Below are 72,089 nucleotides of genomic sequence, written 5' to 3' on the forward strand. Positions count from 1 at the left end.
CGGAAATTTAGAAATTTCCATATTCATAAGACAATAAGGAAAGTTTATTTTGAGGTCTACATGCATTAACTCAGTAGCACAGGTTACCCAAATTTGATATAAAACACACTGACTTTGTGTGTGTGTGTGTGTGTGTGTGTGTGCGCGCACGTGTGTGTGTGTGAAAGTCGCTCAGTCACGTCTGACTCTTTGTGACTCCATGGACTATAGAGTCCATGGAATTCTCCAGGCCACAATACTGGAGTGGGTAGCCTTTCCCTTCTCTAGGAGATCTTCCCAACCCAAGGATCGAACCCTGGTCTCCAGCTGAGCCACAAAGGAACTTTGTATGTTACTTTAATTTGTGTAGTTTTATAAAAATGCTTAAGATATGTTAAAGTGCAAAAGTGCACAAAATAATTGTGATGTTTTAAAATCATCCACTCTGGACTTTAAATTCCTGGGGAATAGTCTGAAAACCACAAGTACAGTGAGTACGGGGTGAGTGTTAAGATCAGACAGACCTGTCTTTGGTCTTGCCAAATCCGGTTTAAAATTTGACTCTGTAGTTGTAAGTTGGGTGGCCTAGGTTTGTGTCTAGGCCTCAGAGTCTTCACCTGTGAGGCAGAGAGAACTGACTTCCTACGTCTCCTGGATGCCTGAAGGATCAACACTCAATATATCAGTTCAGTTCAGTCGCTCAGTCATGTGCGACTCTTTGCAACCCCATGAACCACAGCATTCCAGGCCTCCCTATCCATCACCATCCCGGAGTCTATCCAAACCCATGTCCATTGAGTCGGTGACACCATCCAACCATCTCATCCTCTGTCGTCCCCTTCTCCTCCTGCCCTCAATCTTTCCTAGCATCAGGGTCTTTTCCAATGGGTCAGCTCTTAGCATCAGGTAGCCAAAGTATTGGAGTTTCAGCTTCAGCATCAGTCTTTCCAATGAACACTCAAGACATAGAAGAGTCCTTTTCTTCCCCCCAAAGCCCAGACTGGATCAGTTTTGGGGATGCCAGTTAGCAAACAGCAGGGCTCTGGCCAGAGGAATTGGTTTGTGCTGAGGCTCCAGTCTCTGGGGACAGAGGCCAGGGGCCAAGAGTCATTTGGAGGATGGGCAAGGGGTGGGAACAGGGATTTGGGTGCAGAAAGCAAACAAACTAGGGGCACAGTGACAGAAAGGGGCATGCTGTGGTCAGTGGCTTTTAGCAGTGAGTTAGAAGCCAAGGCATCTAACCTGAGGTATTTGGTCCAATATGTCAGGTGGGGCCAAGTGTGTCCAGGTGTTGCTGCTAATGAGCTAACAAGTCTCCAGCACCAGCTTCTAGAATGAGCTCTGAAATATGACTCCTGCTGCCACGCCCTCCCACCTCTCCAAGAGACTCTCCTAGAAGCAGCAGTGGCAGTGTGCACCAGGACCCAGGAGAAAGGAGCAGTGACTCCACAAAAGCCTAAGCCAGACTTGCCTGTGAGTGTACAGGAGTCTCCGGCAGAGGCGAGGGTCAGCGGTGGCGTGCTGCAGGGTCGGGGGCACTGAGTGCAGCAGTGTGTGCATGGAACCTTTTGAAGGAGGTCACCATTATCTTCATTACCTCCGCCATAGTTTGGCCTCAGTTCAAACAACAGGGAACACAGCCCTGCCTAGCAACAGAAAAGTGGATTAAAGATTTACTGAACACGGCCCCGCCCATCAGAACAAGACCCAGTTTCCCCCTCAGTCAGTCTCTCCCATCAGGAAGCTTCCATAAGCCTCTTATCCTTATCCATCACAGGGCAGACAGAATGAAAACCACATCACAGAAAACTAATCAAACTGATCACATGGACCACAGGCTTGTCTAACTCAGTGAAACTATGAGCCATGCTGTGTAGGACCACCCAAGACGGATGGGTCATGGTGGAGAGTTCTGACAAAACATGGTCCACTGGAGAAGGGAATGGCAAACCACTTCAGTATTCTTGCTTTGAGAACCCCATGAACAGTATGAAAATGCAAAAAGATAGGACTATGAAAGATGAACTCTCCAGATGGGTAGGTGCCCAATATGCTACTGGAGATCAGTGGAGAAATAACTCCAGAAAGAATGCAGAGCCAGAGCCAGAGCAAAAACAACGTCCATTTGTGGATGTGACTGGTGATGGAAGTAAAGTCCAATGCATTAAAGAACAATATTGCATAGGAACCTGAAATGTTAGGTCCATGAATCAAGGTAAATTGGAAGTGGTCAAACAGGAGATAGCAAGAGTGAACATTGACATTTTAGGGATCAGTGAACTAAAATGGACTGGAATGGGTGAATTTAACTCAGATGACCGTTATATCTACCACTGTGGGCAAGAATCCCTTAGAAGAAAAGGAGTAGCCTTCATAGTCAACAAAAGACTCTGAAATGCAGTACTTGGATGCAATCTCAAAAACGACAGAAGGAAGGATGTTTGTTTCCAAGGCAAACCATTCAGTATCACAGTAATCCAAGTCTATGCCCCAACCAGTAATGATGAAGAACATGAATGGTTCTATGAAGACCTACACAACTTTCTAAAACTAACACCCCAAAAAGACGTCCTTTTCATTATAGGGGACTGGAAATGCAAAAGTAGGAAGTCAAGAGACACCTGGAGTAACAGACCAATCTGGCCTTGGAGTACAAAATGAAGCAGGGCAAAGGCTAAAAAAGTTTTGCCAGGAGAATGCACTGGTCATAGTAAACACCCTATTCCAACAACACAAGAGAAGACTCTACAGATGGACATCACCAGATAGTCAATACAGAAATCAGATTGATTATATTCTTTGCAGCCCAAGATGGAGAAGCTCTATACAGTCAGCAAAAACAAGACTGGGAGTGGACTGTGGCTCAGATCATGAACTCCTTATTGCAAAATTCAGACCTAAATTGCAGAAAGAAAGTGAAACCACTAGACCATTCAGGTATGACCTAAATCAAATTCCTTATGATAATACAGTGAAAGAGACAAATAGATTCAAGGGATTAGACCTGAGAGATAGAGTGCCTGAAGAACTATGGATCGAGGTTCGCAATATTATACAGGAGGCAGTGATCAAGACCATCTTTAGGAAAAAATGCAAAAAAGCAAAATGGTTGTCTGAGGAGGCCTTACAAAAAGCTGAGAAAAGAAGAGAAGCTAAAGGCAAAGAAGAAAAGGAAAGATATACCCATCTGAATGCAGAGTTCCAAAGAATAGCAAGGAGAGATGAGAAAGCCTTCCTCAGTGATCAGTGCAAAGAAATAGAGGAAAACAATAAATGGGAAAGACTAGAGATCTCTTCAAGAAAATTAGAGATACCAAGGGAACATTTCTTTCAAAGATGGGCACAATAAAGGACAGAAATGGTATGGACCTAACAGAAGCAAAGATTTTTAGAATAGGTGGCAAGAATACACTGAAGAACTATACAAAAAAGATATTCATGACCCAGATAACCACAATGGTGTGATCATTCATCTAGAGCCAGACATCCTGGAATGCGAAGTCAAGTGGGCCTTAGGTAGCATCACTATGAACAAATCTAGTGGAGGTGATGGAATTCCAGTTGAGCTATTTCAAGTCCTAAAAGATGATGCTGTTAAAGTGCTGCACTCAATATGCCAGCAAATCTGGAAAACTCAGCAGTGACCACAAGACTGGAAAAGGTCAGTTTTCATTCCATTCCCAAAGAAAGGCAATGCCAAAGAATGTTCAAAGTACAGCACAGTTGCACTCATCTCACACACTAGCAAAGTAATGCTCAAAATTCTCCAAGAAAGTCTTCAACAGTACATGAACTTAGAATTTCCAGATGTTCAAACTGGATTTAAAAAAGGCAGAGGAACCAGAGAACAAATTGCCAACATTTACTGGATCATCAAAAAAGCAAGAGAGTTCCAGAAAAACACCTATTTCTGCTTATTGACTATGCCAAAGCCTTTGACTGTGTGGATCACAACAAACTGGAAAATTCTTAAAGTGATGGGACTACCAGACCACCTGACTTGCCTCCTGAGAAATCTGTTTGCAGGTCAAGAAGCAACAGTTAGAACTGGATATGGAACAACAGACTGGTTCCAAATAGGAAAAGGAGTACATCGAGACTGTATGTTGTCACCCTGCTTATTTAACTTATATGCAGAGTACATCATGTGAAATGCCAAGCTAGATGAAGCACCTGGAATCAAGATTGCCAGGAGAAATATTAGTAACATCAGATATGCGGATACCACCACTCTATGGCAGAAAGCAAAGAACTAAAGAGCCTCTTGATGAACGTGAAAGAGGAGAGCGAAAAACTTGGCTTAAAACTCAACATTCAGAACACTAAGATCACAGCATCAAGTCCCATCACTTCATCACAAATAGATGGGGAAACAATGGAAACAGTGGCAGACTTTATTTTTTTGAGCTCCAAAATCACTGCAGATGGTGACTGCAGCCATGAAATTAAAAGACGTTTGTTCTTTGGAAGAAAAGCTATGACCAACCTAGGCATCATATTAAAAAGCACAGACATTACTTTGCCAACAAATGTCGGTCTAGTCAAAGATATGATTTTTCCAGTAGTCATGTATGAATGTGAGAGTTGGACTATAAAGAAAGCTGAGCACCCAAGAATTGATGCTTTTGAACTGTGGTGTTGGAGAAGACTCTTGAGAGTCCCTTGGACTGCAAGGAGATAGAACCAGTCCATCCTAAAGGAGATCAGTCTTGAATACTCATTGGAAGGACTGATGCTGAAGCTGAAACTCCAATATTTTGGCCACCTGATGCTAAGAACATACTCATTGGAAAAGACCCTGATGCTGGGAAAGATTGAGGGCAGGAGGAGAAGGGGACGACAGAGGATGAGATGGTTGGATGGCATCAACGTCTCGATGGACATGAGTTTGAGTAAGCTCCAGGAGTTGGTGATGGACAGGGAAGCCTGGCATGCTGCAGTCCATGGGGTTGCAAACAGTTGGACACGACTGAGTGACTGAACTGAAGTAAACTAGAAGCGAAGAGGTTCCAGGTGGGTGGGAGGAATGGACTTTAGGGACAGAAAACTGAGCAGTAATGCATGGACTAAGGTAGTATGGTATCTTTTGGACTTGAGTGACCAGTCTCCTCTCAACAATTATCCCCAGGGTTCATCCTATCTCTAATTTGACTTGGCTAGTTGAAATTGGAACTAAGACGTGGTGGTCATATGTGCTGGCCCTGGTGGCTGAAGCTGGGTCCTGATGAGTCAGGAGAGATGACTGTGCACATCACTTCCCGTCTCTAGTTCAGTGATGGAACACTAGTAGCTTGCATTGTTTTTTTCTCTTTCGACTGTGTCGGGTCTTCACTGTGGCATGCAGGCTTTCTCTAGTTGCAGGATACTCTCTAGTTTCAATGCTTGGGCTTCTCATTGCAGTGGCTTCTCTTGTTGTGGAGAATGGGCTCTAGAGTGTGGGGCTCTGTAGTTGTGGTGTTCAGGCTTAGGTTCCCTTCAGCATGTGGGAACTTATTTCCTTGACCAGGGATCAAATCCACCTCCCCTGCATTGGTAGGTGGATTCTTAACCACTGGGCCCCCAGGGAAGTCTCCTCACATTGGTATCTTAAAGTCAGAGACAGTGGGAGCGTTTATCCCATGGAGCTTGGCAAAGGCTATGAACAGGGCTCTTCTTCTAGAGAGATGGTTATTAAACGCTGGATGCTGGGCTTGGAACTATATCATCTATTGACTTCATGCCTGTGATAAAAATTACATGTGAAATTCTCAATTTACAAACTACCCAAACATGGATGAGTTTACCCCAATACTTCCCCCAATGCCATCACCGACTCTCTTGCTCCTGCCTTCTCCAAGGAGCTAAAGAGAATCCACAGATTTAGGAGAGGAGGAGCTAGAACTCTGGAAGGAAGGCTGTTCTGCCTGCTGGGTGGGTTTCCTGGTCATTTTTTCTTCACGTTGACAAGCAGCCTGAAATCTCAGTGAAGTGAAGTGAAGTGAAGTTGCTCAGTCGTGTCTGACTTTTTGTGATCCCATGGACTGTAGCCTACCAGGCCCCTCCATCCATGGGATTTTCCAGGCAGTGGTACTGGAGTGGGTTGCCATTTCCTTAATGTACATTAAAGTAGAAAGAGCCAATTGATCATTTATTTATTAATGAGAATGTGTTTCCCAGGAGAGTGGAGGCAAGAAATTGGATAAATGGTATTAGAGCATGATCACAGAGGCAGGAGGTGCTGGAGTTGAGAGCAGATCTGCATGTGATTCCACCATCAGGGAGTGACTTAGAGGCCCCAGGAACCTGTGAGAAATAATTCTAAGGTACCAGAGGACTGAAGACAAAGCTACAACTTCTTACATTTCTTCTGGGGCTGGTTTTGCTCCTAGGGAAGAGCAAGAATTCTTTCATCATCCTTCTTCCCCTTCATTAGCTTGTGGTTCTGGCCCATGAGGTTCACAGATTAGATTAGAATTATTAGGACTCATGTCTAGATATTTGTGGGGAAATATATTCTAAGTTATAAATCAACATTCAGATGACATAGAGTTGACAACTGTCTTTAGTTCTATTTAGTTAATCAGTCAAGATATTTCTGAAGTTTCATGTAGCACAAGATGGGTTTACTCACCAATTCACATGACAATTTCAGAAATATTTTAATTTCTGATTCCTCCTCTGTGGGTAGAAACGTTTAGTCTGTTAAGATCCTTTGTACTCCAAGCATCCCTGTCAAATGGTTAATGATGTGAAAACAAGTACCTAAATATGCTAGGGTCACTTGGCATTTAAATAAACACTTTCATAGAGATTTATCATCCCACATGGCCAGAGAGAAGACCATGTTCATTCACATAGAGATTTTGTGGAAGAGAATATGGCCATGGTTGTAGATGGGTCCACAGGGGTTTTTGCAATGCTGTTGGCAATATTTGCCTGAAAGTTTTGGCTGCATAAAAAAGCTACTATAAAATTGGTGGCTTAAAACAATAACCATTTTTATGATATCTCATTTGGTGGGTTTAATATTCAGGCAGGATTTGACTGATTTATTCTTCTGTTCTCCATGACATAGACCGAGGTCACTCAGTGGTTCTCAGCTGGTGGGTTGTTATTCTGAAAAGTCTAAGACAACTTATATATCTGACATCTTGATGGGATAAATGTAATATTGTGATTTATAACAAATATATATTTGGTGTTTGTACTTGTTTCTGGCACAAAGCTCCTTAAATCATTGGAATTCCCCAAGTGTTAAGAGCAATAAAGATGTCTTTTGTTTAGTTAGCAAAGTAACTTTTGTTTTTTGTTTTAATAAATTTATTTATTTTAGTTGGGGGTTAATTACTTTACAATATTGTAATAGTTTTTGCCATACATTGACATGAGCAAGGTAACTTTTGGAAAGCACCTAGGTTACCTAAAGGTGGGTGCTGGTTGCCTGAGGACCCAACCATGTGATTAGATGGTAGGAACTTTCAGTTCCACTCAAAACCTACCCTCCAATTCCGGGTAAGGAAGAGGCTGGAGAGTGAATCAATTGTCAATTATTTAATCAATTATAGGTAATAAAACCTCCATAAAAAGCCCAAGGATGGGGTGTGGAGAGCTTCTTGGTTGGTTAAGAGGTGAAGATTCAAGGAGACTGGCAAGCTTATAGAGCATGGAAACTCTGTGCTTTTCCCTTGTATCTTACCCTAAGCATCTTGTCTACCTGGCTCTTCTTGAGTTATATTTGCATATAATAAACCAGTCATCTGGTAAGTAAAAATGTTTCTGAGTTCTGTGAGCTCATTAAATTAGTACTTAAGATTACTAAATCTTAGTAATTTAACAAAACCCAAGGAGTGGGTTAAGGAAATCTCCCACATATAGCCTATTGGTCAAAATCGTAGGTAACAAACTAGGTTTTCCATTGGCATTGGAAGTTGGGGTGTGTGTATGGGGAGTAGTCTTTTAGGACGGAGCCCTTATCCTGTGGGATCTGATGCTATTTCTAGGGAGGTTGTGTCAAAGTCGAGTTAAATTATAGAATTACTTGGTGGTGTGGAAAAGCTCCCATATATTGGAATTGGGTGCAGAATTAGAATACGTGAAAGCTGGGCTCAGCTGGGACTTTCTAAAGGAACACCTACTTATGGCCTTTTCAAGTGGTGGCCTCACAGTAATTGGATTTCTTCCATGGCAGATAGCTTCTCCCAGAGTAAATGTTGTGTGAGAACGAGGTAGAAGTTTCATGGTCTTTTCTGACTTTGTCGCAGAACTAAGCAGTATCATTCAATTCACTCAATTGATAGCAAGTGGGTCATCAGGACAGAACAGATTTAGGAGAGAACAATTAGAGTCCATCTCTTGATGGAGGTGTGGTATGGTGCCACTGTGGTAAAGCATGTAGTGTGGGAGCTAATGATATGACCATTCTTGGGGAAACCCATCTGCTGCACTGCATGGCCACCTTGACTGCCCTATTACACCACACAGTAGCCAAAGTCTTGATTGACAGCATTTTCTGTTGAATTAGCTAATTGATGCTGAGCTTTGTTCAGGGTGTGGATTAATTTCAGCTTGATCTTAATCCTTAACACTACTCTATATCATGAAATCCAAATTCTGGCTTTGCTGTACCCCCAACATGTTGTCAATCAACTTAAGACTTGTCATAAACATCCTAAAATATTAACATTAATTAAGTGATAAATATTTACCATTTATGCCTTTGAGGATTTCAACATTGTTACAGCTGCAATCAGACAAGCTATGACAGGGTATCAATCTCAACTCTCAAAAATAAAAGAAATCTGAGAATCACAGATGTGTACCCTAAGTACCATGAAAGGATAGAATTCAGAGGAATGATTTTTTTTTCAGGGGCTGGGGTGAGCATGTGGATAAGTTTCTCTAAATGGAACTAGTTATAGTTCTTTAATTGATTTTTTTTTTTTTTTTTTGCTAAGAATTGACCTCTTTTCTTTTGTGCTTAATGACTTCTGTGCAAGCTGTTGCCATTCTATTGTTTCTCTCCTACAAGCAGAGATCATGCTGTTCACGTGTATGTTGATGAGTGTGAACGCTGCTATCACTGGCTGACACTGCACTGCATGCCTTGCTCCTGGGGGTGGTTAATAAATCGTCTTTGATGATTTGCTGACATAACCTTTAGATCTGAAATTGCAGTTGTACTGGACTGTCAGGAAAAGCTCCTTTGTCATACATTGCATGGGTTTATTAGAAAACACATACTACTCTGGTTTTGGAGTCTTTCTGGTGTATTTAAATAATTTCTTGAGCACTTGAATTGTTCCTATGGTCTTGACTAAGCTTTTTCCCTTTTAAAATTGACTTCAAGTTGTTTGAAATCTCAAAGAAGAATAGATTGAACATTTAAATACCTGGTTCATTTAGATAATCATTTGTCTCTTTTTTGGGTAAATATAAATCTTTTACAAATTTCCTTCCAAAATCTGCCAAATATAGTACTTCTCTAAAAAGTACAGATTTTTGTAATGAAATGACTCTTTGTGCCCCAAAAGTATAAATTTGGTAGTATTCTGACATTTCTTTGTTCTTACTACCCTCATGTTGCCTCTTGATTAGAGCCAGGGTGGGTTTATATGGGAACCATCCTAAGGATGACACTTGAGTGCCTATTTCCTGATTGGTTCAGTCAGATTTGGAAGATGAGCTAGCGGAATATTTTTCAGTCCAGTACAGCTGGGAAACATTAGTAAGCACTTATCCACCAAGAGAACACTGTGAACTTAGGTCCTAAGGGAAGAAGGCTTTCAGGTCAAAAGGGACAGGCAGAGTGTATTCATACTCAAAAAGCTTCTCTTTCCCCAGCTTTCAGTTCAGTTCAGTTCAGTCTCCCAGTCGTGTCTGACTCTTTGCGACCCCATGAATCGCAGCACGCCAGGCCTCTCTGTCCATCACCAACTCCTGGAGTTTACCCAAACCCATATCCATCAAGTTGGTGATGCCATCCAACCATCTCATCCTCTGTCTTCCCCTTCTCCTCCTGCCCCCAATCCTTCCCAGCATTAGGGTCTTTTCCAATGAGTCAACTCTTCGCATGAGGTGGCCAAAGTATTGGAGTTTCAGCTTCAACATCAGTCCTTCCAATGATTGAGATATAATTGACATATAACATAATGTATTTTCAAGGTGTATAGGGTGTTGCTTTGATATACGTATATATTGTGAAATGATTACCACAATAAAGTTAGCTATTAATAAAACTTCCATCACCTCACATAATTACCTTTTTTTCTCCTGCAGTGAGAACTTCTCAAATGACCCTGAACCCAGGATATCCAAGGGAAGATCTCTTTCAGTTGTCCCTGTCAGATAAAACTGCTGCTGCTGCTAAGTCACTTCAGTCGTGTCCAACTCTGTGCGACCCCATAGACGGCAGCCTACCAGGCTCCGCCGTCCCTGGGATTCTCCAGGCAAGAACACTGGAGTGGGTTGCCATTTCCTTCTCCAATGCATGAAAGTGAAGTTTCTCAGTCATGTCCGACTCTTCACGACCCCATGGACTGCAGCCTACCAGGCTCCTCTGTCCGTGGGATTTTCCAGGCAAGAGTACTGGAGTGGGTTGCCATTGCCTGAGGTTCTCTTAAACAGCAAAGCAACAGCAAAACACTGGTGTGAGGTTTGTCTCCTAAGTCATGCACGGATCCTGGGACTCTTCTAACTGATAGGGTTTCTTCTTTATGGTCAAGTGGAGAAGGGGTGGAAGTTGTACAGCTTGGTTCTGTAACTTGTGGTCCATCTCTGTAGGTATGTAGTAGGACTTGCCACATGTGTTGGATTCTAACCACATTCTTTTCGAAAAATTTCCTTTGTTCAGACTTCATGATTTACTCCTTTTCTGATATGCTCTCTGTGTGTGTAAATCCTCTCAAAAACATTTTCAAATGGGCTAAGTTGTAAAGAAGAAAATTGTGGTCTTTGTTAGTGTTTATGGTTTTAGTGATATTAAGTATGGGAGAAAATGAGAGGGGTGAATTAGGAGGTGTAGGAAGAGTGGGGTTAACTACAGCTCAGCAGGATTAATTCCTAGGTGGTATGGCACATGGCTGCAGAGTGATGAAATTTCAGGCCTAGTTGATCTGCATATTGGGCACTCCAAGGACAGGAGATTTACCTCTGTGTGGTAGTCATTGAGTTGCTTGGGTGAAAGTAAGAAATCTTCTTCTCATTTTCACTTTTATTCATTTCTTTTTATTTTTAAATAGTACCTATTGCATAAATATTAGCAGATATAGATAAGAAAAGGGCAAAACTCTATAACCCCAGTTCTTACATATCACTTTGAGTAGAATCTTCACTTGAGTAGAAACTTCTTTTTCCTTTCTACAAGTTATTTTTCCTTGAATTCCATATTGCCTCCTGCTTTAGTTTGCTTGTATTTGCCCAGAATGTTTGTCCATCCCTCTATTTATTTCATTTTTTTATGATAATAGCAATATCAGTCGCGCCAAATAAAAAAAAATCTACACTGTACAGGCTATGAAGTGAAAGAAAAAAACACTTTTCCTTCCCACCTCTGATCCCAACATTATATTTTGAAGAAAAAGATTTGAGTTTAAAAAAAAAATTAGTTCTTAGTCTATAATTCTGAATAATAGACTTGGTTCTATTTCTTGATTTGTCAATGTTAAGTGACTTATTAACTTTAAGCATATTTATTGATTCCTCATGATGAAAAATAATAAATTTCACTCAGTTTTTACTCTTCTGTTGCTCCCTTTCTATTTCCACTTTTTTTGTACTTTGTTTATTTCTTCTAGCTGATACTTTACAAACACTTAAATAATGTACCTCTATCTGTTACTTCTTCATTAATCTATTTAGACAGTGATCAATGCAAAAAAAAAAAAAAGGAAAACAATAGAATGGGAAAGACTAGAGGTCTCTTCAAGAAAATTGGAGATACCAAGGGAACATTTCATGCAAAGATGGGCTCGATAAAGGACAGAAATTGTAGGGACCTAACAGAAGCAGAAGATATTAAGAAGAGGTGGCAAGAATACACAGAAGAACTGTACAAAAAAGATCTTCATGACCCAGATAATCACGATGGTGTGATCACTCACCTAGAGCCAGACATCCTGGAATGTGAAGTCAAGTGGGCCTTAGGAAGCCTCACTATGAACAAAGCTAGTGGAGGTGATGGAATTCCAGTTGAGCTATTTCAAATCCTGAAGGATGACGCTGTGAAAGTGCTGCACTCAATATGCCAGCAAATCTGGAAAACTCAGCAGTGGCCACAGGACTGGAAAAGGTCACTTTTCATTCCAATCCCAAAGAAAGGCAATGCCAAAGAATGCTCAAACTGCCGCACAAATGCACTCATCTCACATGCTAGTAAAATAATGCTCAAAATTATCCAAGCCAGGCTTCAGCAATACGTGGACCGTGAACTTCCAGATGTTCAAGCTGGTTTTAGAAAAGGCAGAGGAACCAGAGATCAAATTGCCAACATCCGCTGGATCATCGAAAAAGCAAGAGAGTTCCAGAAAAATATCTACCTCTGCTTTATTGACTATGCCAAAGCATTTGACTGTGTGGATCACAATAAACTGTGGAAAATTCTGAAAGAGATGGGAATACCAGACCACCTGACCTGCCTCTTGAGAAACCTGTATACAGGTCAGGAAGCAACAGTTAGCAGTGGACATGGAACAACAGACTGGTTCCAAATAGGAAAAGGAGTACGTCAAGGCTGTATATTGTCACCCTGCTTGTTTATCTTATATGCAGAGTACATCATGAGAAATGCTGGGCTGGAGGAAGCACAAGCTGGACCCAAGATTGCCAGGAGAAACATCAATAACCTTGGATATGCAGATGACAGCACCCTTATGGCAGAAAGTGAAGAAGAACTAAAGAGCCTCTTGATGAAAGTGAAAGAGAAGAGTGAAAAAGTTGGCTTAAAACTCAGCATTCAGAAAACTAAGATCACGGCATCCTATCCCATCACTTCATGGCAGATAGATGGGGCAACAGTGGAAACAATAGCTGAGTTTATTTTTCTGGGCTCCAAAATCACTGTAGATGGTGATTGCAGTCATGAAATTAAAAGACGCTTACTCCTTGGAAGGAAAGTTATGACCAACCTAGAGCATATTAAAAAGCAGAGACATTACTTTGTCAACAAAGGTCCGTCTAGTCAAGGCTATGGTTTTTCCAGTGGTCATGTATGGATGTAAGAGTTGGAGTATAAAGAAAGCTAAGCACAGAAGAATTGATGCTTTTGAACTGTGGTGTTGGAGAAGACTCTTGAGAGTCCCTTGGACTGCAAGGAGATCCAACCAGTCCATCCTAAAGGAGATCAGTCCTGGGTGTTCATTGGAAGGACTGATGTTGAAGCTGAAACTCCAATACTGTGGCCACCTGATGTGAAGAGCTGACTCATTTGAGATGACCCTGATTCTGAGAAAGATTGATAGCAGGAGGAGAAGGGGACGATATAGGATGAGATGGTTGGATGGCATCATCGACTCGAGGGACATGGGTTTTGTTGGACTCTTGGAGTTGGTGATGGACCAGGAGGCCTGGCGTGCTGTGATTCATGGGGTAGCAAAGAGTCGGATACGACTGAGCGACTGAACTGACTGACTGACTGACTGACTTGACTCTTAACAATAGAATATGAGGAAGTTAATGCCCCTTGATTTCTTCCCCCTCTTCTCTGCTTCAGTTCTCTACTACTATTGTTGTACTACTATTTTTACATTGTTACGTTTTCTGGCATAGGAGTAATTAAGCCTTTCACATTTTGTTTAGGTGGATTCCTAAATTCAAACATCCTAAAATTCTCTTTGTTATTTATTAAACGTATTGGCTGATAGGTATACTATTGTTGTTGTTGTTTAGTTGCTAAGTCATGTCCCACTCTGCAACCCCATGGACTGTAGCCCACCAGACCCCTCTGTCTATTAGATTTCCCAGACAAGAATACTGGAATTGGTTGCCATTACTTTCTTGAGGGGATCTTCCTGACTCAGGAATCAAACCTGAGTCTCCTGCATTGGGAGGCGGATTCTTTACCACTGAGCCACCAGGGAAGGCCATACTGTTCACTTTGGAGTCATTTAATGAGACTGTATGCATGGAGAAAGAGAAGTAATTTTCTTCAAACCTGTACCTCTCAAAGGAGAATGTTGCAAGTGCCAAGGTCAAATAGATCCTCAAAACTATATCACAGAATTTCTTTATACTTAACTTTGTCATTTCATATATAGATTTTTCTTTATTCTGAAATTTCTCTTTTCTTTTCTTATTGATAGAAATGTTTTTAAACAAGAGTAACAGAACGGCACTGAAGCATGTAAATTATCATATGTGAAACGAATCGCCAGTCCAGGTTTGATGCATGATACAGGGTGCTCCGGGCTGGTGCACTGGGATGACCCAGAGGGATGGGATGGGGAGGGAGGTGGGAGAAGGGTTCTGGATGGGGAACACATGTACACCCGTGGCAGATTCATGTCAATGTATGGCAAAACCAATATAATATTGTAGAGTAAACAAAAACAAAATCAAACAAACAAACAGAAAAACTTAAAAAAAAAAAAAGAGCAAAAGCACACCTTGAACACAGTTTTGGAGTGGTAAATAAGTGCTTTCTAAGACTATTGCACAGAGATCACTCTTCTTTCTTGTCACTGCACTCTATGAGTTTTGTTTGTTTCTTTACTTTTTTCTTTTATAAATTAACATGTAGTAAAATGGCTTCCTTTCCTTTCCTTTTCTCTTTTGGTGTACAATTTTATACTTTTTAATGCATGTATGAATTTGTATAACATCCACCACAATCAAGATGGAAAACAGTTTTCTTGCCCCCAAAACTCTCTGTATTGCTCCTTTGTAGCCTACACTGGCAACTATGGATCTCCATTTAACCGCAGCTGCCATTTAACACTTTTAGTGTTTATGAATGCAGCTGCTATAAAAATTTGTGTATGGATTTTTGTGTAAATGTTAAGTTGTCATTTATCTAAGTTAAATATCAGAGTGGGTTTTGTGTATCATATGATGTTTTAGTTTAACTTTATAAGAAACTGCCAAAGTGTTTTCTAAAGTGTTGTACCATTGCATCGCCACCAGCAGTGTATGAGAGTTGATTCATATTCTTGCCAGCATATGGCATTGTTAATTTTAATATTATTAGTTTTAGATATACTGATAAGTATAGAGTAATATCTCACTGTCATTTTAAGTGGCATCTCCCTAAATAGCTAATGATGTTGAACTTCTTTTCATGTGCTCTTTGCCAGTCATGTCTTCTTGATGAACTAACTGTTGGTTCAAGTATTTTGTTTATATACTTTTTCCAGTTTTTTCCTTATTGCTGAGTTTGGAGAGATCTTTATATAGTTTGGATATGCCAATATTTTCTGTCTGTAGTTTGTTTTTTATTCTCTTAAAAGTATTTTTTACAGAGAAAAGGTTTTTAATGTTTATGAAGGCTAATTTATCTTTTTAAAAAACATTATTTTTTTTTAGCAGAAAAGAACTCTTTGACTAAATCCAACTCATGAACTTGACATGATTCTCCATTTATTTATATCAAATTTGATTTCTTCCATCAATGTTTTACTGTTTTTAATATATAGATTCTGTACATGGTTTGCTGGATTTAAATCGACTAAGCTACATAATTAACCCATTCAAAGTATACTATTTGCTGGATTTTAGTATATTCACAAAATTGTGCAAATATCAACACAATTTAAGGTTATTACATTTTCATCACCCTAGGCAGTAACTCTTCATTTTGCCTACCCCACTCCTAAGTCAGAGAAAAGCATTAATTTGAATTTTTGCATCCTCTGGAATTTTAGTGTAAACAGGCTAAGTGTAGTCTTTCCTCTGGTTTCTTGGCTTAGCATAAATTTTCTTTTTTAAAAAATTAATTTATTTATTTTAATTGGAGGCTAATTACTTTACAATATTGTAGTGGTTTTTTTTTTTTTTTTTTTACCATACATTGACATGAATCAGCCAAGGGTGTGCATGTGTTCTCCATCCTGAACCCCTTCCCACCTCCCTCCCCATCCCATCCCTCAGGGTCATCCCAGTGCACCAGCACTGATCACTCTGTCTCATGCATTGAACCTGGACTGGAGATCTATTTCACATATGATAATATACATGTTTCAATGTTATTCTCTCAAATCATCCCACCTTCACCTTCTCCCACAGAATCCAAAAGTCTGTTCTTTATATCTATGTCTCTTTTGCTGTCTCGCATATAGGGTCATCGTTGCCATCTTTCTAAATTCCATATATATGCTTTAATATACTGTATTGACATCTTTTTTCTGACTTACTTAACTCTGTAAAATAGGCTCCAGTTTGATCCACCTCATTAGAACTGATTCAAATGCATTCTTTTTAATAGCTGTGCAATATTCCATTGTGTATATGTGCCACAGCTTTCTTATCCATTCATCTGCCAATGGACATCTAGGTTGCTTCCATGTCCTGGCCATTGTAAACAGTGATGTGATGAACATTGGGGTACACGTGTCTCTTTCAATTCTGGTTTCCTTGGTGTGTATGCCCAGCAGTGGGATTGCTGGGTCATACAGCAGTTGTATTTTCAGTTTTTTTAAAAGGAATCTCCACACTGTTCTCCATAGTGGCTGTACTAGTTTGCATTCCCACCAACAGTGTAAGAGGGTTCCCTTTTCTCTGCATCCTCTCTGGCATTTATTGTTTGCAGACTTTTTGATAGCAGCCATTCTGACTGGCATGAGATGGTACTTCATTGTGGTTTTGATTTGCATTTCTCTGATATTGAGTGATGTTGAGCATCTTTTCATGTGTTTGTTAGCCATCTGTATGTCTTCTCTGGAGAAATGTCTGTTTAGTTCTTTGGCCCATTTTTTGATTGAGTCATTTATTTTTCTGGAATTGATCTGCAGGAGCTGCTTGTATATTCTTGAGATTAATTCTCTGTCAGTTGAATCGTTTGCTATTACTTTCTCCCATTCTGAAGTCTCAAGGTCTTTTCACCTTGCTTATAGTTTCCTTCATTGTGCAAAAGCTTTTATGTTTAATTAGGTCCCATTTGTTTGTTTTTGCTTTTATTTCCATTACTCTGGGAGGTGGGTCATAGAGGATCCTGCTGTGATTTACGTTAGAGAGTGTTTTGCCTATGTTTCCCTCTATGAGTTTTATAGTTTCTGATCTTACATTTAGATCGTTAATCCATTTTGAGTTTGTTTTTGTGTATGGTGTTAGAAAATGTTCTAGTTTCATTCTTTTACAAGTGGTTGACCAGTTTTCCCACCACTACTTATTAAAGAGATTATCTTTTCTCCATTGTGTATTCTTGCCTCCTTTGTCACAGATAAGCTGTCCATAGGTGTGTGGATTTATCTCTGGGCTTTCTACTTTGTTCCATTTATCTATATTTCTGTCTTTGTGCCAACACCGTACTGTCTTGATGACTGTAGCTTTGTAGTATAGCCTGAAGTCAGGCAGGTTGATTCCTCCAGTTCCATTCTTTCTCAAGATTGCTTTGACTATTCGAGGGTTTTTGTATTTCCATACAAACTGTGAAATTTTTTGCTCTAGTTCTGTGAAAACTGCCTTTGGTAGCATGATAGGGATTGTATTTAATCTATAGATTGCTTTGGGTAGTATACTCATTCTCACTATATTGATTCTTCCAGTCCATGAATATGGTATACTTTTTCATCTATTTGTGTTATCTTTGATTTCTTTCATCAGTGTTTTATAGTTTTCTATATATAAGGTCTTTTGTTTCTGTAGGTAGACTTATTCCTAAGTATTTTATTCTTTTCATTGCAATGGTGAATGGAATTGTTTCCTTAATTTCTCTTTCTGTTTTCTCATTGTTAGTGTAAAGGAATGCAAGGGATTTCTCTGTGTTAATTTTGTATCCTGCAACTTTCCTATATTCATTGATTAGCTCTAATAATTTTCTGGTGGAGTCTTTAGGGTTTTCTATGTAGAGGATCATGTCATCTGCAAACAGTGAGAGTTTTACTTCTTCTTTTACAATCTGGATTCTTTTTATTTCTTTTTCTTCTCTAATTGCTGTGGCTAAAACTTCCAAAACTATGTTGAATAGTGGTGGTGAGAGTGGGCACCCTTGTCTTGTTCCTGACTTTAGGGGAAATGCTTTCAATGTTTCACCATTAAGGATAATGTTTGCTGTGAGTTTATCATATATGGTTTTTATTATGTTGAGGTATGTTCTTTCTATGCCTGCTTTCTGGAGGGTTTTTATCATAAATGGATGGTGAATTTTGTCAAAGGCTTTCTCTGAATCTATTGAGATAATCATACGGTTTTTATCTTTCAATTTGTTAATGTGGTGTATCACATTGATTGATTTGCGAATATTGAAGAATCCTTTCATCCCTGGAATAAAGCCCACTTGGTCATGATGTATGATCTTTTTTATATGTTGTTGGATTCTGTTTGCTAGAATTTTGTTAAGGATTTTTGCATCTATGTTCATCAGTGATACTGGCCTGTAATTTTCTTTTTTTGTGGCATCTTTAGTTTTGGTAGTAGGGTGATGGTGGCCTCATAGAATGAGTTTGGAAGTTGGCCTTCCTCGGAAATTTTCTGGAAGAGTCTGAGTAGCATAGGTGTTAGCTCTTCTTTAAGTTTTTGGTAGAATTCAACTGTGAAGCAGTTTGGTGTTGGGCTTTGGTTTGCTGGAAGATTTCTGACTATACTTTCGATTTCAGTGCTTGTGATGGGTCTGTTAAGATTTTCTATTTCTTCCTGGTTCAGTTTTGGTAAGTTATACTTCTCTAAGAATTTGTCCATTTCTTCCAAGTTGTCCATTTTATTGGCATATAGTTGCTGATAGTAGTCTCTTATGATCCCTTGTATTTCTGTATTGTCTATTGTGATCTCTCCATTTTCATTTCTAATTCTGTGAATTTAATTCTTCTCCTTTTTTTCTTGATGAGTCTGGCTAATGGTTTGTCTATTTTGTTTATCTTCTCAAAGAACCAGCTTTTAGCTTTGTTGATTTTTGCTATGGTCTGCTTTGTTTCTTTTTCATTTGTTTCTGCCATAATTTTTATGATTTCTTTCTTTCTACTAACCCTGGAGTTCTTCATTTCTTCCTTTTCTAGTTGCTTTAGGTGTAGAGTTAGGTTATTTATTTGACTTTTCTCTTGTCTCTAGAGGTAAAATTGTATTGCTATGAACCTTCCCCTTAGCACTGCTTTTACTGAGTCCCATAGTTTTTGGGTTGTTGTGTTTTCATTTTCATTAGTTTCTATGCATATTTTGATTTCTTCTGTGATTTGTTGGTTATTCAGAAGCATGTTGTTTAGCCTCCATATGTTTGTATTTTAATAGTTTTTTTCCTGTAGTTGACATCTCTGCTTACCACATTGTGATCAGAAAAGATGCTTGGAATGATTTCAATTTTTTTGAATTTACCAAGGTTAGATTTATGGCCTAGGATGTTATCTATCCTGGAGAAGGTTCCGTGTGCACTTGATAAAAAGGTGAAATTCATTTTTTGGGGGTGAAATGTCCTATAGATATCAATTAGGTCTAACTAGTCCTTTGTATCATTTAAAGTTTGTGTTTCCTTGCTAATTTTCTGTTCAGCATAGGTGTGAATGTGGCATTAAAGTCTCCCACTATTATTGTGTTACTATTAATTTCCCCTTTCATACTTGTTAGCATTTGCCTTATATATTGCAGTGCTCCTATATTGGGTGCATATATGTTTACAATTGTTACATCTTCTTCTTGGATTGACCCTTTGATCATTATGTAGAGTCCTTCTTTGTCTCTTTTCATGGCCTTTATTTCAAAGTCTATTTTATCTGATATGAGTATTGCTACTCCTGCTTTCTTTTGGTCTCCATTTGCATGAAATGTCTTTTTCCAGCCCTTCACTTTCAGTCTGCATGTGTCCCTTGGTTTGAGGTGGGTCTCTTATAGACAGCATATATAGAGGTCTTGTTTTTGTATCCATTCAGCCAGTCTTTGTCTTTTGGTTGGGGCATTCAACCCATTTACATTTAAGATAATTATTGACAAGCATGATCCCATTGCCATTTACATTGTTGTTTTGGGTTTGAGTTTATAAACCTTTTCTGTGTTTCCTGTCTAGAGAAGATCCTTTAGCATTTGTTGAAGAGCTGGTTTGGTGGTGCTGAATTCTCTCAGCTTTTGCTTGTCTGTAAAGCTTTTGATTTCTCCTTCATATTTGATGAGATCCTTTCTGGGTATCCTAATCTGGGTTGTAGGTTTTTCTCTTTCATGACGCTAAGTATGTCCTGCCATTTCCTTCTGGCCTGAAGAGCTTCTATTGAAAGACCAGCTGTTATCCTTATGGGAATCCCCTTGGGTATTATTTGTTGTTTTTCTCTTGCTGCTTTTAATATTTGTTCTTTGTGTTTGAAATTCGTTAATTTGATTAATATGTGTCTTGGGGTGTTTTGCCTTTGGTTTATCCTTTTGGGGACTCTCTGGGTTTCTTGGACTTGGGTGGCTATTTCCTTCCCGATTTTAGGGAATTTTTCAACTATTATCTCAAGTATTTTCTCATAGCCTTTCTTTTTGTCTTCTTCTTCTCTTATGATTCAAATGTTGGGGTGTTTAACATTGTCCTAGAGGTCTCTGAGGTGGTCCTCATTTCTTTTATTTCTCTTTTCTTTTTCCCTCTCTGCTTCATTTATTTCCCCATTCTATCTTCCACCTCACTTATCGTATCTTCTTTCTCAGTATTCTACTGTTGGTTCCCTCCAGAGTGCTTTTGATCTCAGTTATTGCATTATTCATTATTGATTGGCTCTTTTTTATTTCTTCCAGATCCTTGTTAAACTTTTCTTGAATCTTCTCAATCCTTGTCTCCAGATTATTTATCGTAACTCCATTTTGTTTTCAAGATTTTGGATCATTTTTACTATCATTATTCTGAATTCTTTTTCAGGTAGACTCCCTATTTCCTCTTCTTTTGTTTGATTTGGTGGGCTTTTATCATGTTCATTTACCTGCTGAATATTTCTCTGCCTTTTCATCTTGTTTAGATTGCTGTGTTTGGGGTGGCCTTTCTGTATGCTGGAAGTTTGTGGCTCCTCTTTATTGTGGAAGTTCCCTGTGGGTGGGGTTGGATGAGTGGCTTGTCAAGGTTTCCTGGTTAGGGTAGCTTGCATCGGTGTTCTGGTGGGTGAAGCTGGATCTCTTTTCTCTGGAGTGCAACGAAGTGTCCATTAGTGAGTTTTGAGGTGTCTGTGGGTTTGGTGTGACTTTTGGCCGCCTGTATTTTAATGTTTAGTGTTATGTTCCTGCATTGTTGGAGAATTAGCTTGGTATATCTAGCTCTGAAACTTGTTAGCTCTTGGGTGGAGCTTGATTTCAGTGTAGATATGGAGGCTTTTGGATGAGCTCTTGTCGAACAATGTTCCCAGGAGTTAGGAGTTTTCTGGTGTTCTTAAGTTTTGGATTTAAGCCTCCTGTCTCTGGCTTTTAGCCTTATTCTTACAGTAGCCTCAAGACTTCTCCATCCATACAGCACCAATGATAAAACATCTAGGTTAATGGTTAAAAGCTTCTCCACAGGGAGGAACACCCAGAGAGGTTCACAGAGTTACGTAGAGAAGAGAAGAGGGGGGAGGGAGATAGAGGTGACCAGAAGGAGAAGAGGGAGAATCAAAAGGGAAGAGGGCAATCTAGCCAGTAGTCAATTCCCTATGTGCTCTCCACAGTCTGGAACACTCAGAGAGGTTCATTGAGTTACATAGAGAAGAGAAGAGGGAGGAAGGAGATAGAGGTGAACAGAAGGAAGACGGGGAGTCAAAAGGAGAGAGACAGATCTAGGCAGTAATCAGTTCCCTAAGTGTTCTCCACAGCCCAGAACACCCAAAGAGATTCACAGAGTTGGGCAGAGAAGAGAAGGGGGAGGGAGGAGATAGAGGTGACCTGGGGGAGAGAAAGGAGAGTCAAAAAGGGAGAGAGCAATCAAGCCAGTAATCACACTCCTATGTAAAAAATGGGTACTGAATATTAGATTATTAAAGGTACAAAATTGATAACAAATACCAAAAAGCAAAGATTAAATATCTAGAGTAGAGGTTAGACTCTCAAACATTTAAATATTAAATTAAATTTAATATTAATAAATATTAATATAATAAATCTTAAATTAAATATTAAACAATATTAAAAAGGACAAAACAAAACCACAAAAATTATAAAATATATATATATATGAAATTTTCTTTAAAAATAGGGTCTTTTTTTTTCAAGGTAATGCTGCTGCTGCTGCTAAGTCGCTTCAGTTGTGTCCAACTCTGTGCGACCCCATAGACGGCAGCCCCCCAGGCTCCCCCCGTCCCTGGGATTCTTCAGGCAAGACCACTGGAGTGGGTTGCCATTTCCTTCTCCAATGTATAAAAGTGAAAAGTGAAAGTGAATTTGCTGTCGTGTCTGACTCTTAGCGACCCCATGGACTGCAGCCTACCAGGCTCCTCCGTTCATGGGATTTTCCAGGCAAGAGTACTGGAGTGGGTTGCCATTGCCTTCTCCGTTGCAAGGTAATAGTAGGTTTTAAAAGAGAAAATTAAAGGAGTAATAAAAAACGTAAAAATAAAAATATTAAAAAACGATAATAGTAAAATAAATCTAGAAATTTCTCTGGAGCTGTTGAGGGCAGTGTGGGGTCAGTTCAGTTTCAGATAGTTCCTTGTTCCAGCTTATACTTCTTCTCAAGGTCTATAGGCCCCTTCCAATGTAGTCAATGCTAACTACAGGGTTTTAATCTGTTGCACCTGTCACTTCTAAAGCGGTTCCCTCTTCTTTGTTTATTTTGGCTTCTTCTGTTTGCAAGTCTATTCAGTGTCTAATTTCTGCCCTGACACAAGGAGGCGAAGGTGGTCATTTATTTAGGCTCACTTGTTCATTTGTGCTGCGGGGAGGGAGGAGCACTGCAAACTAATATCACTGGTGTGTGTGGGGAGCACTCGCAGTGTCAGGGCCACACTGTGTTTGCTCCTGCTCACGGAGTGTGTGCTTTCCTGGTCTACACTGCTCAGGCTCTAGATTGCTCTGCAGGGGAACTGTCTAAAGCTGGCCCTGGGTTGCGTGCACTTACCAGGTCTAAGCTGCTCAGGTTCAGGTTCTCAGGTACTCCACAAAGGCACAGATTCAGTTGGGGCTGCGTTTTGTGCCCTACCCAGGTCCGAGCAGCTCAGGCGAGCAGCTGATTGGCGAGTGCACTATCCCAAGTGTGTGGTGCATCTTATCACTTCCTTTATCCCAGACACTCAGTTTCCTGGTTATGCTGTGAGAGTGCTGTCTCAGGTGTGCCATTTGTCTCCTCTGGGGAGCTGATCTCTGACTGTGACCCTCCTGGTGGATGTCAACTGTCCAGGATCCCAGGAAGACTTGGTTAGCAACTGGGAGCCTGCTCACAGTTTGCTGGAAGTTGCCGTCTCTGGGGCTGAGATTGCTTCTCGCCTTCAGGCTCTGGCTATCTCCCGCCTGCCTCTCTGCCTCTGGCGAGGGGAGGGGCTGGTCGCAGCTGGCTAGCTCTCCTCTGGTATTCGCTCAATCCTTTGTTCTATGAGCTAGCTGGCTGTGCCTTAGGTTGGGCTTTTCATGGGAAAGTTCTCTCTCTCTCTGTCTCTCTCTTTTTTTTGTCTCTCTCTGGCTATCCCACAGTTTGGGTTGCTATCTCACGTTAGCTCCCTCGGATTGTCCTCAGAGCATTCAGGTCCTGTCCTTACGCTGAGCATGTAACCTGCACTTCCCTGTTCAGCCCCCACTTGCTGCTGGCCGACATGAGCGTTTAGGCTACTTCTCCACTGAGAGTTACAGTTAGGCGCATGATCTGTGGGTTGTTTTGTTTTGTTTTCCTCTCAGTTATGTTGCCCTCTGAGATTACAAAATTCTCCACAGACCCACCGGTTGAGAGGGTTTCTTGGTGTTTGGAAACTTCTCCTCCTTCACAACTCCCTCCCCAGGACAAGTCTCTCTTCCTAACTCTCTTGTCTCTCTTTTTATCTTTTATATTTTGTCCTACCTCCTTTTGAAGAGAATGGGCTGCCTTTCTGGGTGCCTGGTGTCCTCTGCCAGTGTTTAGAAGTTTTTCTGTGGAATTAGCTCAGCGTTCAAATGATCTTGTGATGAATTTGTGGGGGAGAAAGTGGTCTCCCCATCCTATTCCTCCGCCATCTTAGGACCACCCCACAGCGTAAATTTTCAAGTTATGTCCATATTATTGCATGCCTCAACTTTTTTTCTTGTGTGTGTGTTATGTTGCTTCAGTCGTGTCCAACTCTTTGCGACCCCATGGACTGTAGCCTGCCAGGCTCCTCTCTCGATGGTATTCTCCAGGCAAGAATACTGGAGTGGGTTGCCATTTCCTTCTCCAAACATTTTTTCTTATTGTCAGGTAATTATTCCCTTTTATGGATATATCACATTTCATTTATTCATTTATCAGTTGATGGATGCACGAGTTATTTCACATATGGCCATTATGAAAAATGCTGCTAAAATTAGTATACAAGTTTTGTGCAAACATAGTTTCTTTTGTCTTGGGCATATATCTAGGAGTTAAATTGCTGGGAGATATGGGAAGTCTGTTTAGCAATTTGAAAAACTGTCAACCTGTTTTCCAAACTACAGCATGGTTTTGCATTCCTACCACTAGTATATGAGGCTTTCTATTTATTCATGTCCCTGACAACACTTATATTTGACTTTTGATTCTAGCTGTCCTAGTGGGTGTGAAGTGGTATCTCATTGTGGTTTTGATTTCCATTTCACTGATGACTAATGATGTTGGGCATCTTTTCATGTGCTTATTGGCCATGTGGTTTTTTCTTCATTTTATTAATGTGATGTGTTTCACTGATTGATTTTCATGTGTTGAACAGACCTTGCATTCCTGGGGTAATTCCCTTTTGATTATGATATGTATTCTTTTGTATATATTGTTGGATTCAATTTGCTAGTGTTTTGTTGAGGATTTTTGCATTTATATTTATAAAGGATATTGGTCTATAGATTTCTTTTGTGATATCTTTTGTCTTGTTTAATACCAGGATGGTATTAATCTAAAAGAATAAGTTGGAAAATGTGTCCTACATGTCCATTTTTTGGATTAATCTGTGAAAAGTTGGTACACGTTATGCCTTAAAAATTTGGTTAATTTGTCATTGAAGCTGTCTGAGACTGGGCTTATTTTATGCCTAGCTTTTAAATTACTAATTCAACCTCCTTACTTTTTATAGGTCTAGTCAGAGTTCCTTTTTTGTTGTTGTTGAGTCAGTTTTGATCTTCCTAGTTATTTGTCCATTTCATTTAAGTTATTGAATTTGTTGGCACACCATTATTCAAAGTATTCCCTCACAGTCTGTTGTGTTTCTCTCTTTAATTCTTGATTTTAGTAACTGCGTCTTCTCTATTGTTTCTTAGTAAGTCTAGTAAAATTTGCCAATATTGTTGATTGTTTCAAAGAATCAGCTTTTGGTTTTATTGTTTTTCTCTGATTTCTATTTTCTACTTTATTAATTTCTTCTTAAATCTTAATTATTTCTTTCTTTTGTTGGCTTTGGGTTTACTTTACTCCTTTTTTTCTAGGTCCTAAAAGTAGAAAGTTAGATATTGACTTGATGTCTTTCTACCTTTTTAATATAGGTATTTACAGATGTGAATTTCATTCTGTGCACTGCTTTAGCTATATATCTTAAAATTTTGAATGTTCTTTTCTTTTGTTGTCACATATATCAAGGTATTTTCTTTTTAAAATAATTTTTAATGTGGACCATTTTTTAAGTCTTTATTGAATTCGTTAAAATATTGCTTCTGCTTTATATCTTGCTTTTTGGCTGTGAGGCATGTGGGATCTTAGCTCCCTGATCAGAGACTGAACCCATACCTTCTGCACTGGAAGGTGAAATCTTAACCACTGGACCACCAGGGAAATCCCTATCAAGATATTTTCTAATTTCCCTTGCAATTTATTTTTTGACCCATTGGTGATTTAGGTGGATATTGTTTAATTTACACATAATTGTGAATTTCACAAATTTCCTTCTATAGTTATTTTTTACTTTAATTCTATTATGGTTGGAGGAAATATTTTGTTTGATTTTACTTCTTTTAAATTCATTCGAGACTTGTTTTATGGCTTCATATGGTCTAATCTGGAGAATGTTCCTGTGTACTTGAGAAGAATGTCTGTTCTACTGTTAGTTGGTAAAATATTCTACAGATGTCTGTTAATATAGTTGATTTATAGTATTGTTCACATCTTCTACTTCCTTCTTGATCTTCTACCTGCTTGTTCTACCTATTAGTGAAAGTATGGCATTGAAGTCTCCGACTATTATTATTGAGTTGTCTGTTTGTACTTACAATTCTGTCAGTTTTTGCTTCATATATTTTGGGGCTGTTGATAAGTGCTATATGGCTCTTTTTAGTTAGTGCTTTATTTTTCCTGATTTGTTTTCAATATTTGTTATGTTTTTAATCATTTAAATCATACTCAGTACATCATTCCCATACCTTATTTGTATTATCTGATGTTTTTCAACTTCTAACCCTACTGTTCCTAATATCTACTAATCTCATGAAGCTGAATAGTTTCCTCACATGTTATACAATTTTTAAAATTATAATTTTTATAGTTTTCCATTGTAAGCATATGTTAATTTGTGGGAAACTTTTACAACCTGAAGCTTTGTCTCTCCAAATAGATTTTTCTTTTACATCTGTCAGATGCTCTAAGGGTATCACCAAGTTGAGACATTATTTTATGTATATTTGTGATGTGACAATGTCCTGGAGAAAACTTAAATTTGATGCGTAATGCTGAGTAGGCATAGGCCCATAAATAGTGCTTTTTTTCCCATTGAGAGGACAGACAAGACAAGAAAACTTTCTCTTTATCCTGTGCTCTTGGGTTAATGTTTTCTAGTCTACTTTTTTTGGGGAATGTGGAGCCTTTCTAGGAACCTGGTTTTTTAATACAGAAGTCTCAGTTCTGTTCCTATCATAAGGAGGATCAAGACCTAATTTCATTTCACTATGAGTTCATTAAAACCTAAATCCCTTAGTTATAGAGACCAAAAACCAGGCCTAGGGCTGCTACAGAATTTGCTAAGGTCCTTACCTCTTTTGATTTTAGTTTTCCCTTTGTTTTTGACATGTGGAAATTTCCTTCCTTAGGACCATGGCTATGCATATAATAAAATGTTTATAATAGTTTAACCAGAATCTGTAGAGAGTATTCAGGCTATCTAGTTCATACAATTGCCAAAAATAAAAGTCAAGTCATTTTCTTTTTATTTTTTGAAAATAAAATTGTTTTAATATATAAATTCAAATTAGCATGAGAGAAATAGAAAAATACTTCATCACTACATTAGTAATTGCTGCAGGCAAGGTCAACTGTTGCATACCTACTGATGACTATCTACCTAGAGCCAGAGGGACCTACCGATATATCCTTTGCTGACAAGCAATAGACTCATTTTCCCTTCTAAGTAGCCTCCACTGCAAACTCATGACTCTTGTGAAGCGGGCCAAGTATCACCTTTTTTTCCTTGATAGAAAGTAAAATATTTATATTCTCTCATCGCCAACAAAAAGTTGAGTGTGATTATAGACACAGCCAAGGTTATTTTCTTATTCTTATCAGAGCAATATTCATACTTAGCTCTTAATCGAAAATTTCTGTCCCATCTGTGAACAAGATGCCATTCATGACAATGGCACAAGATACTTCTTTGGTGGTTATGGAGGTGGGCCTCATGATCCAGGTAGTGTAGGTCCATGAATATAATACAGAGCTATTTCCCAAAAAGCTGGATATGATCACTGCTGATTGGAATGCTAGAGTATATGTCTGAAGAGACACTGAGGATCAGTCTGCTCCATAGCCATTGACTTCAGGAAATTCAGATGTAAGACACAGTGTGTCTTCCTGAGGAAATGCCCATTGTAGACAAAGGCCACCATCAACAGAGCCTGGCACTAGTCAGTGATATTTTTGAATGTCACCAGGATCTGGTCAGAGCCATAGTTTCCCAGGCAACAGGCGAAGCTAAAGTTCTATTTGAAGGCTTTGTCCCACAGTGCTCTACTCAGCTGAGATGGTTCTCTCAGCAAGATCAAGGATTCTAGAACTCCTATGAGGAATCCTCTGTCTGGGACCAGCAATGATATATAAGGCTGATTGATGAGTAAGATGTTAACACTGTACAGTGAATGGATACCTTTTTCAGGCTAAATATATTCCTTCTATTCCATATTTCTAACAATTCCCTCCCACTCCTTGTTTTGGTTGTTGAAGCTTGCTGAATTTTATCAAATGTTTTATCTTGTGTTGAGATGACCTTGTGGCCAAACTTTCCTTTATTTTCTTATCAAATGTGCATTCCTGGAGTAAAATCAACCTGATCATAATGTCATTATCTTTTCAATACAGTTCTGTAATAGTGTTATTAATACTTTGTTTAGTTTGCATCTAAGTTTGTGAGTGATATTGGTAAAGAGTGATAGAGATTTTCTTTCTTGGACTGTCCTAGTCTGGATTTGATGTTAAGCTTTTACTAGTCTCATAAAAAACGAGTTACGAAAAACCATTTTCTGAAAAAGTTGTGTGTGCATATATACATACCTAATCTTACCAGAGGTTTGTCAGTTGTATTTGTCTTTTCAAAATACCAGTTTTTGAGTTTACTGAAAGTATCTATTGCTTCTCTCTTTTCCATTGTATGCATTCTACTCACATGTTTGTTATTTCCTTTCTTTTGGCTTTTCCCAGCTTATCCTGCTGTTCTTTTTCTGATATCTTAAATGGATATTTAGCTCATTTGCTTTCAATATATCTTCTTTTCTAATATCTGTATTTAAGACCTCTTCCTGTCAGTACTGCATTGGAAGCACTCCTAAAGTCTAACGTGTGATATTTTTTTGATACTGATCCAATAGTTGCTGAGAGACTTACTATTAAATGTCCCATAATTTTAATGTCTTTACTAATTTAACCCATGATTCTGCCCTATTTTGCTTTTAATTCAGTTCAGTCGCTCAATCGTGTCCGACTCTTTGCGACCCCATGAATCACAGCATACCAGGCCTACCTGTCCATCACCAACTCCCGGAGTTTATCCAAACCCATGTCCATCGAGCCGGTGATGCGATCCAGCCATCTCATCCTCTGTCATCCCCTTCTCCTCCTGCCCCCAATACCTCCCAGCATTATGATCTTTTCCAATGAGTCAACTCTTCGCATGAGGTGGCCAAAGTATTGGAGTTTCAGCTTCAACATCAGTCCTTCTAATGAACACCCAGGACTGATCTCCTTTAGGATGGACTGGTTGGATCTTCTTGCAGTCCAAGGGACTCTCAAGAGTCTTCTCCAACACCACAGTTCAAAAGCATCAATTCTGCGGTGCTCAGCTTTCTTCACCTTCACACTCTCACATCCATACATGACCACTGGTAAAACCATAGCCTTGACTAGACAGACTTTTGTTGGCAAAGTAATGTCTCTGCTTTTAAATATGCTGTCTAGGTTGGCCATAACCTTCCTCCCAAGGAGTAAGCATCTTTTAACTTCATGGCTGCAGTCACCATCAGCAGTGATTTTGGAGCCCAAAAAAATCAAGTCTGACACTGTTTCCACTGTTTCCCCATCTATTTCCCATGAAGTGATGGGACCAGATGCCATGATCTTAGTTTACTGAACGTTGAGCTTTAAGCCAACTTTTTCACTCTCCTCTTTCACCTTCATCAAGAGGCTCTTAAGTTCTTCACTTTCTGCCATAAGGGTGGTGTCATCTGCATATCTGAGGTTATTTCTCGCGGCAATCTTGATTCAAGCTTGTGTTTCTTCCAGCCCAGCGTTTCTCATGATGTACTCTGCATATAAGTGAAATAAGCAGGGTGACAATATACAGCCTTGACGTACTCCTTTTCCTATTTGGAACCAGTCTGTTGTTCCACGTCCACTTCTAACTGTTGCTTCCTGACCGATATACAGGTTTATCAAGAGACAGGTCAGATGGTCTGGTATTCCCATCTCTTTCAGAATTTTCCACAGTTTATTGTGATCCACACAGTCAAAGCCTTTGGCATAGTCAATAAAGCAGAAATAGATGTTTTTCTGGAACTCTCTTGCTTTTTCGATGATCCAGCAGATGTTGGCAATTTGATCTCTGGTTCCTCTGCCTTTTCTAAAACCAGTTTGAACATCTGGAACTTCACGGTTCACGTATTGCTGAAGCCTGGCTTGGAGAATTTTGAGCATTACTTTACTAGCATGTGAGATGAGTGCAGTTGTGTGGTAGTTTGAGCATTCTTTGGCATTGCTTTTCTTTGGGATTGGAATGAAAACTGACCTTTTCCAGTCCTGTGGCCCCTGCTGAGTTTTCCAAATGTGCTGGCATATTGAGTGCAGCACTTTCACAGCATCATCTTTCAGGATTTGAAATAGCTCAACTGAAATTCCATCACCTCCACTACCTTTGTTCATAGGGATGCTTTCTAAGGCCCACTTGACTTCACATTCCAGGATGTCTGGCTCTAGGTGAGTGATCACACCATCGTGATCATCTGGGTCTTGAAGATCTTTTTTGTACAGTTCTTCTGTGTATTCTTGCCACCTCTTCTTAATATCGTCTGCTTCTCTTAGGTCCCTACCATTTCTGTCCTTTATCGAGCCTATCTTTGCATGAAATATTTCTTTGGTATCTCTAATTTTCTTGAAGAGATCTCTAGTCTTTCCCAATCTGTTTTTTTCCTCTATCTCTTTGCATTGATCACTGAGGAAGGCTTTCGTATCTCTCTTTGCTATTCCTTGGAACTCTGCATTCAGATGGGAATATCTTTCCTTTCTACTTTGCTTTTCAGTTCTCTTCTCTTCCCAGCTATCTGTAAGGCCTCCTCGGACAGCCATTTTGCTTTTTTACATTTCTTTTCCATGCGGATGGTCTTGATCCCTGTCTCCTGTACAATGTCACGAACCTCTGTCCATAGTTCATCAGGCACTCTGTCTACCAGATCTAGTCCCTTTGTCACTTCCAGTGTATACTCATAAGGGATTTGATCTAGGTCATACCTGAATGGACTAGTGGTTTTCCCTACTTTCTTCAGTTTAAGTCTGAATTTGGCAATAAGCAGTTCATGATCTGAGCCACAGTCTGCTCCCAGTCTTGTTTTTGCTGACTGTATAGAGCTTCTCCATCTTTGGCTGCGAAGAAATATAATCAATCTCATTTCGGAGTTGACCATCTGGTGATGTCCACGTGTAGAGTCTTCTCTTATGTTGTTGGAAGAGGGTGTTTGCTATGACCAGTGCGTTCTCTTGGCAAAACTCGATTAGCCTTTGCCCTGCTTCATTCTGTACTCCAAGGCCAAATTTGCCTGTTATGCCAGGTGTTTCTTGACTTCCTACTTTTGCATTCCAGTCCCCTATAATGAAAAGGACATCTTTTTTGGGTGTTAGTTCTAGAAGGTCTTGTAGGTCTTCATAGAACTGTTCAACTTCAGCTTCTTTGGCATTACTGGTGGGGGCATAGATTTGGATTCCTGTGATATTGAATGATTTGCCTTGGAAACGAACAGAGATCATTCTATCGTTTTTGAGATTGCATCCAAGTAGTGCCTTTCGAACTCTTTTGTTGACCATGATGGCTACTCCATTTCTTCTAAGGGATTCTTGCCCACAGTAGTAGATATAATGGTCATCTGAGTTAAATTCACCCATTCCAGTCCATCTTAGTTCGCTGATTCCTAGAATGTCGACGTTCACTCTTGCCATCTCCTGTTTGACCACTTCCAATTTGCCTTGATTCATGGACCTAACATTCCAGGTTCCTATGCAATATTGCTCTTACAGCATTGGACTTTGCGTCTGTCACCAGTCACATCCACAGCTGGGTATCATTTTTGCTTTGGCTCCATCCCATCATTCTTTCTGGAGTTATTTCTCTACTCATCTCCAGTAGTGTATTCGGCACTTACTGACCTGGGGAGTTCATCTTTCAGTGTCCTATCTTTTTGCCTTTTCATACTGTTCATGGGGTTCTCAAGGCAAGAATACTGAAGTGGTTTTCCATGCCCTTCTCCAGTGAACCACATTCTGTCAGACCTCTCCACCATGATCCATCCGTCTTGGGTGACCCCACACGGCATGGCTTAGTTTCATTGAGATAGACAAGGCTGTGGTCCGTGTGATCAGATTAGCTCGTTTTCTGTAATTTTAGTTTCAGCGTGTCTGCCCTCTCATGCCCTCTCGCAACACTTACCGTCTTACTTGGGTTTCTCTTACCTTGGACGTGGCGTATTTCTTCACAGCTGCTAGTGTTAAATATTGTCAGAAACATAAGACCAATCATCCTTTTATTTTAAATTTCCTATGTTATTTTGTTTCAGGTAGGTCTCATTAAATAGGAGTCATTTGCATTTTGTTTACCAAACAAATTTGAGATGCCTTAATAGATGAGCTTGAAGTGAAGAAGAACTAAAGAGCTCCTTGATGAAAGTGAAAGAGGAGAGTGAAAAAGTTGGCTTAAAGCTCAACGTTCAGAAAACTAAGATCATGGCAACTGGTCCCATCACTTCATGGCAGATAGATGGGAAAACAGTGGAAACAGTGGCTGACTTTATTTTCTGGGCTCCAAAATCACTGCAGATGATGACTGCAGCCATGAAATTAAAATACACTTACTCCTTGGAAGGAATGTTATGACCAACCTAGATAGCATATTAAAAAGCAGAGACATTACTTTGCCAGCAAAAGTCCATCTAGTCAAGGCTATGGTTTTTCTAGTAGTCATATATGGATGTGAGAGTTGGACTATAAAGAAAGCTGAGCACAGAAGAATTGATGCTTTTGAACTGTGGTGTTGAAGAAGACTCTTGAGAGTCCCTTGGACTGCAAGAAGATCCAACCAGTCCATGCTAAAGGAAATCAGTCCTGAATATTCATTGGAAGGACTGATGCTGAAGCTGAAACTCCAATACTTTGGTCACCTGATGCGAAGAGCTGATTCATTTGAAAAGCCCCTGATGTTGGGAAAGATTGAGGGCAGGAGGAGAAGGGGACAACAGAGGATGAGACGGTTGGATGGTATCACCCACTCAATGGACATGAGTTTGAGTAAACTCTGGGAGTTGGTGATAGACGGGTGGCCTGGCATGCTGCAGTCCATGGGGTTGCAAAGAGTCGGACATGACTGAGTGACTGAACTGAACTGAATAGATGAGGTTAATTGATACAACAATGTAAATCAACTATACTTCAGTAAATGTTTTAAAAAAATAGATGAGCTTAGACTTGATGTATTCAATGTATATCTGATATATCTTGTTCTACTTCTGTTATTTAAAATTCTGTCATTTTTATGCTTCCTTATTTTTCTTTGGCTGCCTTCTGCAGTATTTCTGTGACCTGCCTTGACTTTTTTGATAATGTATCTTGTTTCACAATTACTTTTATTCTACTGATATTTAATTAAGGCCCATGTTTTTTCTAAATATATTTACTCTCCTCCTATATAAAGCAAGAGATGTTTTATATTTATGAAAACTTCTATTAGTGACCACCATACTCTAAATTTTCATGGAATAATCTAGCCTTTTAGATGAAGCATTTTTGTGTTATTTTATGTATTATGAACTCCCTCTTTAGAATTATTTTTTAAATTTGTATTGAATATTATAATTACATTATATTTGCTTAGGCATCTTTTCTAAAGTTTACTGGATTTATTTACTCACTACTGAGTGTCGTTCTCAGAAGCACTTTTCAGTAAACCACTGGCATGCAAATCTCTATTCCAGACCTACAACTTCAGAGCTATCTCTAAGGTGTGCAGGGTCCTGGGCAAATACTGTTTATATAAGAATTGGTTAACATTTTTATTATAAATCCATGGGGCCATGTAAGGTATAGTGAATTGTCAGTGAAGATTCAGAACAGTGGCTAAAGAAGAGATACTTACGTGTTTGTTTATTGTCCATCAGTGCATACGAAAGCTCTCTCTAGCATCCAGGTACCATTTCTTCCTGTTTGGTTCCAGGAATCATCTGTTCTGTTTTTTTTTTTTTTTTTTTAATAATGCTCTTTTTATTGTCAAGTACACAATCCCTGAGAAATTTCCTATGCCTTTACCCTGAGAAAAAGCTACTAATTATGTGTAAAGCCGTGCCATAAAGAAAATGAAAAGACAACCTGCAGACTGGAAGAAAATATTTGCAAACGATGCTACTGACGAGGAATTAATTTCCAAAACAGACAAACAGCTCATCCAGCTTAATATAAAAATCCCAAACAACCCAGTCAAAAAACAGGCAGAAGACTTAATAGACATTTCTCCAAAGAGGACATACAGATGGCTATGCAAATCAAAAAAAATGAGGTATCTGATGTCACATTGGTCAAAATCAGTTCAGTTCAGTTGCTCAATCATGTCCGACTCCTTGCGACCCCATGGACTGCAGCATGGCAGGCTTCCCTGTCCGTCACCAACTCCTTGAGCTTATTCAAACTCATGCCCATTGAGTCAGTGATGCCATCCAACCATCTTATCCTCTGTCGTCCCCTTCTCCTCCTGCCTTCAATCTTTCCCAGCATCAGGGTCTTTTCCAATGAGTCAGTTCTTCACAACAGGTGGCCAAAGCATGGAGCTTCAGCTTTAGCATCAGTCCTTCCAATGAATATTTAGGACTGATTTCCTTTAGCATGGACTGGTTGGATCTTCTTGCAGCCCAAGAGACTCTAAAGAGTCATCTCCAACACCACAGTTCAAAAACATCAATAGCCATCATCAAAAAGTCTACAAATAATAAATGGTGGAGAGAGTGTGGAGAAAAAGGAACCCTTCTATTCAGTTCAGTTCAGTCACTCAGTCATGTCTGACTCTTTGCAACCCCATGAACCACAGCATGCCAGACCTCCCTGTACATCACCAAATCCTGGAGCCCACACAAACCCATGTCCATTGAGTCAGTGATGCCACCCAATCATCTCATCATCCTCTGTCATCCCCTTCTCCTCCTGCCCTCAATCTTTCCCAGCATCAGGGGCTTTTCCAATGAGTCAGCTCTTAGCATCAGGTGGCCAAAGTATTGGAGTTTCAGCTTCAACATCAGTCCTTCCAATGAACACCCAGGACTGATCTCCTTTAGGATGGACTGGTTGGATCTCCTTGCAGTCCAAGGGACTCTCAAGAGTCTTCTCCAACACCACAGCTCAAAAGCATCAGTTCTTCAGTGCTCATCTTTCTTTATAGCCCAACTCTCACATCCATACATGACTACTGGAAAAACCATAGCCTTGACTAGACGGACCTTTGTTGGCAAGATAATGTCTCTGCTTTTTAATATGCTATCGAGGTTGGTCACAACTTTCCTTCCAAGGACTAAGAATCTTTTAATTTCATTGCTGCAGTCATCTTCTGCAGTGATTTTGGAGCCCCGAAAGATAAACTCAGCCACTGTTGCCCCATCTATCTGCCATGAAGTGATGAAACCAGTTGCCATGATCTTAGTTTTCTGAATGTTGAGCTTTAAGCCAACTTTTTCACTCTCCTCTTTCACTTTCATCAAGAGGCTCTTTAGTTCTTCTTCACTTTCTGCCATAAGGGTGGTGTCATCTGCATATCTGAGGTTATTGATATTTCTCCTGGCAATCTTGAGTCCAGATTGTGCTTCCTTCAGCCCAGCATTTCTCATGATGTACTCTGCATATAAGTTAAATAAGCAGGGTGACAAAATACAGCCTTGACGTACTCCTTTTCCAATTTGGAACCAGTCTGTTGTTCCATGTCCACTTCTAACTGTTGCTTCCTGACCTGTACACAGGTTTCTCAAGAAGCAGGTCAGGTGGTCTGGTATTCCCATCTCTTTCAGAATTTTCCACAGTTTATTGGGATCCACACAGTCAAATGCTTTGGCATAGTCAATAAAGCAGATATAGATATTTTTTCTGAAACTCTCTTGCTTTTTGATGATCCAGCGGATGTTGGCAATTTGATCTCTGGTTCCTCTGCCTTTTCTAAAACCAGCTTGAACATCTGGAAGTTCATGGTTCATGTATTGCTGAAGCCTGGCTTGGAGAATTTTGAGCATTACTTTACTAGCATGTGAGATGAGTGCAATTGTGAGGTAATTTGAGCATTCTTTGGCATTGCTTTTCTTTGGGATTGGAATGAAAACTGACCTTTTCCAGTCCCGTGGCCACTGCTGAGTTTTCCAAATTTGCTGGCATATCGAGTGCAACACTTTCACAGCATCATCTTTCAGGATTTGAAATAGCTCAACTGAAATTCCATCACCTCCACTAGCTTTGTTCGTAGTGATGCTTCCTAAGGCCCACTTGACTTCACATTCCAAGATGCCTGGCTCTAGCTGAGTGTGAGTGATCACACCATCGTGATTATTTGGGTAGTGAAGATCTTTTTTTGTACAGTTCTTCTGTGTATTCTTGCCACCTCTTCTTCATATCTTTCGCTTCTGTTAGGTCCCTACCATTTCTGTCCTTTATCGAGCCCATCTTTGCATGAAATTTTCCCTTGGTATCTCTAATTTTCTTGAAGAGATCTCTAGTCTTTCCCATTCTATTGTTTTCCTCTATTTCTTTGCACTGATTGCTAAGGAAGGCTTTCTTATCTCTCCTTGCTATTCTTTGGAACTCTGCATTCAAACCCTTCTATACTGTAATTTAAAATGTAAGTTGATACAGCCACTATGGAGAACAGTATAAAGTTTCCTTAAAAACCTAAAAATAGAGTTACAATATGATCTAGCAATCCCACTCCTAGGAATATATCTGGAAAAAATTCTGATTTGAAAAGATACATGTACCCCAGTGTTCACTGCAGCAATGTTTACAATAGCCAAGACATGGAAGCAAGCTAAATGACCATCACAGAGGAATGGATAAAGAAGATGTGGTATGTATATACAATGGAATACTACAGCAACATGGATGAACCTAGAGATTATCATATTAAATTAAGTAAATCAGACAGGGAAAGAAAATTATCCTATAATATCACTTATATATGGAATCTAAAATAAGATACAAATGAACTTATTTACCAAATAGACTCACAAACACAGAAGAAAAACTTATGGTTACTAAAGGAGGTAATAGGGTGAGGGGAGAGATAAATTAGGAGTTTGGAATTAACATATACACAGCACTGTATATAAAACAGATAAACCACAAGGACCTACTGTACAACACTGGGAGCCATATTCAATTTCTATAATAACCTATAATGGAAAAGAATCTGAAAATGTATATACATGATATATCTCTATATCCGAATTATTTCGCTATACACTTGAAACTAACACATGATAGATTAATTATACATACTTAAATTTAAAATGGTTTAAAAATGTTTTTTAAAAACAGGTTTTTTCTGAATCTGTTTGCATCAAAACCATATAGATCTTCTTGACTCTGAAGTTCCTTGATATCTTATCTAATGCTGGTTGTATTGTTCCCTGTGATGCCACATTATTCAAAGCTGCCTGTGAATACAAGTTTCCAAGGACTCTCGAAGGCTGTTACTGTGCTTTGTTTCAGTTGCCCTCAATGTAGGTCTTTGTCAGAGTGTGAAGGCAAATGTGAATTGATTTTCTGGTCATGTTAAATTTGCACCTTGAAATTTTGTAGCATAAGTGTAGAATGACACATCTTCCACACCTTCCAACAGCACCTTCCTTTGAACTCTTAACACAGTAATCCTGTTTCTAGACCATGAGGTCTTTCAATGTCAACAGCACCCCTATTGTAAACAGAAAGAATAGTTGAGAGGCCTATAGGCAAAACAAGAAAAATGGTCCCATTTCCCCAAAGAATGTCTGTCTCTCATCCAGCATAGATTAAGACTGATCCAGAAGAGCATGTTGCCACAGATTGTATTAGGCAAAAAAGAACATGAGTTGTAAGGGTTCTTTGGCATTTTAGAACAATGATCTCATTGGAAGAGCTTGGTCTGGTCATGCCCAGAGGACTACCTGACACCTCATGCAGAAGCTGCGGAAGGGGCAGCATGGCTTCTCTGGTAGTGGGCACACAGGATGAACGATTCCTGCCTCCACCCCAACACTCTTTGATGCTAAAGACCGGTGGCAGCATGTGGTTGGAACCTATCGTCTAAGCCCATGGGTTGTGGCAGCCCAGAGGCCAGAACTCATGTGGATACAACATAAGTGACAGTCACCCCAAATCTGCGTGTCAGCATAATTCTGGTGATTCAGTCTCACGTCATTCCATGAAAACAGTGCTGTGCTGGCCAGTGGGAGAGATCTGCTCACCAGGTCACTCTCTGGGAACCAGGGCCCAGCTTCAAGGCCCAGGACAGCTCCATTGGCCTGTGGGCATTGCATGGACATTCTAGGAAGATGCTCTCTGGGGTTGTTCGGTGATTCAAGGGTAAATTTTCCTCCTCTAACTGCTCCTTGACTCCACCTCAGCTTTAAGCTATTTCTATGAGCTTGAAATATTAGAGATGGGACATTCTGCTGAGGAATCTCCCCTAACTTGGATTTCCTAGAAGTCTTTCCCTTCATTTGTTTTGCAACAGAAAATGATATGTGATTCCTTCCTCTGGGGGGTTAAATTACTAATTTGTCCAAAGACCTTTCCATTTTCTTGTAAAGATTTTTTTCATGTTTTTGTTTCTCTTCATTTTGACCATTGCAAAGGGAATTTGGGGAAATGGGGAATTAAATTCATGAGCTTTAGAGGCAATTATCCATTAATTAATGATGATCCCATTCTGTCTATATTTCTGTCTCACTTTTTAAAAAAATGTACTTTCTAATGCATTTTTTATTTTTTAAATTAATTTTTATTGGCATATAGCTTCTTTACAATGTTGTGTTAGTTCCTGCTGTACAGCAAAGTGAATCAACTACATGTTGCATACCACAGAGCACTGAGTAGCTGTTTTCAAGGGGTTCTATAGTGCTTGCCATTTGGCACTGGGCACCAGACTGGTCTTCAAACTTCAGGGGAAAATCTGCAGAGAGAGATTTTTTCTCTAGGCAAACATGGGTGCCTTCTTATACTAGAGGACCCAAACTGGCTTTGATCTGTGGATCTAAGAGTTTTAGGGTAAATTCCCTTGCTGATCACCACAACAGGATATTCAGAGCTCAAGGTGAATCTGGATTCTCATGCTCCAAATTGCTGAGGGTCCTTCTTTGAATATACTTCCTCTAAATACACTTTTCCTCATTTAATTCAGGTACATCTTTTACTGCCCTCCAACCTATGGTGTTCTCAGAGCTCAGACAACCTCTGTGGGGTTACGTTACCCATTTCATTAGAGAATCAGGCCATAGTAAAGATGCTTGAGTCTCAGCTGTGATGCACAAGAGAACCCCATGTAATGTGCTCCCAGGCCTCCTCCTTCACTGTGGGGGATGGAGTTTCCTCTGGGGAAAGGTCTGCCTTTGCTTTCTGGACTTGCCTGGGCAGGCACAGCCAGTCCAGTCAGACTCCTCCCCTCTTAGCCCTGCTTGGACCATGTGGCCATCAGCCCCCTGTGGAGAATCACAACAGAGGGTCCAATTATGCCTTTGGGCCATTGTCACTGCCCCTGCCTTGTGGCTGTGCCCCATCCTCACATTCTGACAGTCTCCCCACTTTCTCTTTCAAGTTCTCTGACATTTAAAGAAATTGCCTTCCTTTTATAACATTAGTATACTCACTAGCATCTTGATTAAGAATTGAATGAAACCTGCATGGGCTCACCTGCTGGGCCCACCAGTGGGGCCAGGCAGCATTAAGGGATGCTCTAAAGCTGTCCAGGCTGTGAGGCAAGGGTGGACCAGCCAGCAATGCAGGTATGACACGGTGGGTGACCAGAAGTCACCTGATTCTGGACAGTGCAGCACTGTGAGAGGGGTCCTTCTGTGTGATGTGCAGGCATTGACACCAAATAACCACTATAAAATCTTCCCCTTTTGTGATCGTTTATTGGGCAGAGCACCTCTAGGCTGGCAGGTCTAGACATTTCTCTGCTGAATCTCCTTTGAAGTTAAAGAAAGACTTTAGGAAAGGCTTAAGCCACTCAAACTGAGGGCCTTTTTGCTAGTAATACCCAAGTGTAAGCAATCTGGTTGTCTCTGCTCCCTGGCCTTATATTTCTTACTTGGAGTTCAGGAAAGAGAACTCAAACAATACTCACACTCCTTTCCCCATCTTCTCACATGTCTCCTCCTGTGCTTTGTAGGTGTGGCCATCTTGAACAGTTCACAGCATCTTGGGAATTTCCAGAAGGCACTTTCATTTTCTCCTTAAGTGTTAAAAACCTGTCTGCAAGTTTTCTAGTTACAAATATAACAAATTCCTGTTGTAGAGAATTAGAAAATATGTATAAACAACAAACAAAAGAAAAACCACCTGAATCCTTCTATTCAAAGATAATTGCTGTCAATGTTTTAGTATTTCTTTTTAGCTGCTTTTCCATGTTTATATTTATTTTTTACCTGTGTAATACCACTCAACAAAATATTTTGTACCCTGTGATTGTCACTTAACAGTATGCCACTCAACAAAATATTTTGTACCCTGTGATTGTCACTTAACAGTATGCCCTGGGTATTTCATCATGTTATTAAATATTCCTTGGTAACTCTATTTTTATTGGCTCTATGTATTCCATTTCATAGAGGTATTTCTGGTTGTTGGATATTTTGGTCTTATTTTCTCTCCTTCTCTTTCTCCTTTTTTACATTTTAATATTATAAACAGCATTGGGGTAGTTTAAGCCCCACTCTGCATCATTCCTTAATTATGTTCCTAGTAGTATAACTACATAGTAGAAATGTTGGCTCCTAATATGGAAATTCTGTTTTTTTTAAAAAAACCCACCAAGTTGTCCTTCAAAAAGGTATATGAATTTATATCTCCACTTGGATGTGTAAGAGTTCATGGTGCCAAAGTTGAATTTTCTTATATGTTAACATAGATTAAATTATTGTATATATTTAATATATAATTACATGCATTAATATATACAAATTTTCTAGAAAAACTTCCAGAAGCTTATATTTTAATTTATGTTTCTTTGATACAATGAAATATTGAATATTTTTCACATGATTGTTTCTCATCTTTTGTCATGCTTCTCCATATCCTTTGATTTTACTAGTCACATTTTCCTTATTGATTTAGAAGAGCTTCTATATATTGATGGTATTGCTCTTTTGTCCATTTCTATGGTTTTCTTTATAGGTTCTTTGAAAAGCCAAATTCTCATTTTGATAGCATTAAGCTCATTCCTGAATTTGCATCACAGAAAATTTGTAGATCCTACCATGAGCCAGGGGTTGTTCTAGCCCACAGGGATGCAGCAGTGACAAATGAGACAATGACTTCCCTCCTGGGCTTATGTTCTCCTGAAAAGTGGAGGAATCTCACAATGAACAAACAAGATATGCAAAATACCAGATAATGATAAACCTTGAGGGGAAAGCACAGCCATGCAAAGGTATAGACAGAGGCAAGAGGACTGTCATAGCTTGATGGCCAGGGAATGGATAGCCACTTTTGAGCACTGAAATGAAGGAGGGTGAGCGGGGACCATCTAGAGGAGTTTTCAGGCAGGGAAAACAGCATGTGCTGAAGCCCTGAGGAAAAAAAGAGAGCTGGGGTGTTGAAGGGGCCAGGAGCCTGTTGTAGCCAGAGCAGAATGAGGTAAGGACTGAGTAATGAGAGTGGGGTGGACGCCAGGCACTGGTGTGCTGTACGCTGCTCTCACCTGCTCAACAGAGCCAGTGTCAAATTTTCAAGAATTCTGAGAACCAGTTGTTAAACAAAGCCATTATTAAAAATTAGATTATACCTTCTAAACTTACACTCTGGTATGAACAGTCCCCATGGTGCTGGTTGTGGGGAACCTGCTTGCCAGTGCAGGAGATGGAAGAGACATGGGTTTGAGCCTTGGGTTGGGGGAATCCCCTGGAGAGGGGCATGATGGCCTACTCTGGTACTCTTACCTGGAGAATCCCATGGACGAAGGAGCCTGGCAGGCTTCAGTCCATGGGATCACAGGGAGTTGGTCACGACTGAGCCAATTTAGCACGTATAAACAGTCCCCATAGCTTAAGAGTGCCAAGTTATATTAAGATCTGAACTACCTGTGATATGATATGGGTGATATCAGAAAGAAGTTGTGATAAAGAGGAAGTTGCACAACAAAATTCTCAAATAAAATGGAATTCAAGTCCTGAGAAGTATCTCTGTGGACTTACAACACATGGCAGGCAGCATCTCTGCTTTTGGACTAATTTGAAGTTTGCTTCTGTCACTGAATTGTCTAAACCTCATGACTGTTTCCACTAAAATGAGACAACTTTCTTACTTTATCCATAAGAGGCCCTGCATAGCAGAAACCCCAATATAAAAACCAGCTACTATTTGTTCTATAGACCGTAAAAACAGTCAGATAATGTAAAGGTAAGTTCAAGCAATGGGCCGAGTTGAGAGCATACAAGACAGTGGAGGGAGAACTTAGTTCTTTGCCTCAGGCAATGTTTGGACATCTTAAAAAGAGTTATAGGCAGTAACCAATAAGGGCAATCTGGGTGATGCCCCTATTGGTTACTGCCTGAAAGTTATATTGTACATTAACTATACATCAATGAAAAAAAGGGTTTATTCTGGTCCCAGTTTCTACTCCATACACTTTTGCCCAGTCCCCCAGTGAAGCGGAAAGTAAAAGTGAAAGTTGCTCAGGCTTCAGACTCTTAGGGACCCCATTGACTATACAGTCCATGGAATTCTCCAGGCCAGAATACTGGAATGGATATTTCCTTTCTCCAGGGGATCTTCCCAATCCAGGGATTGAACCCAGGTCTCCAGCATTGCAGGAGGATTCTTTACCAGCGGAGCCACAAGGGAAGCCACAAGGGAAGCCCAAAACCCAAGAGAAGAAGAGAGCCACACCATGAAAGGGCCTGGAATCCTAAGCGATCACATAGAAAATTGCTGGTTAATCAGACATTACTTGAGCAAGAACAAAACCTCTATCATATTAATCCACGGAGGTTTAGAAGTTCATTTGTTCCTGGAGCTGGTTGTACTTTAATTTATCAGTTGTTAATATGTTTAAATCATCATTCTGAAGTAAATAAATAGTGAATATGAAAAATGAAGGTAAAATCTACTCAGATTTCATCCCTTCTTAATTGTTTTTTCCACAGTTTTCTTTGCTCTTGAAGTTCATGGTGTCTATATGTTGGAAATGCTATGTAGAGGAGGGCTACTGCACATCTCTTAACAACTCATTGACGTCATGTTGGTCGCATGAAGTCAGCCATGATGTGACTACTTACAGCACGGAAATCAGAAAATTCTACAAATTAAGGCCTCATTTATCATATTGCTGATTGTCTGGACTTAAAGTGATGGAGAAAAATGTTTGTAATGTAGATTAAAAGTGTGTGTTTCTAGCTGCTACATTGTGAATTCCCAAAACATCAAGGAAATATTCCTCTAGTATTTAAAAATTATAATCCAATTCAGCAAAGAAACTGTTTCACTGATGAGCAGGTGGAAGTCCAGCATACATTTTTATTGTTTCAACTTCTTTTTACTCATTGATATAAAGAAATTTATCAACCAACCTTCATTTTGGAACTGTGTTCATTCAACAGTTGCAGCTATAATTTTGCTAAGGATCCAAGAGTTTGGCACACATACACACACACACACACACACACACACACACACACACAAACAATATGAGCAATCTATGAGTATCAATTTGATATATGGGATTTGCAATGAAGGATACTGTATAGTTCATTACATTCACAAATGTACACTACACATCTTTTATATTACTAAAATTTATGATAAAATTATGAATGTATGTGCATGCATTTGTTTTCTTTGGTTGTTGAACATTTGCCTACACACCAGTAGAGCCAGCTCCAGTAGAGCCATGGTGAACCAAAGTAAAGATATTTATTCCAAATGTGATTGGACGTTATCAGTAGGTTCTGAGCAGAAGAATTAAGTGGCCAGTTATCGAGTTTATAAGACTCATTATGGCTGCCATATAGGAAACCAACTGAAGGAATTAAGAGGGGACACAGGCAGAACACTGTGGAAGCTCTTGCAATGATCCAGGTGAGAGAAGACAGGGCTTAGAATAGGTGGTAACAGTAATGAGAAGTGGTTGTATCCAAGATGTATTTTGAAGGTAGGTGCACCAGATTTCCTAATGGACCCATACGGGGTTTTAGAGAAAGAGAGGGATCAAAATATCTCTCTAGATCTTTTAATGTGAGCAACTAAGGGATGGGTGACTATTTCTAAGATTGGGGAATCAGAGGATAAGCAATTTTGGTGGAAAAATAAGTATTTGGATTTGAATGAGCAACATTTGTGATGCTGACAAAACATCCAAGGGGGAAGTTGAGCAGGCAAATGGAAATAGGAACCTGGAGTTTTAGGAGAGCAAATGTAAGAAATAAAAATTTACTGTTCAAAAGTGCAGAAGTACTTGAAGCCATGAAAACAAATGAGGTTCCCCAGGGATGAGTTTAACAGAGAGGAGAGAGTTTCAAGATGGAGCACTGGACACTCCAGCTTTTAGAGACTGCAGCCCTGAAGGTGATCAGAAAGGAACCTGGAAAGCATGGTAGTCTTCATTCTATTACATAAATGGTCTTTGGTGTCTAAATTTTCCAACTATTTCTTTACCAATAATAAACAATTTTAATTCCTATAGCTCTATGTTAGATTTTAATATTGGGTAGATGAATCTCCTGCCATTAGTTTTCAAATTTTTAAAGCTAGTCTTTAGTGTTCATTTTTCGTTATAGTAATTTTTATGGCTAGACTTATGTGTTTCTTTTTTCTAGGTATTTTTAGACAATAGTGTTTGAGTTTTAAAAATTTGATGGCCAAATTCTAAATCATTTATGGGTTAATTGGTATTTTATGATATTAAGTCTTTCTTTCTAAGAAAATGTTATTTCTCTCTGTTTGTTCAAATATATTTTTATGTGCCTTTGTAAAGTTTTAAAGTCTTTTTTACAATGGCTCTAAACAATTTTTGAAAAGTTTATTCCTATACATCCATTTCTTCCATTGTAAATTGAGTCTTTTCTCTCCATTGTTTCTAACTAGTTGCTAGTACATAAGAAAGTTATTTTTGTATACCCCATTTTTATCCAGCCAAGTTACTACTTGCTCTTAGTCATTATAAAGAATCTTTAGTTTATTGGAGTTTGCCAGATGATAATTATTCAAACAATAATAATGTTAGATCTCATTGTCAAATATTTATATGTGTTATTTCTTAATTTGTCTTCCTTATTCTAATAACCAAACTTTTCAGAGTAGAGATAATTAATTGAACTGAAAGCAGACACTCTTATATTTTTCTTGACTTTAATGAGGAAGGCCTTTATTATTTCAGTGTTAACTACGACATTAGCTAATTTGGTTTAGATTAGTGGTTCTCAAATTTCAGCATGAGTAACAATTTTTTGTGTTCTCGTTAAAAATGCATAATCTGGGAATTCATTTCCACAGTGTAAATGTCTAGGATGAGGCTCAGGATTCTACATTTTTGGCGAGAAACTTATTCTGATCCTTTTGCTAGAACACTCTATCTACAAGATACTCTTTTTTTTTAATGTTATGATAATTCTCCTATAATTGGTTGAATTTCATTAAATGTTTTCTTATCTTTCATCAAATGTGAATTTTAGTTTTTAATGAAACAAAGTGATACATACTAATATGGAAATAAATTCAACTGAATTGTTGAAATGATCCTTCAAAATGTTTTTTGCATATATGTTAAAAAAGATTTGTTTAAAATTTATTTTGGAGGTTAACAGGGGCTTCCCTGGTGGCTCAAATGGTGAAGAATATTCCTGCAATGCAGGAGACCTGGGTTCAATCCCTGAGTCAGGAAGATTCCCTGGAAAAGGGAATGGCAAGCCACTCCAGTATTCTTGTCTGGAGAATTCCATGCACACACACAGAGGAGCCTGGTGGGCTACAGTTCCATGGGTTTGCAGAGTCGGACATGCATGGGCAACTTTCACTTTCACTTTGACTCAGAGATTAACTTTGTTGGACTATATTTTCAAAACCAGGCTTACTCTAGCATTTAAAAATGAATCAGAAATCATAAAATGTTACATCTCATGTAACATGGAAGTTTTCTGTCTCTTAAAAGTTTAAATTACTTTTGCCTATAAAACTCTCTAGGCCTAATGCTATTATTGAAGGTATTCAATTTTTGGAAAATATTTCTAGCTTTTTTTCGGGATTATTTATCTATTTTGGTTTTCTTCATTCTTGAATTTTGATTTATTTAGGATTTTCCATTTTTATTCTTTAATTAAAGGGGATGGTATTATTTATTTCCATTCATTTGTGTTTAATGCTTAAAGAACTTGAGATTCATTAGTTTTTCTTTGAGATTAATTTTGGACTCACCCAATATGTATTTACCTGGAGTCTTCTACTATTGTTCTTTTCTAAACCATATACTAAAGAAAATTTTATTTCTTCTTTGATGTAAGAGTTACTTATGAGAGTAGATTTTTAAAATCACTTCAAAGTGGTTGAAGCATTTCAAAATAAACTATAGAATTAAATTTTAGCATATTCATTGTAGCTTTTACAGTTTTTATTTAGCTCTTTTAGTTCTCTTTTTCAGAGTCTTTTAATGAATTTGTTACAATACGGCTTCTGGTTTTATTCTTTTATGTTTTGGTTTTTTAGCTGTGAGGCATGTGGAATCTCATCTCTCCAACTAGGGATTGAACTCTTACCCCCTTCATTGGAAGGTGAAGTCTCAACCACTGGACTGGCAGGAACGTTTCTAGTTCTGTTTTATTTAGTTCTTTTATGATGTATAATCAGTATTTTTGAAGTGTGACATGGCCCATGAAAAAGAATCGTGTTATTTATGCTTTTGGAGTACAGAGTTCAGCTATATACATATGCACATGTATACATGAATACATATGTATAAATAAATGTATGAAATTAAAGTTCCCTTATAATATATTATTCACAATACCAATGTCCTTGCTTTGCTCTTATTGGACAGTCAAGTATTTATAAAGAATTGTGATAGTTAATTTCATGTGTTCAATTACTTGGTTAGGCCATGGTACCCAGATACTTGGTGAAACCTTATTCTAGATATTTATATGAAGGTATTTTTCAGATGACAATAATATGTAAACCAGTAGACTTTGAGTAAAACAGATTGCCCTCCATAATCTGGGTGGGCCTCAACCAATCAGTTGAAGGCCTTAATAGAAAAAACAAAAAAAACTCATACCCGAAGGAGAAGAATATTCCACTAACATATTGCCTCTGGGCTTGAACTTCAACTCTTCCCTGAGTCTACAGATTGCTGGTCCACCCTTAAGATTTTCAACTCATCAGCCTCTACAATGCCATGAACAAATTCCTAAGAAAAAATCTTTCTATATATATTTACATACTGTTAGTTTTGTTTCCTGGAAAACCATAACTAACATAGGTATATTCAAATCTGCATACTCCATTGTGCTTTTGTAAATTTATTCTTCTGCAAATTGTATTTTTTATTGAAGTATATTTGATTTACATCATATTAGTTTTATGTATACAGCACAGTGTTTCAGACACACACACACACACACACACACACATATATTCTTTTTTAGATTATTTTCTCTTGTAGGTTATTAAGCCATATCATATATATATATATATATATATATATATATATTTGAGATTAATTCTTTGTCAGTTGCTTCATTTGTTGTTATTTTCTCCCACTCTGAAGTCTGTCTTTTCATGCTGCTTAAAGTTTCCTTCATTGTGCAAATGCTTTTAAGTTTAATTAGGTCCCATTTTTAAATTTTTGCTTTTATTTCCACTACTCTGGGAAGTGAGTCATAGATGATCTTGCTGTGATTTATGTCAGAGAGTGTTTTGCCTATGTTTTCCTCTAGGAGTTTTATAGTTTCTGGTCTTACATTTAGATCTTTAATACATTTTGAGTTTATTTTTGTGTATGGTATTAGGAAGTGTTCTACTTTCATTCTTGTACAGGTGGTTGACTAGTTTTCCCAGCACCACTTGTTAAAGAGGTTGTCTTTTCCCCATTGTATATTTTTGCCTCCTTTGTCAAAGATAAGGTGTCCTTAGCTGCATGGATTTATCTCTGGGCTTTCTATTTTATTCTGCTGATCTATATTTCTGTCTTTGTGCAAGTACCATACTGTCTTGATGACTATAGCTTTGTAGTATAGCCTGAAGTCAGGCAGGTTGATTCCTCCAGTTTCATTCTTCTCAAGATTGCTTTGGCTATTCGAGGTTTTTTTGTATTTCCATACGAATTGTGAAATTATTTGTTCTAGTTCTGTGAAAAATACCGTTGGTAGCTTGATAGGGATTGCATTGAATATATAGGTTGCTTTGGGTACAATATTCACTTTCACTATATTGATTCTTCCAATCCAAGAACATGGTATACTTGTCCATCTACTTGTGTCATCTTTGATTTCTTTCATCAGTGTTTTATTTTTCTATATATAGGTCTTTTGTTTCTTTAGGTAGATTTATTCCTAAGTATTTTATTCTTTTCATTGCAATGGTGAGTGGGATTGTTTCCTTAATTTCTCTTTTTTTTCATTGTTAGTATATAGGAATGCAAGGGATTTCTGTGTGTTAATTTTATACCTTAAAACTTTACTATATTCATTGATTAGCTCTAGTAATTTTCTGGTGGAATCTTTAGGGTTTTCTATGTAGAGGACCATGTCATCTGCAAACAGTGAGAATTTTACTTCTTTTCCAATCTGGATTCCTTTTATTTCTTTTTCTTCTCTGATTGCTGCGGCTAAAACTTCCAAAACTATGTTGAATAATAGTGGTGAGAGTGGGCACCCTTGTCTTGTTCCTGACTTTAGGGGAAATGCTTTCAATTTTTCACCATTGAAGATAATGTTTACTGTGAGTTTATCGTATATGGGTTTTATCATGTTGAGGTATGTTCCATCTATGCCTGCTTTCTGGAGAGTTTTTATCATAAATGGCCGTTGAATTTTGTCAAAGCCTTTCTATGCATCTATTGAGATAATGTTTTTTTTATCTTTCAATTTGTTAATGTGGTGTGTCACATTGATTGATCTGTGAATATTGAAGAATCCTGGCATCCCTAGGACAAAGCCCACTTGGTAATGATGTATGATATTTTTAACATGTTGTTGGATTCTGCTTGCTAGGATTTTGTTAAGGATTTTTGCATCTATGTTCATCAGTGATACTGGCCTGTAGTTTTCTTTTTTTGTGGTATCTGTGTCTGGCTTTGGTATTAGGGTGACGGTGGCCTCATAGAATGAGTTTGGGAGTTTACCTTCCCCTGCAATTTTTTGGAAGAGTTTGAGTAGGATAGGTGTTAGCTCTTCTCTAAAATTTTGGTTGAATTCACCTATGAAGCCATCTGGTCCTGGGCTTTTGTTTGTAGGAAGATTTTTTATTACAGTTTCTATTTCTGTGCTTGTGATGGATCTGTTAACAATTTCTATTTCTTCCTGGTTCAGTTTTGGAAGGTTATACTTTTCTAAGAGTTTATCCATTTCTTCCAAGTTGTCCATTTTATTGGCATATAGTTGCTGATAGTCTCTTATGATCCTTTGTTTTTCTGTGATGTCTGTTGGATTTCTTCATTTTCATCACTAATTTTGTGGATTTGATTCTTCTCCCTTTTTTTATTGATGAGTCTAGTTAATGATTTGTCTACTTTATTTTCTCAAGGAACCAGCTTTTTGTTTTGTTGATTTTTGCTATAGTTTCCTTTGTTTCTTTTTCATTTATTTCTGCCCTAATTTTTATGATTTCTTTCCTTCAACTAACCCTGGGATTCTTCATGTCTTCTTTTTCTAGTTGCTTTAGGTGTAAAGTTAGGTTATTTATTTGATTTTCCTCCTGTTTCTTGAGATAAGCTTGTAATGCTGTGAACCTTCCCCTTAGCACTGCTTTTACTGAATCCCATAGGTTTTCGGTTGATGTGTTTTCATTTTCATTCGTTTCTATGCATATTTTGATTTCCTTTTTTGATTTCTTCCATGATTTGTTGGTTATTCAGAAGCATGTTATTTAGCCTCCATATGTTTGTATTTTTAATAGTTTTTTTCCTGTAGTTGACATCTCCTCATTGTGATCAGAAAAGATGCTTGAATTTATTTCAATTTTTTTGAATTTACTAAGGCTAGATTTATGCCCAGGATGTAATCTATCCTGGAGAATGTTCTGTGTGCACTTGAGAAAAATGTGAAATTCATTGTTTTGGGGTGAAATGTCCTATAGATATCAATTAGGACTAACTGGTCCATTGTATCATTTAAAGTTTGTGTTTCCTTGCTAATGTTCTGTTTGGTTGATCTATCCATAGGTGTAAGTGGGGTATTAAAGTCTCCCACTATTCTTGTGTTACTGTTAATTTCCCCTTTCATACTTGTTAGCATTTGCCCCACATATTGAGGTGCTCCTATGTTGGGAGCATATATATTTATAATTGTTATATCACCTTCTTGGATTGATCCTTTGATCATTATGTTGCTCATGCAGCTCAATACCAGAAAAATAAACGACCAAATCAAACAATGGGCCAAAGAACTAATCAGACATTTCTCCAAACAAGACATACAGATGTCTAACAAACACGTGAAAAAATGCTCAACATCACTCATTATCAGAGAACTGCAAATCAAAACCACAGTGAGGTACCATCTCACACCAGTCAGAATGGCTGCTATCAAAAATTTACAAACAATAAATGCTGGAGAGGGTGTGGAGAAAAGGGAACCTTCTTACACTGTTGGTGGGAATGCAAACTAGTATAGCCACTATGGAGAACAGTGTGGAGATTCCTTAAAAAACTGAAAATAGAACTAACTGCCTTACTACCCAGCAATCCCATTGCTGGGCATACACGCTGAGGAAACCAGAAACTAAAGAGATTCATGTACTGCAATGTTCATTGCACCACTGTTTACAATAGCTAGGACATGGTAGCAACCTAGATGTCCATCAGCAGATGAATGGATAAGGAAGCTGTGGTACATATACACAATGGAATATTACTCAACTATTAAAAAAGAACACATTTGAATCAATTCTAATGAGGTGGATGAAACTGACACCTATTATACAGAGTGAAGTAAGTCAGAAAGAAAAACACCAATACAGTATATTAATGCATATATATGGAATTTAGAAAGATGGTAACGATGACCCTATATGTGAGACAGCAAAAGAGACACAGATATAAAGAACAGACTTTTGGACTCTGTGGGAGAAGGCGAGGGTGGGATGATTTGAGAGAATAGCACTGAAACATGTATACGACCATATGTGAAATAGATGGCCAGTCAAAATTCAATGCATGAAGCAGGGCACTCAAAGCAGGTGCACTGGGACAACCCAGAGGGATGGGATGGGGAGGGAGGTGGGAGGGGGGTTCAGGATGAGGGACACATGTACTCCTGTGGCTGATTCATGTCAATGTATGGCAAAAACCACCATAAATTGTAAAATAAGTAGCCTCCAATTAAAATAAATAAATTAATTAAAAGTTATCATATATAGTTCCTCTGCTATACAGTAGGTCTTTGTTGCAAATTGTATTTCTAATAGTATATGCTCAACATATTTTGATATAATATTTTTTAGTACACAAAGATTAATGACTACTATCTTTTCATTGTAAAATATCTGTTTATTAATATTAAAATAATGTCTTTCTGTATATTGTTTAATATTAAATTCTTATCCTTAAGGTTAAACTTATATTTTTAAATGCCTTTTTTGGCCTATTTTGTCCATTATTGATCTCTATTTTATTAAATATTAATATTACAGTATTTCTTTAATATTTGAATTTACATGTATATACATAGATAGATAGATAGATAAATAGATCTTTGCCCACTTTTCTGCTCTTCAGCTTTCTATATCTTTTGTTTTAAGGATGACTCTCGAAAGCATAGTATTTTTTTACTCAATTTTAAATTAATTTATTTTTTTATTGAAGGATAATTGCTTTACAGAATTTTGTTGCTTTCTGTCATACCTCAATATGAATCAGCCATAGGTATACATATATCCCCTCCCTTTTGAACTTCCCTCACATCTCCCTCCCCACCCCACCCTCAAGGTTGATACAGAGCCCCTGTTTGAGTTTCCCGAGCCATACAGCAAATTCCCATCCGCTATCTATTTTACATATGGTAATGTAAGTTTCCATGTTACTCTTTCCATACATCTCACCCTCTCCTCCCCTCCCCCATGTCCATAAGTCTATTCTCTATGTCTGTTTCTTCATCACTGCCCTACAAATAAATTCTTCAGTACCATTTTTCTAGATTCCATATATATGCATTAGAATATAGTATTTATCTTTCTCTTTCTGATACACTTCACTCTGTTTAATAGGTTCTAGGTTCATCCACCTCATTAGAACTGACTCAGATGTGTTCCTTTTTATGGCTGAGTAATATTCTATTGTGTATATGTACCACAACTTCTTTATCTATTCATCTGTCAATGGACATCTAAGTTGCTTCCATGTTCTAGCTATCATAAATAGTGCTGCAGTGAACAACGGGATACATATGTCATTTTCAATTTTGGTTTCCTCAGGGTATACGTATAGAATTGGGATTCCTGAGTCATATAGTGGTTTTATTCCTAGATTTTTAAGGAATCTCCATACCATCTTCCATAGTGGCTGTATCAATTTATATTCCCACCAACAGTGCAAGAGCATTTCCTTTTCTCCACACCCTCTCCAGCATTTATTGTTTGTAGACTTTTTGATGAGGGTTGTACTGACCAGTGTGAGGTGATAACTCATTCTAGTTTTGATTTGCATTTCTCTAACAATGAGTGATGTTGAGCATCTTTTCATGTGCTTGTTAGCCATCTGTATGTCTTCTATGGAGAAATGTCTGTTTAGGTCTTTTTCCCAATTTTTGATTGGGTTGTTTGTTTTTCTAGTGTTGAGTTATATGAGCTGTTTGTATATTTTGGAAATTAATCCTTTGTCAGTTGTTTCACTTGCTATTATTTTCTCCCATTGCGAGGGCTATCTTTTCACCTTGCTTATAGTTTTCTTTGCTGTGCAAATGCTTTTAAGTTTTATCAGATCCCACTTGTTTACTTTTGTTTTTATTTCTGTTACTCCAGGTGGTGGATCATAGAGGATCTTGCTTTGATTTATGTCATTGAGTGTTCTGCCTATGTTTTTCTCTAAGAGATTTATGGTTTCTGATCTTACATTTAGGTCTTTAATCCATTTTGAGTTTATCTTTGTGTATGGTGTTAGGAAGTGTTCTAATTTCATTCTTTTATATGTAGCTGTCTAGTTTTTCCAGCACAATTTATTGAAGAGGCTGTCTTTGCCCCATTGTATATTCTTGCCTCCTTTGTCAAAAATAAGGTACCCATAGGTTCATGGTTTTATTTCTGGGCTTTCTATCTTGTTCCATTGGCCTGTATTTCTGTTTTTGTGCCAGTACCATACTGTCTTGATGACTGTAGCTTTGTAGTGTAACCTGAAGTCAGGAAGCTTGATTCCTCCAGCTCCATACTTCTTTCTCAAGACTGCTTTGGCTATTCAGGGTCTTTTGTGTTTCCATATGAATGGTGACATTTTTTGTTCTAGTTGTGAAAATTGTCATTGGTAATTTGATAGGGATTGCATTGAATCTGTAGATTGCATTCGGTAGTATAGTCATTTTCACAATATTGATTCTTCCTACCCAGGAACATGGAGTATCTCTCCATCTGTTTATGTAATCTTTGATTTCTTTCATTAGTATCCTATAATTTTCTGTGTACACTTCTTTCATCTCCTTAGGTAAGATCATTCCTAGATATTTAGTTCTCTTTGTTGCAATGGTGAATGTGTTTACTCATTTTTTAAACAGAATCTTAATGTCCTTTTCTAATAGGAAATTAATATGTGTGCAACTGTGGGCAATTACTTAACTTCTTATGTTTCTATTTTCTTACCCATAAAGTAGGTTAATAGAGATATTTTCTTTAATGGATTAAGTGCATGTACAAGGGGGGGTCCATGTATGTGCATGCATGAGCATGTTTGTGCATGCATGTATTCATATGTGTGATGCAGTATATGTGTGTGCTTGTGTGTATGTGTGCTCGTTCACATATTTGCATGTGCTCACATATATGAACATGCATTCACACATGTACGTTTGTGTGTGCATGAATGTGCAGGTGTGTATGTGTGTGAGATGCAGCTCAAGAGTTACCCACTGTTGGCCAGGAGACTAGATGAAGACACTTGCAGAGAAGCCTCTACAGGGACCAGTTTTACAATGCTACAGACCAATATGGACTGTTCAGCTGGTTCCTTCTGTTTGTTCCTCTACTTAGTGATTTTATTTTGGCTGCTTATTTTTATTTTTCTAATTTGAAAGAAGTTATCTCTTCCATCCCTATATAGTTCCTTCTTCATCTCTTGCCTCAGTTAATATAGAGGCTTATTAACTTATCTCCCTGCCTCCAGCTGTGATCACCTCCAGCTGTCTGCAGTGTCAAGGCTGATTTCTAAAGTCCAGAGCTCATAGAACACTCCTACTCCAAACTACCTATTGATTTTCCTTTGCCTACATATGATGTTCCAGTCCCTCAGCATCTCCTCAGACCTGTACACTCTCCCCAGCTCCCAGGTTCCCTTGCACATGTCCGTGTTTCATGGACACTATCTTTCCCCTCTCACAAGTTCTGGTTCATTTGTATAAAACTAAGTCAGTCTTCATAGCAAACACCCTCTTCCAACAACACAAGAGAAGACTCTACACATGGACATCACCAGATGGTCAACACCGAAATCAGATTGATTATATTCTTTGCAGCCAAAGATGGAGAAGCTCTATACAGTCAGCAAAAACAAGACTCGGAGCTGACTGTGGCTCAGATCATGAACTCCTTATTGCCAAATTCAGACTGAAATTGAAGAAAGTGGAGAAAACCACTAGACCATTCAGGTATGACCTGAATCAAATCCCTTATGACTATAAACTGGAAGTGAGAAATAGATTTAAGGGACTAGATCTGATAGACAGAGTGCCTGATGAACTATGGATGGAGGTTCATGACATTATGCCGGAGACAGGAGTCAAGACCATCCCCAAGAAAAAGAAATGCAAAAAAGCAAAATGGCTGTCTGAGGAGGCCTTACAAATAGCTGTGAAAAGACGAGAAGTGAAAAGCAAAGGAAAAAAGGTAAGATATTCCCATTTGAATGCAGAGTTCCAAAGAATAGCAAGGAGAGATAAGAAAGCTTTCCTCAGCGATCAATGCAAAGAAATAGAGGAAAACAACAGAATGGGAAAGACTAGAGAACTCTTCAAGAAAATTAGAGATACCAAGGGAACATTACATGCAAAGATGGGCTCAATAAAGGACAGAAATGGTAGGGACCTAACAGAAGCAAAAGATATTGAGAAGAGGTGGCAAGAATACACAGAAGAACTATACAAAAAAGATCTTCACGACCCAGATAATCACTATGGTGTGGTCACTCACCTAGAGCCAGCCATCCTGGAATGTGAAGTCATGTGGGCCTTAGTAAGCATCACTATGAACAAAGCTAGTGGAGGTGATGGAATTTCAGTTGAGCTATTTCAAATCCTGAAAGATGATGCTGTGAAAGTGCTGCACTCAATATGCCAGCAAATATGGAAAACTCAGCAGTGGCCACAGGACTGGAAAAGGTCAGTTTTCATTCCAATCCCAAAGAAAGGCAATGCCAAAGAATGCTCAAAGTACTGCACAATTGCACTCATCTCACATGCTAGTAAAGTAATTCTCAAAATTCTCCAAGCCAGGTTTTAGCAATATGTGAACCATGAACTTCCAGATGATCAAGCTGGTTTAGAAAAGGCAGAGGAACCAGAGATCAAATTGCCAACACCCGCTGGATCATCGAAAAAGCAAGAGAGTTCCAGAAAAACATCTATTTCTGCTTTATTGACTATGCCAAAGCATTTGACTGTGTAGATCACAACAAACTGTGGAAAATTCTGAAAGAGATGGGAATACCAGACCACCTGACCTGCCTCTTGAGAAATCTGTATGCAGGTCAGGATGCAACAGTTAGAACTGGACATGGAACGACAGACTGGTTCCAAATAGGAAAAGGAGTACATTAAGGCTGTATATTGTCACGCTGCTTATTTAACTTATATGCAGAGTACATCATGAGAAACGCTGGGCTGGACGAAGCACAGTCTGGACTCAAGATTGCCAGGAGAAATATCAATAACCTCAGATATGCAGATGACACCACCCTTATGGCAGAAAGTGAAGAAGAACTAAAGAGCCTCTTGATGAAAGTGAAAGAAGAGAGTGAAAAAGTTGACTTAAAGCTCAACATTCAGAAAACTAAGATCATGGCATCCGGTCCCATCACTTCATGGGAAATAGATGGGGAAACAGTGGAAACAGTGGCTGACTTTATTTTTCTGGGCTCCAAAATCACTGCAGATGGTGATTGCAGCCATGAAATTAAAAGACGCTTACTCCTTGGAAGGAAAGTTATGACCAACCTAGACAGCTTTTTAAGAAGCAGAGACATTACTTTGCCAACAAAGGTCCATCTAGTCAAGGCTATGGTTTTTCCAGTAGTCATGTATGGATGTGAGAGTTGGAGTATAAGGAAAGCTGAACTTAGAAGAATTGATGCTTTTGAACTGTGGTGTTGGAGAAGACTCTTGGGAGTCCCTTGGACTGCAAGGAGATCCATCCAGTCCATCCTAAAGGAGATCAGTCCTGAGTGTTCATTGGGAGGACTGATGTTGATTGAAGCTGAAACTCCAATACTTTGGCCTCCTGATGCGAAGAGCTGACTCATTGGAAAAGACCCTGATGCTGGGAAAGATTGAGGGCAGGAGGCGAAGGGGACGACAGAAGATGAGATGGTTTAATGGCATCATCGACTCAATAGACATGGGTTTGGGTGGACTCTTGGAGTTGGTGATGAACAGGGAGGCCTGGCATACTGCTATTCATGGGGTCAGAAAGAGTCAGACATGACTGAGTGACTGAACTGAACTTAACTGAAATCAGTCTTCTCTGAAGCCCCTCTAACTGCCTGCCCTGTCTTAATGAGGGAGCCCTCCTCTTTGTTGGCTCCCAGGATGCCTACCCTCATTCCTCATGGACACTCGCCCAAGAGTGTACATGGTTTGCTAAATTCCACAGAACTAATAATTGGCAGAAGTGGATTAGAATTTGGGCTTCTAACCTGGAGCCCCAGTGATGGTTAATTCAAAAATTGGCACCTTCCCTGCCAGGTTGTGACATTAAAAAGCTGGATTTTGAGGTTCTGGTGCTCAGGTGCAAAGAGTATTGTCTACTGCCCCACTCCTCCTACCCTGTTCACTAAATGCTCTGCCAGGTTCCAACGGAAGGAGACTCTCATGCTCATAAGAGGAGGTGGGTGGAGGTGACAGGGTCCCCACTGTAATGAGCAGTGGGCCAGGATGCACACTGGGGAGGGTTAAAGGTGATGTCCCAGATGGTTCCACTGAAAATTACAATTTTCCCACTTAATTCAGGTAGCTCTACAGGCTGAGTCAGACCGGAGTAATTAGTGCCAAGTGTGTCCCTTAGGAGAGTGTTAACAGTGCAACTCAGAAAAGATTACTCCAGGAGCTCTTTATTGTGCCACCTTCAAGCCTTGGGGAGAATGGTCTTTGTGTTCTGGGCTCAAGAAATAGTTTGCTCTATCTCTGAGCCAGAAATAATTTCTGGTTCTTGTCTAATCATAATCATAATAAGTTAGAACAGATTAACTTTACCAGAAACTGTAATTGACTCCAATCCTGTGCTGAATTCAGATTGTATGTAACAGCTACTTTTAAGCTACTGAAGGTGTTCAAATGATTACCTTTGGGGAAGAGTGTTGGAAGAGGGCTGGTGAATTAATGACTTAACATATAATAAAAACTCACATTTGAAACACACTTTTCTGTGATGCGTATGAACTAGTTTTCACCCTCGCAACATCCCCACTAAAATAGGCTGGAAGGGATTGTGTGAGTCAAGACACAGCAGCATCAGGACAGAGTGATAACACCATAGGTTTCTGGACATTAGCTTAAATCTGAGTCTCAGCTCTGTCCTTTTATAGGTGTGATTTTGGGGAAGTTACTCAACTATGTAGCCACCATTCCCTCCGCTCTAAAACAGACATGATAAGGACTATTATCAGGCTTGAATGAGACAGTGCCTAACTTTGGAAGAACACTCAATGAATGTCCTGCATTATTCCTAGGGGTTTGTCCCAGGTCACATAACAGTAGATGATAAGGTGGAATTTGAATCTGGATCATTAGTTAACATATGTAATTAGAATTCTCTAACCTCAACTTTTCCCCTCACTTCTTGTTTTTCTAAATCTTTATTTATTCATCAAACATTTATTGACAACATTGACTATACTGGCCAGGTTCTTGGGGAGAAAGAGATGAAGTAAACACAGATACATTCTTAGAAAGATTTCCATGAGAGACAGAGAAATAGTCACCCAAATGCATGATAACTTCACAGGATCTGTGATGGAGGCCTTCCTAGGAAGGCATGAGGCCAGAGGAGCAGGGGGAGATCAGTCCATGAAAGATCTCCCAAGTCCTGCTGGGAGGGCTTCACCTGTTGTGAGGTTTACATTTTGCTCTATAAGGAGAGGGAATCACTGAATGGATTTTTAACAGCAATGTCATCTTCCAATGAAGGTTACAGAAAGTTTCAGAAGGGAGCAGTATTAAAGATGAATCACAGAGTGTGGAGATGAGGCCAGGGAAATGATCAAGGGACCAGTGTTCAAACAGGGTGTGCTGGAGCTCAGTCCACTGGCCTGGGGAGCTTCCTGGGGGGAGTCAAGAGAATGAGGAGGAAACAGGCTATGAATTCAGTGCTGAGAGTTTAAGAGATCATAAATGGGAGAGTTCTCAGTCATCACAAAATCCAGGGTGGGGTCACAAAACTGGCTGCAGGAGTGGGGTGTGAAAAATGTTATGATAAAGAAGAAGGGACTTTGAAGCTGATGCTAGATGTTTCATTAACAGAGACATAGAAATCACCAGGACAATGGCGAACATGAAATAGAAATACAAAATAGAAGTCAGGTGCTGATACCTTAATGACCTTTGGGTCAGTGGACAGCAGAGAAAGGAAGAGTGGAGTAAGAAGTAACTGAGACCCAGCTGTCCACAAATTTCCATGGTGGAGAGTTGTTGTAAAGTGAGAAGAAGTAAGAAATCCATTCCTAAGACTGGCTCTGGACCCTAAGAGGGTTAGTTAGGATGTCGGAGGATGAGCTGCCTCCTTCGAGAAAATGTCTGGGGTGTTGTATTTTTGTAAGAAGCTGGAGGTGCAGATTTTAGATGAGACAGGGAAGGCATGGACTGACTGTGAAGAGATTGAGGCTACGAGAAAATATGTTTAGAATAAGCTGGGCGTTCCAGAGGCCTCCCTAGAGGAGCAGAAGTGAAGCTAGAAGTTAAATCAGAAGGAGAAAGATATGCCCCAACTGGGTTTTTTTGCCATGGCGACTAGCTATAAGACTGCCACATTTGACTGACCTCACCGTCCTTTTTTTAAAAAAAAAAAAAAAACACTTTTTCTTTTAAATGTAGACCATTTAAAAAATCTTTCTTGAATTGGTTACAACATTGTTTCTGTTTTTCATGTTTTAGATTTTTGGCTGTGAGGCATGTGGGATCTTAACTCCCCAAACTGAAATTGAACCCACACCTCCTGCATTGAAAGGTGAAGTCTTAACTATTGGACCATCAGGGAAGTCCCACCCTCCTTTTTGAAACTCTTTTCTCTGTTGTCTTCCCAGCACTATTCCTTTCTGGTTCACTGATGGTCTCTCAGGCTGGTCTCATGTATTTACATTCACTAAATATTTATTGAAAAACTTCTTTGTGCACCTGGCCCTTTCTCCACAAGTGTTCTTTAAGTTTTCCCTTTTGCGACACTGACTCCCTTGTGAGAACTGTAAATGTTCTTGGGGTTTCAGTACTCACCCACACATGTGGAATTCTACATCCAATTGCATTTCACTCATCCCTGCCAACATCTCCACCTGGACGTCAGGTCCCCAGCACCCTCCAGAGTGTGTGGGTCCCTGCTCTGCTCATGAGGGCTCAGGGATACTTCTCCCTGTAGTGAGGCATTCCCTCTCTTCATGCACAGCATCCCACCCAGTCCCCCTTAAGCATGGGAAAGATATAGATAAGATGTAAATGGGAAGGATATAAATTTCAAGAGGTTGGGATTTTATGTTATTCACCACTGCATCCGCAGTACCTGGAACAACAGTGTATGGCATGTGACAAGTGACCAGTCAATACTTGCTGCATGAATAAATGAACAGATTCTTGGTGCCCCTCTCCATCACTGCTTACATCCCATGAGACACAAGTTCTCTCAGTTCTACCCTAAGCCCATGTCCTCCTTCTCAGGCTCGATTGTCCTTTCATAATTCAGGCTGCATAGTTTTCCTATTGTCTTCCCTTCCTGAACCCCTGCCAGGCAAGTCTGCAGCAGTCTACACTCTGCACTGCCACCAGACTGATTTAAAAAAATGATAGTAATTTAAAAAATAATAGCTCAAAATTGTGGAGCACCTAGAGGTAAGTACTTTACCTTCCACAGAATACCATGAAATATTATTTCCTTAATAAGACCATGCAACATTAGGTCCTTTTGGTTGGCATTTCCTACAGAGCATTCACAGAATAGAAGTTCCTGAACATACACTGAAAAAGAAGTTTCCGTGATCAGATGTGCCTAGAAAAATCAAATACCCGATCCCTGTCTTGAGGAATCACACTGTATATGAGAGTGATAACAGATTAGATAATTCCTAAAGTAAACATAAAATATAAAAAAGTTTAATTTTGTTAAATTCAGTACCCGCTCCCTTGTTTTTTTAAAAACAAATTTTTTTCTAGGTAATTCCATTAACAACCAATGGAATTAACATTTTGTGAAAATTTATTTAGGATATACAGAACTAGGCTGTGTTAAATTGGGTTTGTCTTTACCAAAAATACATAAGACATTTTTAGAAATCCCACTTGGGCAGATAAAAGTTATAAACATAAGCTCATTGATCACATTTAATGTTGAGATGAGGCTGGCAGGAGGCATAAAGACTGGAGGACAACTGGCTACCTTAGCTTCTAGTGACTGGTGGGTGGAAAGAATAGCATGCCTCAAGGTTAAGGAAATGTTATGGGAGAAAAATTTAAACTTAAAGAAATGACCCTCATTAACTTAATCTTTGGGAAAAGGAGAAATAAAATGCCATTATTTAATGTCAGTGATGAATAAACACTAGGAATCATCAAGTACATAGTGGGAGGGCCAGTGCACTATGATACACACTGACTATGTCCCTGACAGGCCCAGGACATGCACCATGACCCTGACTTTTGGTTGTTGCCCATTTCCGGAGGACTTGGATGGGTTGTAATCTGTCACAATGAATCTGTGACTGGCTCTTCATGAATTCTGCCCTCAGCTTCCTTGATTCACCTATATTGTCTCATTTCATGGGACACCACTGTTAGCCCAGTATTGAAAGTCAGTGAAACAAAAGAAACTTTAAGGTGTTAATAGTTTCAGGGTTTCAGTTAAGATCTTTCCACATTCCACACAGTCAGCAGTTTAACTGTGTGTTTGATTTACACTAAAATTGATGCATTTTTGCCAGACTACACTGCAGATATTTAGGCAAGGACCATTCTAAACTCCTCAAATTGTATACCTTATGCCAGTGGTTATAAATCTGATAGCTTCAGATTCTTGGGTCTAAGTAACGTAAAGTTTCAAGTCTAAGAATTATTCTTAAGTTTCAAAAGGCCAAATGATAAACTGGACATTAGTAGATTAGGAACCATATCTGCGTCTTCTGTTAAGATTGTTGCCAAATTCACACTTTGATTGATATCCCCAGTGCTGCAGATTAATAGCAATGAAGATGAACTATGACTGGATAAAAAAAGGCACCAACAGGCTCAAACACAAGATAACCATCTCTGCAGATCTGGAATAAAATAGAAATGCAGTGAAAGCTCAAGGCACATACTTGTTCATCTCTGGGTCTTTCAGAAAGTGCATAAATCAACTATTGCAGCCAGGTGTAAGGTAGTTCCATTATCTATTGGTACCCCATATAAGAGGAGAGGCCAGAAAAAAAACAAAGAATGTGATGCTAGGACCTAGGGAAGGATATCTTAGGTCATGAAAAGTTCTGAAGAAAAAACTGCCAGGAATTCTTCGCTCAGACTGGTGGGCTGAGCAGTTTATGAACCTGAGGGTGAGAGTTCAAACCCAGACTTGGCCAGAAAATGACCAAACCACCCTTCATCCTTATGACTAGATCTTCTTTATCCACAACACTATTCTGGTGCGGGGCACTGAGCTTCCAATATAAGACCAGAGTGTCTGAATTCCCACAAAGGGAGTACTGAATGAAGGCAGCCATAAAACTGCTGCACAGGGTGAATGCTCACAGAGCAAAGAAAGAGAGGAAAAAAAAGTGTAACAACCCAAAGTTGTCCTCTTAGAGTGAGTCTAAAATACGAAATTCTAAACCACTTGAAGAAATTTAAAACTAAAAAAGATTGCCAAAAATATTTATAAGAACAGATATTTACTCCAGGTGAAATGTCTTTAAGAATCTGAAAAAGCAATTTGAAAAGTAGGCTTAAAAATCCTAGATAATTAGAAAGATGGTGGAGTAGGAAGATCTTGAGCTCACCTCCTCCCACAGACACATCAAAACTACAAATACATGTAGAACAAGTACATCTGAGAATGACCTGAAGATGAGCAGAACAGTTTTTCTACAACTAAGAATAGAAAAAGCCAAATCAAGATGAGTGGGAGGGGCAGAGATAGTCTAGTCAGAACCCACTTCCTTGGTGCCGTGACCCACAAGAAGGGATATCAAAACCATGGTGATCCCCTTTGGGGAGCCAAGGGTCCAAGCCCCAACTTGGATTTTTCAGCCCATGGGCCTGTAATGTGAGATGAGCCCCCATAATATCTGGCTTTGAAACCAGTGAGTCCAGGAGAGGAGGAAGGCTGTGGGAAACTGAGGCTTTGCTCTTGAAAAGTTCACACATAAACTCATTTACTCAGAATTTCAACACAGAGGCAGCACCTTGAAAAGTATCTGGGTCAATAGAGATTTTTGACTAATTTTAAGATGTATGTCAAAAGGCAGGGATTTGGTGTAACTTTCTCCAGGGATAGAAGAGTTGTAGGGTATCTTTAAAAAAACAAAAACAAAAAACTCTTCTTCTACCCAGTTGGCCCAGCACTGGAGAACAACATTCCTGTGTTTCTCCATCAACCTGCATAAAACTATGTGCTCTGAACTGGCCCTGAGGACCAGCCTTGCTAAACCTGTCCATTCAGGCTGGATCCTCTGAAGTGGCTTCCATACCACCATATACCCAGCAGGTAGCCCCAATCAACACTGGTAACCCTCCCAGGTGGCTCCTGCTCTGGGGGACCATCTTTGTATACCAGCACGCCTGCAGCAATCACAGTAAGACCTCTCAGCCACCTGAGCTGAGGGCTAACCATGCACATCAGGGCATATGGAGCAGTCACAGCCAATACACAGAGCCATCTAGCCTGGAGCCAGCCCTTCCCAGCAGCATGTCCACTGCAATCCGAGCCCAATAATAACAGGCAGGTGCCCACAACCTGCATAGGATATATCCCTGGAGTACCTAGCACTGGTGACTAAGGGGGGGATGTGTCACTGGGCCTCACAGAACACCTTTTACATAAGACTACTCCATCAAGTCTGACAGATGTAACTGATACACCTATTAAGTAGAAACAAACACATAGTTGATCAAAATGAGGAAACGAATACTTTACAAAAAAAAGAATAAGACAAACCTCAGAAAAATAACTAAACAAAATTGAGAATAAGTAATGTATCATATAAAGTGTTCCGGAGAAGGCAATGGCCACCCACTCCAGTACTCTTGCCTGGAAAATCCCAGGGATGGCAGAGCCTGGTGGGCTGCTATCTATGGAGTCGCACAGAGTCGGATACGACTGAAGTGACTTAGCAGCAGCAACAGCAGCATATAAAGTGTTCAAGGTAATAGTCATACATTTGCTCACCAAACTCAGGAAAAGAATGGGTGAAGTCAGTGAGAACGTCAACAAAGAGATAGAAAATACAAATAAGAACCAAGTAGAACTGAAGAATACAATAACTGAAATGAAAAATACATCAAAGGGAATCAACAGCAGATTAGAGAATGCAGAAGAACAGATCAGCAATCTGGAACACAAGGTAGTCAAAATCACCTAGTTGGAACAGCAAAAAGGAAAAAAAAAATACATATAAAATGAGAACAGTTTAAGGGACATCTGGGATAGCATCAAGTATGCTAACATTTGAGTTATGGGAGTCCCAGAAGGATAAAAGAGAGAAAAATTATCAGAAAACTCATTTGAGGAGAGAATGAATGAAAATTCTTCTAACCCAGCAAAAGAAACAGGCTCAAAGTCCAAGAAGCACAGAGTCCCAAATAAGATGAACCTAAAGAGATTTACACTAAGACACATTACAATTAAAATGTTAAAAGTTAAAGAGATAATCTTAAAAGCAGCAAGAGGAAACAACCTAGTTACATGCTAGAGAACCCCTATAAGCTATCAGTTGATTTTTTAGCATAAACTTTACAGGCCAGAAGGTACTGGCATAATATATTCAAAGCACTGAAAGAAAAACAAAAAACTTACAACGAAGAATACTCAAACAAGCAAGATTATAATTCAGAATTGAAGGAGAGATAAAAGGTTTCTTGGGGTTCCCTGGTAGCTCAGCTGGTAAAGAATGTGCCTGCAATGTGGGGGAGACCTGGGTTCAATCCCTGGGTTGGGAAGAACCCCTAGAGAGGGGAAAGGCTGTCCACCCCAGTATTCCTGCGTAGAGAATTCCATGGACTGTATAGCCCACGAGGTTGCAAAGAGTTGGACACGACTGAATTTCTCAACTCAGTCAAAAAGTTTCTCAGACAAACAGAAGACAAAGGAGCTATTACCACTAAACTGACCTTACAGAAAATGTTAAAGGAACTTCCTTAAGTGGAAAAGGAAAAATCATAACAATAAACAAGAAAATCATGAAAGAAAAAAACCTCCCTGGTAAAAATAAACATGAAGATAGTGGATCAACCACCTATATAGGTGGTATGAAGTTTGTAAGAGAAAAGTAGTAAAATCCTCTGTACTTAAAATAATTACTTAAGAGATATGTAAAATAAAAAGATGTAAAATATGACATCAAAACATAAGATATGAGTGGAAGAATAAAATGTAATTCTTTTAGAATGAGCTCAAAAAGTTAAAAAAAATGAGCTTATCTTAAGCAACCACCAACTTAAAATAGACTGACATATACATAGGTTGTTATATATGAATCTCATAGTAACAACAGCTAATACACAAAATATAAAGAGAAAGGAATATAAACATAACGCTAAAGAAAGTCATCAAATCACAAGGGAAGAGAGCAAAAGAAGAAAGGAACAAAATAGCACTACAAAAACAACCACAAAACCATGAACAAAATGACAATAACTGTCTAACTATCAATAATTACTTTAAATGTAAATAGACTAAATGTTCCAATCAAAGCATATAGGAGGGCTGAATGGATTAAAAAAATAAGATCAATCTAAGTATTGGAGTTTCAGCTTCAACATCAGTCCTTCCAATGAGCACCCAGGACTGATCTCCTTTAGGATGGACTGGTTGGATCTCCTTGCAGTCCAAGGGACTCTCAAGAGTCTTCTCTTGAGAAGATTGAAGGCAGGAGGAGAAGGGGATGACAGAGGATGAGATGGTTGAAATGGCATCACTGGCTCAATGGACATGAGTTAGAGCAAGCTCTGGGAGTTGGTGATGGACAGGGAAGCCTGGGGTGCCTCAGTCCATGGGATTGCAAAGAGTTGGACATGACTGAGGGACTGAACTGAACTGAACTGATATGCTGCTTACAAAAGACTCACTTCAGATCTAAAGACACACACAGATTGAGGGTGAAGGGATGAAAAAAGTATCCCATGCAAATAGAAATGAAAAACTGCTTGAGTAGCAATACTCATATCATGCAAAAAAGACTTTGAAACAGAGACTATAACAAGTGACATGGAAATGGTGAAGGGATCAACTCAAAAAGAGGATATAATGCTTGTAAATATCTATGCATTTAATATAGGAGCACCTAAATACATAAAGCAAATATTAATAGACACAATGGGAAAAATTGACATCAATATAATACAATAATAGTAGGGGACTTTAATACCTCACTTACCTCAATGGATGGATCATCCAGATAGAAAATTAGTCTTAAATGACATATACTATCACTCAATAGACATACAGAACATTCCACCCTAAAAGAGTGGAATACAAATTCCTTTCAGGTGCACATGAAATGTCCTCTAGGCTAGATCACATATTAGGCCATTAAAATTCTCATTAAAATTAAGACTAAAATCATGCCAAGTATCTTTTCTGACTATAACAGTATGAAACCAGAAATCAATTATAAGAAGAAAACCATAAAAAGCACAAACATGTGGAGGAACCATGCTACTAAACACCAATGAGTCACTGAAGAAATTAAAGGAGCAATCAAAATAAACCTTGAGACAAAGGAAAATGGAAACACAATGATCCAAAATCTATGGGACACAGCAAAAGCTATTCTAAGAAGGAGGTTTATAGACACAGGCCCACCTCAGGAAATGAGAAAAATCTGAAATAAATAACCTAACCTCACACTTAAAGTAACTGGGAAACAAAGAAAGCCCAAAGCTATTGTAAGTAAGGAAATAATAAATATCAGAGTAGAAATAAATGAAATGGAGACTAACAAAAACAATAGAAAAGATCAAGGAGATTAAGAGGTGGTTCTTTGAAAAGATAAACAAAATTGGCAAAACTTTAGCCATACTAATCAAAAGGTTCAGGGAGGTAGGATCTAAATAAATAAACTCAGAAATGAAAGAGGAGAAGTTAAAATCAACACCACTGTGAGCAGTTATACACCAATAATGGACAGCCTAAAAGAAATAGATAAATTCTTAGAAACATATAATCCTTCAAGACTGAATCAGGAAGAAATAAAAATTCTGAATGGACCAATTGCTGGTAAGAAACTAAATCAGTAAGAAAAAAGAAAACAAAACTCTCAACAAACAAAAGTCCAGGACCAGAAGTCTTCACAGATGAGTTCCACCAAACATATAAAGAATGATTGCCTGTCCTTCTCAAATTACTACAAAAATCTAAGAGGAAGGAATGCTTCTAAGTTCATTCTGTGATACCAGCATTACTGTGATATCAAAAACAGATAAAAACATTACCAAAAAATAATTATAGGCCAATATCTGTAATGAAAATAGACACAAAAATCATCAACAAAATATTAGCAAAGAAATTCAACAATACATTAAAAAGATTAATGACACCATGATTAAATGGGCCGTATTCCAAGGATGTAGGAGTGGTCTAAAATACACAAATCAATAAGCAGTTTATATCACACTAAGGAATTGAAGGATAAAAAGCATATAATCATCTCAATATATGCAGTAAAAGCATTTGACAAATTCAACATCCATTAACAACTCTTAGCAAGGTCAGCACAGAGGAAATACACCTCGACATAATAAAGGTGGTATATGACAAACCTACAGCTAACATCATACTCGAGGTGAAAAGTTGAAGATTTGCCTATAGGATCAGGAACAGGACAAGGATGCCCAGTGTTGCCACTTTTATTCAACATAGTTTGAAAATCCTAGTCGCAGCAATCAAATAGAAAATAGAGATCAAAGTCATCTAAATTGGAAAGAAAGAAGTAAGCTGTCCTTATTTGCAGATGATCCTATATACAGAAAACTCTAAGGACTGTGCCAATAAAACTGTTAGCACTAATAAATGAATCCAGTAACGTCACAGGATACAAAATAAGTGTACAGAAATCTGTTGAGTTTCTATACACTAAAAGTGAACTGTCAGAAAGAGAAATTAAGAAAACAGCCCCATTTATAATGGCATAAAAAAATACCCAGAAAAAATTTAAGCAAGGAGGTGAAAGACCTGTACTCTGAAGACCATAAGGCATTGATGAGAGAAACTGAATGACACAAATAAATGGAAAGATATATATTGTTAAAGAACTAGAGAGTTAATATTATTAAAATGTGCATACTACCCCATGCAATCTACAGATTCGATGCAATCCCTAATCATAATAGCAATGGCATGTTTCACAGAAGTAGAAGAAATAATTCTAAAATTTGTACGGAATCACAAAAGATCGCAGATAGTTAAAGCAATCTTAAGAAAGAAAACAAACTGGAAGTATCACACTCCCTTATTTTAAACTATACTACCAAACTATAATAATTAAAACTGTATGCTACACACACACACACACACACACACACACACACACACACACACACAGCAGTGCAACAGAAATGAGAGTCTGGAAATAAATCCACATATATATATGGACAATTAATTTATGGCAAAGGAGTTAAGCACATACAGTGGTGAGAAGATAGTCTCTTCAATTAATAGTGTTGGGAAAACTGGACAACCACAGGTGAAAGAATGAAACTAGCCCACTATCATATACAAAAATGAACTCAAAATATGTTAAAGACTTGAATGTAAACTCTGAGGCCATAAAAGTCTTAGAAGAAAATATAGTCAGTAACATTTTTGACATTGGTCTTAGAGAAGTTTTTGATAATCTGACTGCAAAGACAAGTGGAACAATAACAAAAACTAATGAGACTACATCAAACTAAAAAAGCTTTTGCATAGTGAAGGTAACTATCAACAAAATGAAAGAGAAACCTACTGTGTGGGAGAAGATATATCCCAATAAGGGGTTACTAGCCCTTCATACAATTTAACATAAGAAACATCAAGTCAATTAAAAAATAGGCAGAGGACCTGAGTAGACTTTTTCCAAGGAAGATGTGCAGATGGCCAACAGACACATGAAAAGGTGCTCCAGATCACTATCAGGGAAATATAAACCAAAGCCACAAGATATCATCTTACCCCTGTCAAAATGGCTATCTTTAAAAAGAGACTAAAAAACAGGTTTTGATGATGAATGTGGAGAAAAGGGAACCCTCATGCACTGTTGGTGGGACTGTAAGTTGGTGTAGTCACTATGGAAAACAGTATGGAAGTTCCTCAAAAAAATTAAAAATAGAACCGCCTTATGACACAGAAATGCCACTTTTGGGCATTTATTTGAAGAACAAAAAATTAATAATTTAAAAGGTATTGTTGTTATTCAGTCACTAAGTCATGTCCAACTCTTTGCGACCACATGGACAGCAGCATGCTAGGCTTCCTGTCCTTCTCTATCTCCCAGAGTTTCTCAAACACGTGTCCACTGAGTCGATGATGCCATACAACCACCTCAACCTCTGTCGCCCCCTTCTCCTTCTGCCCTCAGTCTTTCTCAGCATCAGGCTCTTTTCTTATGAGTTGGCTCTTTGTATCATATGGCCAAAGTATTGAAGCTTCAGCTTCAGCATCAGTCCTTCCCATGAATCTTCAGGGTTGATTCCTCTAGGACTGACTTGTTTGTATGCATCCTTAGTTCATGTCAGCATTATTTACAGTATACTAGATATGGAAGTGCCCATCAATAGACAAATGGGTAAAGAAGATGTGGTGTGTGTGTGTGTGTGTGTGTATATATATATATATATATATATATAAAACACACACAGAGTGTAATATTACTCTGCTATAAAAAGAAATCTTGCCATTTGTGACAACATGAATGGACTTAAAGGGTATCATGTTAAGCAAAATAAGTTAGAGAAAGACAGATACCATACGATTTCACTTGCATGTGGAATCTAAAAATCCAAACAAATGAACAAACAAAACAACACAAAGACAGACTCATAGATATAGAGAACAAACTGGTGGTTGCAAGGGAGGAGAAAGTAGGACATTGGGCAAAATAGACAAAGGAGATGAATATAAATTTCTGCTTATAAAATAAAAGTGATGAGTATGTAATGCATAGCATAGGGAATATGGTCAATAATATTGCAATAACGTCATATGGTGACAGATGGTTACTAGACTTACTATAGCGATCAATTTGTAATGTACATAAATGTGGAATTACTATTTTGTACACCTGAAACTAATATAATGTAGTATATTAACTATACTTAAAAAAAGAAAAAAGTGAGATAATTAAAAAACAATTACATTAGAAATAAGAAGTTATGAAACAAAGCCAGTAAAGTGAAACAAGAACAGATGTATACTGTAAAAATCAAATGCAAACATTAAGAATAAAATATATATATATATAGTCAATGAAACAAAACTCAAAGGATGAGATAAATTCTTAACTGGATATATTGATATCTGAAGAAAAATAAAATGAATTGGAAATGGCACTAAGGAATGTATCCAAATCCAGAACACAGAAAAAAAGTATGCAAAAATAAGAAAAGTATAATTAAAAGACATGGCAGTTTAATATTATCCAATGAACATTTCATAGTGATTTCAGGAGAAAATAGAAGTCAGAGCAGAGAAACAATCATTGAGGAGAAAAGAGCTAAGACATCTTCAGAATCAGAGAAAGATACAAGTCATAAGAGCTAATATACTTTTAGAGTCACTCAATACGTCAGCAAATTTGGAAAAATCCTCAGCGGCCACAGGACTGGAAAAGGTCAGTGTTCATTACAATCCCAAAGAAAGGCAATGCCAAAGAATGCTCAAACTACTGCACAATTGCACTCTTCTCACATGCTAGTAAAGTAATGCTCAAAATTCTCCAAGCCAGGCTTCAGCAATACGTGAACCGTGAACTTCCAGATGTTCAAGCTGGTTTTAGAAAAGGCAGAGGAACCAGAGATCAAATTGCTGGATCATCGAAAAAGCAAGAGAGTTCCAGAAAAACATCTATTTCTGCTTTATTGACTATGCCAAAGCCTGTGACTGTGTGGATCACAATAAACTGGAAAATTCTGAAAAAGATGGGAATACCAGACCCCCTGACCTGCCTCTTGAGAAACCTGTATGCAGGTCAGGAAGCCACAGTTAGAAGTGGACATGGAACAACAGACTGGTTCCAAATAGGAAAAGGAGTACGTCAAGGCTGTATATTGTCATCCTGCTTATTTAAATTACATGCAGAGTACATCATGAGAAACACTGGGCTGGACGAAGCACAATCTGGACTCAAGATTGCCAGGAGAAATATCAATAACCTCAGATATGCAGACGACAGCACCCTTATGGCAGAAAGTGAAGAACTAAAGAGCTTCTTGATGAAAGTGAAAAAGGAGAGTGAAAAAGTTGGCTTAAAGCTCAACATTCAGAAAACTAAGATCATGGCAAATAGATGGGAAAACAGTGGAAACAGTGGCTGACTTTATATTTTGGGGGGCTCCAAAATCACTGCAGATGGTGATTGCAGCCATGAAATTAAAAGACGCTTACTCTTTGGAAGGAAAGTTATGACCAACCTAGACAGCATATTAAAAAGCAGAGACATTATTTTGCCAACAAAGATCTGTGAATCAAGGCTATGGTTTCTCCAGTAGTCATGTATGGATGTGAGAGGTGGTCTATAAAGAAAGCTGAGCACTGAAGAATTTCGGTGCTTTTGAACTGTGGTGTTGGAGAAGACTCTTGAGAGTCCCTTGGACTGCAAGGAGATCCGACCATTCCATCCTAAAGGAGATCAGTCCTGAGTGTTCATTGGAAGGACTGATGTTGAGGCTGAAACTCAATACTTTGGCCACCTCATGCGAAGAGTTGACTCATTGGAAAAGACCCTAATGCTGGGTAGGATTGGGGGCAGGAGGAGAAAGGGACAACAGAGGATGAGAAGGTTGGATGGCATCACCGACTCAATGGACACGGGTTTGGGTAAACTCCGGCAGTTGATGATGGACAGGGAAGCCTGGCGTGCTGC

The 72,089-nt window shown here is 38.8% G+C and overlaps 2 long non-coding RNA genes across 2 annotated transcripts; one reads left to right on the forward strand and one right to left on the reverse strand.

Moving 5' to 3' along the window:
* Positions 1 to 14,719: 14,719 nt before the first annotated feature.
* On the reverse strand, positions 14,720 to 17,131 carry LOC145539262 (uncharacterized). The gene is made up of 2 exons (XR_014077678.1): positions 16,153 to 17,131; positions 14,720 to 16,030 (listed from the first exon to the last, which is right to left on the reverse strand). It is a non-coding gene; the product is annotated as an uncharacterized LOC145539262 (long non-coding RNA).
* Positions 17,132 to 28,105: 10,974 nt separating this feature from the next.
* On the forward strand, positions 28,106 to 43,595 carry LOC145539043 (uncharacterized). Its single transcript, XR_014077532.1, has 3 exons — positions 28,106 to 28,175; positions 34,081 to 36,896; positions 43,174 to 43,595. It is a non-coding gene; the product is annotated as an uncharacterized LOC145539043 (long non-coding RNA).
* The last annotated feature ends 28,494 nt before the right edge of the window (positions 43,596 to 72,089 follow it).

This window comes from Giraffa tippelskirchi, chromosome 2 (assembly GCF_054371585.1).
Source record: "Giraffa tippelskirchi isolate mGirTip1 chromosome 2, T2T-mGirTip1v1.2.pri, whole genome shotgun sequence".
Classification (NCBI taxonomy): domain Eukaryota; kingdom Metazoa; phylum Chordata; class Mammalia; order Artiodactyla; family Giraffidae; genus Giraffa; species Giraffa tippelskirchi.